Source organism: Triturus cristatus, chromosome 3_1 (assembly GCF_964204655.1).
Source record: "Triturus cristatus chromosome 3_1, aTriCri1.1, whole genome shotgun sequence".
Lineage (NCBI taxonomy): Eukaryota > Metazoa > Chordata > Amphibia > Caudata > Salamandridae > Triturus > Triturus cristatus.
Genome location: NC_140583.1, coordinates 198370154 through 198442242, shown reverse-complemented (window position 1 = coordinate 198442242; position 72089 = coordinate 198370154).

The following is a 72089-nucleotide window of genomic DNA, read 5'->3' as shown; positions in this document are numbered from 1 at the left end:
TGTCAGAAGGCTTTGACGCCCTGAAGACTGCCATGTGCACAGCACCCGTGCATCAGGCGCCCAACTTCTCAAAATAATTCATTGTTCAAACAGACACTTCAGAACATGGTGTGGGGGCTGTTCTATTACAGAATAATGAGGAGGGCCTAGACCAACCTGTAGCCTTCATCAGTAGGAGGTTACTTCCACGGGACCAGAGGTGGAGTGCAATTGAGCGTGAGGCATTTGCTGTGGTCTGGGCACTGAAGAAGTTGAGACCATACCTGTTTGGGACTCACTTCCGGGTTCAGACAGACCACAATCCCCTCACATGGTTGATGCGGATGAGGGGTGAGAACCCAAAGTTGTTGAGGTGGTCCATTTTCCCTACAGGGGATGGACTTTACAGTGGTCGGGCCCCCACAAGACTTACCTTCAGCTTGTGGAGTGATCCCACGGGGATGACGTGGACAACCACCTCCGGCTCCCTCCTTCTCCCAGAAAAAACTAAATACTAACCAGGCCGTAGAGGGGACTGGAAGAGGCAGCTAAGATAAAGGCGAAGGCGGTGTAGAAGGAGGCTGTGATACATCGCCCTCAGGTGTTCTTAGGGTCTCGTGGTATACACCGCCTACGGGATAGAGAGAAGGGGGTAACACTCACGCCAGTCACAGATAACAAGCACATTCAACACAGAACACAAGAATGACGTAGTCACCTGAGATACAGCGCCTAGAGAGCGAAGTAGACCAGTTGATTGTATGCTGAACCCACAAAGGAACGTTCTGCAAACACCAATATCCAGAAACAGCAACGCGGTGCCTCTGTACCGGTGCTGTTGGAAGGGGAAGAAGCAAGTGCCAAGTGCTGTCCTAAGGTAAAGGGAAAAAGCGACTTCGTGTCCCAGTGCGAGTTGCGGTAGATAAAAGAAGTACGTGGTGGTCAAAGTAACGCGCTCCTGTGCTGGTGAGGAAAATACAAGAACGCGAGTCCGTGCCCTTGCACGAGTCGCGGTGGACAAAGTAAATGCGCTCCTGCACTGGTGAGGAAAATACAAGAACGCGACTCGCAGTGGACAAATGGTGAACGCGCTCCTGCGCTGGCTGGGGTAACAAAGTAACGCAACTTCGTGCCTCTGAACGAGTCGCGGAGACAAGGACTCTGTGGGCGCCCTTGCGCAGTCCGGATGGTATATCCGGGTGCAGGTAGAGCATTCGCTAGCGCTCCTGCGCTCCTGCGAAGCTCAGTAATGGAATACGAAGCGCCGGTTGCGGGCGACTTCGCTTCTGATATGCGATCCTGCCCGGAAGTGCCGGTCAGCTGGTGTCATCAGCTGATTCCGTCTAGGAAGGACTAGACGGCCAACCTGCCTGACGTGGTGTCAGCGGTAAGAGTGCTAGCGCGCATGCAACACACCGCACGCCAGCCATACTAGGAGCAAGAGAACATGACACACAGCCCTGGTACAGAACATGACAATGCTGATGGTCTGTCCAGATTTTTCCGCCTTAGTGATGAGAACTCCCAAGGGGAAGGGTAGTTCTCCCCACATTTCAGCTGGAGGGGACACGTGTTAGACCTGGTACTATTGGCGTGAGTCTCCCTTCCATTTTTTCTGATTGCCTCCTCTGTTTTTGATATATTTTGCTGGTTTAGATGCATTGGGCACTGTGCCACTGCTATTCAGTGCACAGTGCACAGTGCAAGTGCTCCCTATGTTAAATTGACGTATTGATTAGTAACTCCATGATTGGGTTATTTGATTTATTTGTCAGACCCTAGTACAGTGCACCATGTGTGCCCAGGGCTTGTAAATAAAATGCTGCTGGTGGGCTTGCAGCACTGTTTGTTCCACCCACAGAAGCAGCTTGTAAAGTGTGTCTCAGGCCTGCCATCTCAGAGCCTATGTGCAGTCTGGGACTGCCATTCTGTCTGACCAAGTGCACCCACTTGCCAGTCCCTAAACCTTCCCTTATCTTCATTTCAGACACGCCTATGGTAGGCCCAAAGGCAGGGTGCATTGTAAGTATAAGGTAGGACATGCCCTGGTGTGTGTGGCATGTCCTAATAGTGAATTACAGGCGTTTTCATTTTTCATTATTGCAAGGCTACCTGTTACCCATAGGCTAGAATGGGCAGTTTGATTATTACATCTTATAATTCTAACTGACTGAGGGAACATGGTAGAAATTCGAGTTTAGTATGCCTGAACTCAGAATGATGAAATACATATTTTAGTAAAGTTGGTTTTAACATTCTGTGTTTGAAAATACCACTTTTAGAAAGTAGGTATTTTCTTGCTTAACTGTCCAAACCTGCCTCTGCTAGGTTGTGTATTGTGTGTCTGGTTCTGTGAGTGACAGGGGCTGGGCATTCCAGGAGAGAGAGTGAGTCAGCACAGGGCTGAATAGAGAGATCTGCATGTAGATGGGTGGGAGGAGTTTCACCTGGGACCTGAATAGGGCTGTGCCTTCCCTCCACAATGCTGGCTCCACCTCATGTGGTGTGTCTGATGTCTCTGCCCTGCACTCTGAAAGGAAAGAAGGAGTCAGGTAAGCAAAGTGCTCCAGGACTGACCAGAACTAGTTTGGACTTGCCAAAGGCCTCTCTGCCTTCAGAGAACAAAGATAAAAGTAGTATAAATATGGGGACCCAGACCCCAAGACTTTAGATCACTTCTGGAACAACAAGAAAAAAACTCTGCCAAGGAGAAGAACCAAAGGAAGCTGAAGGAGTTGGACTGCCCCCCTGCCAGTGTGCTGTGTCGTTGGGTTGGCCTGCAGTGGTGTCTTCATTGCCAAGGAGAGGAGAAGGAACTTTTACAGAACTTTCATCAGCTTGCAGAATATTTCTCCAAGGGCTTGAACTTGTGCTTGCCTACTACTGAAGTCTCAGGGACAACAGACTTCACCACCAGCTCCCCTCTCAATTTCCTTGCTGGGAATTCTATCTGCAGAAGCCTGCGTGTCGCTGGGAGCTGGAAGCGCGATGCAACGAGATGAAGCGTATCGCAGCTGTAGTCATCGCATTACCGGAGAAGCGTGCCGCCGCCGCATCTCCCAGAAGCGTGCCTTCGTCGCAGCTGTCTGCTGTCGCATCACCGGAGAAGCGCGTCGCAACCGTGAGGGTCTCCGTCGCATCATCGGAGAAGCGTGTCACAGGCCCTGTCGCGGCTCCAAAGTACAGAGTCGCCACAAGGCTGCCAGGGCGTGTGGCATCGTCCCAACGTCGTCGCATCAAGGGCACAATCTTATCGCATCGCACCGGATTGTCGCATCGCGGCACCATCTTGCCGCATCGCAACCGGGCTGCAGCACGAGAATCCCCTACCCTGCGCAAGCATTGAGGCGCGATGCATCGTCTCCCCCGAAGCAAGGAACCAACACATCTCCAACACTGCAGGCCTTTTGTTTATTTTGCGTTTCGCATCCAGGTACTTTTGTGAGAACTGTGTGGCATTTACCAACAACTTGAACTAAGCTAATTCTGCCATCTTTAAGTCAATTTTGAGTACAGTATTGTGGATTTTTGTCATTTGTGGTCTTGTATTAAGTCTATATAAAGAATACTTATTTTTATGAAACCTGTGTGGTGTCCATCTGTAGTGTTTTCACTGTATTACTGTATGTGTTCACAAATGCTTAACACACTGCCTCTGAGATAAGCCTGTCTGCTGGTGCCAAGCTACCAAGGGGGTGAGCAGGGGTTATCCAGTAGTGTAATCCCCTTTCCCTGACTTAGAAGCAAGTGTCCCTATTTGGTCAAAGGTACTTACCTCTGCCAACTTGAGACCCCCAGTTCTAACCTGCCCCATGAAGAGAAGAGATAGGAATCGGGCTTTGTCCAGAGACCTTGGCCAGCAGCATGAAGTCCAGAGGGAGAAAGAACATCCTACTATAAGGATCTTTGTGTTCCCTGACTCAACTTCAAACTGTAAAAATGTAAGATTGTGAAACCTTCATATTTCCATTGGAAATCATGTACAGGAAAGCAGATACTAAGAAAATGAAATCTACTGAAACTAGTAGAAGGTCAAGAATTGCATCTGGTGTAAAGAACAATGGGGCATATCAGCAAGGCGAGGCGATAAAATTATCGCCGGTTTTGCTGCCGTTTTCGGCCGAAAAGCAGCGATATTTTTATCGCCTTATTAGCAAGCTCATGCTAACGCGTGAAAACTTGCGTTAGCGTAGGGATTCCTAACGCCCAGCTTTGCATCTCTAATGAGATGCAAAGTAGGCGTTCCTGAACTGACATGATAGGAGAAATGTCGACATTTCTCCTATCATCAAGCCCTGTTATTGCTACTTTCTTTACGCCTGCTTCAGGACTGACTTAGCCATGATATCCTATAGAAGGTGGATATCATGGCTAAGTTTGTGAGTCCCTATCATCAAGCTAACGCCACATTGGGTGAGATTATCGCTGGGTTTCAAGCGATAATCTCACGTTAGGCTGTTAGCGTGAGGATTTTTATCGCTTTTGAGATAAGCGTTGCTGATAGCACGCTATCTCAGCGATAAAAATCCACGCTAGCCAGCGATAATTATCGTAGCGCTAAGTGTGCTTAGCGATAATTATCGCTGGTTGTTGCTGATATGCCCCAATGATTGCTCAGGGACCAATAAGGCACTGCTAAAGAGTTATGGCGCACTGTGAAATAACTCTCGGCTTAAAAGTGTGTGGGCAGAATATTACAGTTCTAAATGTTGGTAGAACAGTCGCTTTCAAGTTATGGCTCATTAGAACCAAGAGTCTATTGTAAAGAGCATTAGATTATGAAAAATGGGTTACTGCTACTAAGGGCTAGATCCTTAGATAAAGATGCACTACTATAGCCTTATAGCCCGCCGTAGCGGGCTATACCGGCTGTTAAAGGCCCGCTGCATCGTTAAAGGCCCGAGCCGAAGGCGAGGGACTTTAACAAAGCAGAGGGACTTTAAAAGCCGGTATAGCTCTGCTACGAAGGGCTATAAGGCTATTAGAACATTCTGCCACTAGAGGGCAGAATGTTCTAACAAAACAAAGCCTTCAGGGAGCGCGAGGGGATTCAAATCCCCTCAGGATCCCTGAAGTCTTTGTTCACACCCACAGCTGTGAACAAAGAAGCATTGGAATGTTGGAGCCCCGGGCTTATACCAGCCATTATTAGCCCGGAGCGCTCCATTGTTTTCAATGGCGCTTCCAACATTCCAATGTTCTAATGAGCAATGCTGTCTCGGGAGCAGGAAACTTTAGTAGCACATGGATTAGTGAGTAACTGGAAAGTGAGGGTCAGTCAAACAGGAAAACCTTGCCAGTGGTAAAATCTGCATTGAAGCAGGGAGAGAATTTAAAGGCTCTTACTAATGCTCACATAGCCTAGATGCACTTATTTCTTCACCCATCGTTTGCCTATTGAGTCCCTGAAGATCCATGCCTCCTAAAATAGTTCATTCACAATGTGTGTTCACACGCAGGCAAATATCCAACTTTAATGAGTAAATGGCCACTTCCTCAGATTTGCTAGGTTCTTGATTATGCCCCATATATAATGCACAAAGAAAATCTAGTTTCAGAGCTTACAAGAGCCCACGACACAGCTGCCTGCCAAATGAATGTGCAAACCCTTGTTGTTATTGCCTACAATTCCAAATGCTATTTACTTTAAAGGACTCACATTGTCCAGTATTAAGTCTTTGTCCAAATCTTGTGCTATTGAGAATCCAAAGACTTCAAGGTGAAGTTTAACCAAAATAGCTTTAAAACCATGGAAGAAATTGAAATCAGTCTATTGTTTTCAGACAAGCCATTCAGGGAGAATGGTGCAAATCATCTCTTCGAAAGGATGGCCATGTACACTACATAACATGTACATCAAGACAGCCTGGGGACGGCCATATAAATCCTGAAAAGGATCTACAAATCCAAGTACTCCATGTTCTGGGGGGTTAAAATTAAAAAAAATCATGGGAAACCTCTTGCATATATCAAAAACATTGGCAATATTGATCATCACAGAAACAGCATCAGACAGTCGATGAATCAGTGTATGAGATCAGAGAGAGATCACTAATTCGGCTTTCTAGAAGATAAAAGTGGAAATCATTCATTGAACCTTATGTCGTATAAGAGAGCGAGCTCAGATTAAGTGAAAAATGTGAAATATTTGAACTTTAAGGAATAGAGAGCCAGGATATTAAGGGAAGAAATAATGGGGCAGATTTATAATAACTGGCGCATCCCTGCATATCAGCAGGGATGCGCCTGTTATAGTGTGCCACAGCTCCGCCATCATGGATGCGCTGCATTTACAATGCGGCACACCGGCACACCATGGGGCAAAAACGGCACAGATGCGTGACAAATCTGTGCCGTAAAAGTGGCGCATTGCTGGAGTTGCGTCGCAAGCGCGACGCAGCTCCAGCAATGCTTTGGGGGGACCTATCTTCACAATGCTGCATCAATCCTTACGCCTGCTTCAAGCAGGTGCAGGGTTTTGACGCAGCATGGGCTCAAAAGTGACTGAGTGAAATCTTGTAGATTTCACTCAGCCACTTTTAGGAGGCGTTCCTGCGACGGAACGCCCCACCCTGCACAGGTACGCCTACTGCTGGCGCAGGGCTTAACAATGTGACGCATCTCCAAGATGCGTCACATTGTAAATACCCCGCAACATGGCGCAGGATTTGCGCCGCCGCTGCCTCACAAAAGTGATGCAACGGCGGCGTAAATGAGGCACAAGGGCCTCATAAATCTGCCCCAATATATTTTTGAAGAGTTCTTCGGCATAAGTGGAGAATCAGTCCCAACTTCTATTGGTTTGGGTTGATAAAAGGAGATAGTGGTTTGACACATTTCCATGCTTTTGAGGGTAGAAACTCACGAGAGGAAGACTTTTTCGTGTAAAAACACCCATAAACAGAGTAGATGTTGCGAAAAAATAGTGTGATTTAAACCTAAAATCTGGAGTGAATACCACAATGAAGATCCGTGCAATATAGTATGCACTGTGTTATTCTCTATGTAATGTGCAACTAATGGTGGCCCAGGTTTTTTGCATCATTTTTTCGACCTGTGTTTTGTGATCCCTTTCTCACTTCTTATGTCGTGAGATCTATATAGTGTAAGTTGCAAGAGCAAGTATTGGAATAGACTATTTTTTGTGCTGCAATTTGAGAAAGGTGTTGTGTCGAGCTCCACTGCCATGAATCGAGACTTCTTGCATATTGTTGGTCAATATGCAATCACTGCAATCACTGCATTTGAAATGACCTTGCACTGGTGGTAGGGCTAACATGGTCCGGAAGCCTGTTTTGTTTTTGTCGGGGCACCTTACTGCTTGTACCACAGATTTTTGGATATTGTTGTTGTTTTTGAAGGGAAAAAAGTGCTTCTGGTCATTTAAAAATATTTTGTAATTTCCAATTGTTCGTAACAATTTTTTTGACACATTCTCTGCTGTTTAACAGGTTGGAGTATGAATAATACATTTTACCTCTCCAAGGTCCAACAGTTTCCTTAGTGGTGCTCCGTTTTGAGTGGGTATAGAAAATAGGACCTCACCAAAGACTAAACATTCCTCACCGTTGCTCATTCTGGAGTGGGAATAGTAAATCTGACCCCGCTAATGTCCAACTCTTTCCCTGGTGTTACTTACGCTGGAGTGGTCATAGTAAATCTGAATTCTCCAAAATACAGCACTTTAATCACCTATACTCAGTTTGGAGAAGGGATAGTAAATCTGACCCGCTCCAAAGTTCAAAGCATTCCGTACTGTGGCTTAAATTGGAGCGGGAATACTAAATCTAGCACATCTAAAGTCCAACATGTTCAGGAATGTTTCTCAGAATGCAGTGGGAATGATACAAATGACCCCTCCGAATTCCAACACTTTTCCTTCACTTGCTCAGTTTGAAGAGGAAAGAGAGAATGTGACCTCTCCTGAGTCCAACACTTTTGGTACTGTTGTTTCGGTTAGTTAAGATAAGCCCTCTGTAGTACAGCATTTTATCAATGTTGCTCATTTTGGAGTGGTTATAGTAAATCTGATGCCTCCAAAGTCCAACACTTTCCCTGTGTTTGCTCAGTTTGGAGCAGGAAGTGTAAATGTAACACCTCCAAAGTTCAACAGTCTCCATACTGTTGCTTACATAGTAGTGGTAATAGTAAATCTGAACCCTCCACCCCAAGTTCAACCCTTTCTCTTCCATTGCCTATGCTGTAAAATTAATAGTAAATCCGAACCCTCCAAAGTCTAAAACTTCAAACCCATTTCTATGTGAAGTTGAAATAATAAGCCTGAACTTCCAATGTCCAACCTTTTAGTCAAGGCTACTGAGTTTGGAGAGGTGAGTGGAAATGAGATGGGACACCTTCCTGCACATAAACAATCCTTCCCCTCAACGCAGGCAACTTTGCACTATGGGGCAAGGCTGCCTGCGTTGGTGCCAGGCTGCTAAATGTAGCTCCAGCACAGGGAGAAACGCAGGGCTGCACCGTATTCTTGTAAATATGGTGCAGCCCTGTGTTTCAGAAGTGGCGGAGCACGGCATTAAGCCAACAAGGCTAACGCCACACTCTGTCACTTCTTTTGTAAATATGCCCCTTACACGTTCCAATTCTATATACTAGGCACCCTATCTTGTGAGCTACCAGGCCTTCATATGGGTGACTTACTAAATATATGTATCAGTAGGGTTCCTTCCTGTCAAGAAGGGTTATTTTGACAGGTTCACCTGTGGGCTTAAAAGCTACAGTAGTCTGGCTACACCTGTAGGACTGAAACCATATTTGTCCTTGCACATTGTCCATCAGCAGACTCAACAGCTGCTGCCAGGTGACTTAGCAGTCTTCAAGCAGGTATAGCATTATCCAGGCACCTCATGCGTTGAAGCTGTGCTGCGCTAGCTTCAGTACTCCTCCACATCTCAAAACTCTGCTTCCTGCACGACTTCAGCTATGGGCAGATCTCCCATGGCTTTACTGCTTGGCCTGTCTCACCGTGGGCAGCCTGTAAAAGTGTGTCTAAGGTCTGCCATTGCAGAGCCTGCGTGCAGTCTGGTACTGTCATGCTGACTGGGCAAGTGCACCCACTTGCCAGTCCCTAAACCTTCGCTTTTCTTCATATCAGACACCCCTGTGGTAGGCCCAAGGGCAGGGTGCATTGTAAGTATAAGGAAGGACATGCCCTGGTGTGTGTGGCATGTTCTAATAGTGAATTACAGCCATTTTCGTTTTTCACTATTGCAAGGCTACCTGTTCCGCATAGGCTAGAATGGGCAGTTTGATTATTACATCTTATAATCCTAACTGACTCAGGGAACATGGTAGAAATTTGAGTTTAGTATGCCTGAACTCAGAATGATAAAATACATCTTTTAGCAAAGTTGGTTTTAACATTCTGTGTTTGAAAATACCACTTTTAGAAAGTAGGTATTTTCTTGCTTAACTGTCAAAGCCTGCCTCTGCTAGGTTGTGTATTGTGTGTCTGGTTCTGTGAGTGACAGGGGCTGGGGATTCCAGGAGAGAGAGTGAGTCGGCACAGGGCTGAATACAGAGATCTGCATGTAGATGGGTGGGAGGAGTTGCACCTGGGACTTGAATAGGGCTGTGCCTTCCCTCCACAATGCTGGCTCCACCTCCTGTGGTGTGTCTGATGCCATGCACTCTGAAAGGAAAGAAGGAGTCAGGTAAACAAAGTGCTCCAGGACTGACCAGCACTGGTTTGGACTAGGCAAAGGCCTCTCTGCCTTCAGAGAATAATGAGAAAAGTAGTATAAATATGGGGACCCAGACCCCAAGACTTTAGATCACTTCTGGTACAAGAAGAAGAAACCTTTGCCTAGGAGAAGAACCAAAGGAAGTTGTAGGAGTTGGACTGCCCCCCTGCCAGTGTGCTGTGTTGTTGGGTTGGCCTGCAGAGCCTATGTGCAGTCTGGTACTGCAATGCTGACTGACCAAGTGCACCCACTTGCCAGTCCCTAAACCTTCCCCTATCTTCATATCAGACACCCCTATGGTAGGGCCAAAGGCAGTGTGCATTGTAAGGATAAGGTAGGACATGCCCTGGTGTGTGTGGCATGTTCTAATAGTGAATTACAGTCATTTTCGTTTTTCACTATTGCAAGGCAACTGTTCTCCATAGGCCAGAATGGGCAGTTTGATTGTTACATCTTATAATCCTAACTGACTCAGGGAACATGGTAGAAATTCGATTTTAGTATGCCTGAACTCAGAATGATAAAATACATATTTTAGTGAAGTTGGTTTTACCATTCTGTGTTTGAAAATACCACTTTTAGAAAGTAGGTATTTTCTTGTCTAACCATTCAAACTTGCCTCTGCTAGGCTGTGTATTCCTTGTCTGTAGTTTGAGTGACAGGGCTGGGGAATTTCAGGAGGCAGGGTGAGGTGGCCCAGTGGTGAATAGAGAGATCCGCATCTAGATGGGTGGGAGGAGTTGCACCTGGGACCTGAATAGGGCTGTGCCTTCCCTCCACAATGCTGGCTCCACCTCCTGTGGTGCGTCTGATGTCTCTGCCCTGCACTCTGAAAGGAAAGAAGGAGTCAGGTAAACAAAGTGCTCCAGGACTGACCAGAACCGGTTTCAACAAGGCAAAGGCCCCTCTGCCTTCAGAGGACAAAGGATTTTGGGCTATAAGTATTGGGACCCTGATCCCAAGAATTTAGATCACTTTGGGAAACAAGAAGAAAACTCTGCTGAGGAGAGGAACCAAGAAGAAGCTGAGGAGAAACTATCCCTGAAACTGGGGAATTGGCCTGCAGTGGTTGCCTTACTGCCAAAGGGAGGAAAAATGAACTCTGTGTGTATTTTTGCTCAACTTGTGAAGGATCTCCAAGGGCTTGGAAAAGAGCTTGCATCCTGCTGAAGTCTCAGGAACAACAGACTTCAACCACCAGCTCCCCAGAGTTCATGGGAAGTGCCTGCTGCTGTTTTGGGGCCCTCTGAGGGACTGCGTGTCGCAAGGAGTTGGAAGCGCGACTCAAGAAGGAGAAGCATGCCGCCGTCGGAGCTGTTGTTGTCGCATCGCGTAAAGGGTGTCGGCGCTGCAGTTGTCACATCGAGCGGAAGCGGCTCGCATCTTCGAAGATGTGTCTCGCAACGCCGAAGAAGCATGTCGCCATCGCAGCTATCGTAGCTGGCGCATTGCACCGCATAAAGAGAAGAGTCTCGCATTGAGGAAGAAGCGTGTCGCCATCGCAGCCATCATAGCTGACGCATTGCATCGCATCAATGAAAGCACCTCACATCCACGGAGAAGCGTGCCGCCGTCGGAGCTGTTGTCGTCGTATCACGTAAAGGGTGTTGCCACTGCAGTTGTCGCATCGAGCGGAAGCGTCTCGCAACGTCGGAGAAGAGTGTCGCCGCCCAAGTCGCTGTCGTCGCATCACGTAAAGGGGTGTCGCCGCTGCAGCTGACGCATCAAATCGAGACTTCTTGCAACCTTAGAGAAGTGGGCCGCACCTGGAAGATCTTTACATCTTTTTTTCTTTCCACCAAACTTTCATCGCATCAACATTGTTGCTACACTTTTGTTGCCCTGCATGTTGCAGCTAAAGGTACATTGACTTAAAGTGCTGCATTTAAGAACTAAAGAGAACTAAGCTAAATTCTACCATCTTGAAGTAACAGTATTGTGGATTTTTGTCGTTTATGGTCTTGTGGTGAATCTATATAAAGAATACTTATTTTTTATATAAAACCTGTGTGGTGTCCATCTGTAGTGTTGTCACTTGATTACTGTATGTGTTCACAAATGCTTTACACACTGCCTCTGAGATAAGCCTGTCTGCTCGTGCCAAGTTTCCAAGTAGGTGAGCAGGGTTTATTTTAGGAGTGTACCCCTTTACCCTGACTCGAGGCGAGGGTCCCTATTTGTCACAAGTGCATACCTGTGCCAACTAGAAACCCCCAAGTCTAACATTAATGGAAAACCCAAAGTGCATCTCTGCTCTGATCTGGATGCAGTGACAAGATCCTCCTCACTCTCTGTAGGTTTTTATCCAGTCCACTCTCTGGTGACCCCAGCTTTGGCATATTCACTTGATTTCCAAGAACATTGCCAAGTGCCCCACTGGAGCTATACTCAGTTCCTGGATTCTAATTATCAAAAATGCTCATCTCTAGCCAGTGGCTATGCCCATATCTTGGCTAAACCCTAAATATTCTCTCTCCCATCCGTGAAGTACTGTTCCCACATCCTTGGGATGCTCTATCTAGAGGACCTTCTCTAAAGATTTGTTATAAATGGGAGTCTCTAGTTAGTAGTGGTATACACCCTGTCCAAGTGGGGACACTTCCTTCTAGTCAGGATAGAGGGATTACACACCCAAGATAACCACTGCTCACTTGGTAGCTTGGTATGAGCAGTCAGGCATATCTCAGAGGCAAAGTGTAAAGCATTTGTACATACCACACACAGTAACTTAGTGAAAACACTACAAATGGACATCACACCACTTTGGCAAAACAAAGTATCTTTATCTAAACCAAACAATACCAAATCAACAAAAACCCAACATACACAGCTTGACTTTTTAAATGTTTTCAGAAATTCTGTCCACAGAAAGCTATGGATGGAATGTGGTGATTTTACACAATGTGCCTTCACATGCGTCAACATGCATAAGGCAAAAGAGCCGCAGCGGAGGGGTGAATCAGAAACACAACAATGCATTGCTTCCTGAGTCCACAGGGAGGTGACGAGTCAGATCTGCTGCATGCAGGAGAAGTGTTTCATTGAATCCAGACTGTAGGGGGTAGCAATGTGTCAAAATCCAAGACGGTTCTGGTCTGCAAGTGATGTGTCAGAAAACTGCTGCCCAGGTACGATACGTGGAAATCTGAATGCACTAGAGATCGATGCAGCGGTGTCAAACAGGCACCTCGTAGGTTTCTTCAGCTGCAGTCCCTCGATGCGTCTATTCTTTCAGATGCACAGTAGGACCTATGTCAGAGTCAGTGCGGGGGTCTTGGACTTCGGGGACACGGTGCACTGAGGAGGTTTCTTTCAGCTGCTGACAGGTGCTGCATTGATTTCTTTGGCCGCACGGCAGCAGTGCATGGAAATTTCTCCCACACGGTGGTGCTGCATCAGAAAAATAGGCACTGGAAGGGCGGTGTGTCAATTTTGATGGCTTCATGCAGCAGAATGACCTCCAAGGGACCAAAACTGGAATTGGCACCACAAGGCAGGATGCTGCAGATTAATTCTTTGTGTCCCTGAGACTTCTTAAAAGGAGGCAAGCTCTACATCAAGCCCTTGGACAATCTTGTCAAGTAAGATGCAGCAAAGTTAACGTCCAGTCCTTTCCACTGCCCACAGACAGAAGCAGCAATGGCAGGCCAACCCAGCAAAGCAACATACAGCAAAGGGGCAGTGCTCCTCCTGACAGCTCTTCTTATTGGCAGGGTCCTCCTGATTCAGAAGTGTTCTAAAAGTCTGGGGTTTTAAGTCTAATACTTTTACCCCTTTTGGTTTTTGAAGTTCCTGCCTTGCCTGGCCTTGGCTCTCGACACACACTGGGGGGGGGGGGGTGGAGACAGCATTGGAAGAGGACAGGCATATCCCTTTTCGGATGCAGGTGACAGCTACTCCCACCACTCTAGGTCAGGAAGGTTCATCAGCCTGGTGATCGACCATCAGCATATGCAGGGCACATCTACTGAACTCCCTTTGTGTGCCTGTCTAGAGCGAATGCACAAACTGCCCCCTGGCAGTCAAAACCAGACGTTTATTCCACAGGCAGGCAGAGGCACAAGGATGGTTAAACAAGAAAGCATTTACTTTCTAAAAGTGGCATTTTCAAACACACAATTTAGAATTCACCTTCACTAAAAGCTGTATCTTTAAATTCTGAGCTCAGAGACCCCAAACGCCAAATCTCTTGCAGCTCCCAATTGAAAGTTAGACTTCAAAATGTTACAAGGCAGCTCCAATGAAAACTATGGGAGAGCTCGTCCTTGCAATAATGAAAAACGAACTTGGCAGTATTTCAGTATCACAACATGTAAAACACACCAGTACATGTCCTACCTTTCACATACACTGCACCCTGACAATAAAGGTACCTTTGGCTTACCTTAGTGATGCCTTACATGTAGTAAAAGGGAAGTCTAGGACCTGGCAAGTGGTGGCACTTGCCAGGTTGACATGGAAGTTTAAAACTGCACTCACAGACACTGCAATGGCAGGCCTGAGACATGTTTACAGGGCTACTCATGTGGATGGCACATTTAGTGCTGCAGGCCCACTAGTAGTGGCCACACACAGTGTACTTTACTAGGAACTTACCAGGAAATCAAATATGCCAATCATGGGTAACCAATCAGAATCACAATTTAAACAGAGAGCATATGCACATTAGCACTGAATAGATGTAAAGTGCCCAGAGTACTAAATCCAACAAAAACAGGTGAGAAAAAATAAAAGGCAAAAGGGCCAGGTCCAACAAGTTCCTTTCTGGATTCACATTTCTACTCAACTTCTGAACTATTGTAAAACTATACAAATTCATTGCAAGAATGTTGGTATCTCAAATCCAGTAGTTGCCTTGACTTTGGGCCATCTGGGCTTGGTCCTCGGACACGTTTTCCACAACTGCTTGTGTCTCTGTCTTCTTTCTTGCCTGGTACAGCAATGAACTCCCTTGGGAAAGCATCAGATCACGTGACTGAGCACATCATGTCATTTTCATGATCATTCGTGACATACCTTTAGACACCAAACCACTCGTTGCTCTTGTTGTGCTTGCTGTTACTGGTGAGGTTAATCCAAGAACTGGCCCCATTTCTCAACCCTGTGATGATGATAACAATGGCCATCAGCAGTCAGGGATTGTGAGAAGTTGGCCTGGCATATGCTGGTCACTAGTTATAGGGGCCACCTTGCACCAGTCCAATTCGACTCTTATAGTAGATAGGTTTAAGACAACCTTTTAAAGAAAGCTATCCTAGTGGTAGCTGTGGAGAGCAGCCTTCAGGCTAAGTCTCAGAGGAATGTAAAGCAGCTTGTTTTACCTTATAATCTCTTGAATTACCAAATGAAAGGACACCACACAGGTATATATATCAAATATATATGTATTTATTACTAGACACACTCTACTAATCTCTTTATGAGATTAGAAGCCAGATACACATTCAAATGTCAACGTTTCACAATAAGTTAAGCACAAATATGGCTGGGGCTCTAGGGGCGTACCAGACCATATACTAAAAAAGAGGTTTAGGAAAGTCGATTTGCAAGGGGAGAAGGCCTAGCGCCTGTAGAATCACTGAGGCTTCACTAATCCACCCAAGGCAGGTAAGTAAACGACCCACGAGAGACGCGTGCAGTGTGAGAGCACAGCCACGAGTTCCCTATTGGTTTCAATGCAGCAAGTCGCGGTTGGATTTTTAAAGTTTTAGGGTACTTCGAGGAAGTCTACAAGCAAGCCACTTACAAGGTAAGTAATTTGAGGGCCAACACACACTAGGGCACCAGAGTGCACGAGTTACCTCACCCAGGGAAGCCAGGTGCATAGGTGTCTTTTGGTGTCAGGTCGCGTCGCTGTTTTCAATGGAAGCCAAAGAAGATTGCGAAGACTGGAGAAGTGTCTGGGGGAATCCAAGGCTGGATTCAAGATGAAGAAAACCTGAAAGCACAAGGGACAGTGTTCACAGTCACTTACCAGTGACCCAGGGCCAGGAAGAGGGATGCCCACGGAGGTCGGGTGATTTCAGGTGATCAAGGGTGTTTTGACTCTTCGGCCACGAGGTCCAGGAGGCATCGACGATGACAAGCAGCTGGATTCGGAGTGTCCCATGACGTCTGCAGCTTACTGAGGTGTCGGCAACCAGATTGGAGCCAACAAGCCTTGGCAACAGCAAGCCTCGTGGAAATCAAAGAAAGTCAGCGGTGCAGACCAGCAAGGTCTGAGGGACTCACCCAGCAAGGGTAAGTCAGGGCAGGCCAGGAGCAATCAGGGGAGCCCTTTGGTTTGATAAAGAAGTCTTCAGAGGACCCACAAACCAGCCAGCAAGGGATCGCGAAGACGCCTCGTGAGAATTCGCTTCACAGGAGCCCACGGTCACTCGGGACGAGGTAGGCCTCTGATTTTCGAGGGAAATCCTGCTGGAGGCTTGCGCAAGTTCGTAGAACGTTGTGAAGGGGTTGCACTCGACAATAGTGCATGGTACCCGGGTATTGCGGTTCCTCGTCACTCGTGGGGTCCCCTCGCTTCAGCTCTGCTGGGGACTCACAATGGCCGTGGAGAAGTAAGAAAATCTACTTCCGGGGCTGCAGGGACTTTGGACTCCGGCAGGAGTGGGAAAGTTTGCGACCGTTGATTCAAGTTTCTGGTGCCTGCCAAGCAGGGGAGTCACTCCTTGACTCCAAAGGAGATTCTTCCAACTTCCAAAGGTAGTGGAACATCGAAGGGCCAGGATTCTTCTCGTAGAGCATCGTCCAGGGATATCTGATTTGCAATGGCAAGGTTTACCTATCTTGTAGTAAAAGAAAGGGAGGGACTAGCTCTATCACCACTCCTCTAGGAGGGTCAGGGGAGTGGGTCGTTACACCTACTTCCCTTTGTCCAGTTTCGTGCCAGAGCAGGGGCAGGTAGCCCCTGAACCGGTTTGAGCTGGTATATGCACAGAGGAGCCTACTGCTCCCCCAGCGCAGGACTTCAAAGCACCCTAGGAGTGCACCCACCCTGCTCCAATACACTAAATTCTGCCTGAAAGGTGGTGACACCTCCCTGTGACAGGATGCCTATTGTTGGGTCTTCTCCACTGCGAATTTCAGTCAGCAGCAGGAGGGCAGCCCAGTGTCTGTGCTGGTGGCATCCATTTTGTGATGCCAGGGCTCTTTCAGATTTCTACTGTGTTTCCACAGTGGGTGCATGTCGTCCCCTCTAGAAGGGTGGGATCATACTCCCACACCAGTTACTGGTGTGGGGGTATGATTCCAAGTTGATTGACACCAAACACAACATGTTTTGATGCAGTAATTCCAAAGTTAGCATTTACCGCTAGGTTATAATGCACTTAAGAGTATATGGTTTAACCGCATCCACAAACAGCCACAGAGAATAGACTCTGCCAGCTGCAGAGGGGCCCTGCTCAGGTAGAGGCAGCCCCTCACATTGTAAACCAAGCAGCCTGCCCTCAGGATTGATAGGGCCTGCCTTAGGGGTGACTGATAGGTTTATATGTGTGTGTATGGTGAGATATAGGAACCTATACCTCAGTGAGGAGTGCTAACACTACCTCACCCAGGCTGCAGTAGCAGGCCTGTGGTATCAGATTTAGTCTGCTTCCCAGGGGTGGCATAACACATGCTTCAGCCCCTGGTAGGCCTGTAAAGTACCTATGCCCTTGGTACCTAGAGTACCATATACTAGGGGCTCATAAGGTACCACAGTATCCAATCACTAGTGCATCTAAGATGCACTCCAAGTCATTTAAGGGAGAAAGCAGATAGGTTGGGGTCCTGGATAGCAGGATACCAGCCAGACTAGCCAAAAACCATCATAACACCAGGAAAAAATTGGGGGCAACCATGCAGTCTGATTCCACCTTCCTACAGGGATCCCGGATGATTCCTCCCTGAAGTATCGGTCTGGGTATTTTTGGGAGTCTGATGCAGAGGCAAAAGTGAATTGTAATAGGTTTCAACGGCAAAGTCGTGCTTTTTTTGTCACAGTCCTTGTATTAATCATTTCGCATGAGCCTACCACCCAGGAGCAGCTGCCATAAAATGAAAGTGTGGTCAGGGGACGGAAGGTAGGGGAGGGGGGTGGGCGACTGGTCGGTAAATGATCACTTATTTATAAAGTACCTTTCCTTTTGATACCGCTGCTACTGCCTACGAGGCCCCCTCCCCCCTCGGTGCTCTCCCAGCACTCTCTGGGAAAGCAGGCTCACTACCCAATCCAGACGCTACTCTCATGCTATGTGAGCAGCACCAGGATTGGACTGAGTAGCCTGCTCTGCCGTTCAAACAGGTCCTGCGATCACGCATCTTTTATCCAACCAGGATATGAACACAGCTGTGTTGGTGAAATAGAAATGTGCACGCCTGTTTGGCCGGCCTAGGATGGCTGCCCAAACGTACATGCACACTTCTAAGTGCCCACCACACCTCCCGGCCCCACCACGCTACACGAATGCATAAGGCAGTCACAAAAATACAATGATGTTTATTATTATTTTCTTTTTCTGTGACTGACGAGTGTGGCAACGCTCCTCAGCCATAACAGAGGAGCCACCCCTGCCCGGATTCCACCAACCTCCACTCACTTCTTGGACTTCAGTAGTGATCCGAGTTTTTCTTCTTCGGGTGCTGTTTGCAGTAGTGTGCTGTCAGGCTGCAGTTTCTACCGCCGGGAGTCAGTCTGCTGCCTATTCAATAAACCTCCGCAGGAAGAGAAATGCATATGTTTGATTCCTTAGTCTTCCGGCACAAAACTAGGCTGGGAGCATCCTCTCACTGTTTTCTTCAATGCCAGCAGTATTGCAAATTCCAATACACATTTGACCACAAATTACATGACAAGGTTTCCGTTTCTACCATTAGGCAAGACTAGGCACCGCCTAGGGCGGCAAAAGGGCAAGGGCAGCAAAAGGGGGAAACCTTTTTTAATTTGAAGGCAGCAGCACCTGATTGTGATTGCAAGCGCACCTGCTTGTACATGCTGCTCAGTGCTGTGCGCACCCTAACATAGTGGTATATGGAGCAGGCTGGCAGTACCAGTGCGAGGGTCCCCAGGACTGTCAATCTTGTAGCGCGGGAAATTGCTACCAATGACGGCCCTGGATCATTTAGCCAGTGACGGTGACTCGCACGTAACACTACCCTCTCTCTCGGCACGCGGGGGACGGACTGTGTGTGTAGGCTCAGGTGAGGTGATTGCACAGTTTCTTTCTCTTGCTGATTTTTGCTGATAGGGAGTGGTTGAGCGTGGCCCTCTGGGAAAGGGCTGGCAGGCCACACGCCTGACACAGAGTTTTCACAAATGCCACCATAGCCTCCCCTTCCCACGCTCCGTCACATGTTGGTACTACAAACGTGTGCTGCAAAACCCAATCCCCACCATGTGGAACTGAGTCAGAGCACTGCTGGGTGAAGCCCCTCTCAGGAAAGTGGCTGAGGGGCGACAGAAGTGATTCAGCGAGATCTATTGATGCAAGTGCAGCAAGCCTGCCCTTGAGGGAAGCTCGCTGTGGGAGACAGGCAGTGTAGGCTGCCGCTGTTGAGTGTCTGAGTTGGCCGCATGCCTGCCTGCAGTAAGCTCCGAAGATGGCACTCTGGGAAGGAGGTAAACAAGGATCAGAGTCCTCCAAAAACCAGCAAAACAGGCACTCAGGTAGTTGCGTCTGAGCTTCCGACTCCGCCAACGCTGGGACACGACGAACTGCCCTGCCATGGGAGCCTGGCATCTGACCCGGTTGGTCCTCGGAGACGTAGGGTGATGGTCCAAGGCCAGTGTGCAGAGACTGTTTCCTGCAGCGCTGCGGTGAAGCAGGTCTGCCAGTGTTTGTCTGCGTGTGTGCGTTTACTTAAGATGGCGGTTCCGGGCGCGCACACAGTAGCATGGTTTGAGAGGGTTTCTTGCATCGAGCGTAGAAGGGCATTTGAGTACATTTCACACACTCTTCTTTTTATTAGCTCTTTGAAGTTATTGCTTGTGACATTCTGAGTACCCCAAACTGTAAGGTGTCCATGGTAGAATTAGAGTGTTCTAGGTCACGCCTTGTGGCCTACACCTCAGTGAGTATTGTTTATACCTACAACTAACAAGTAAATTACACAGAACATTTGTAAGCTGATTTTAATATGTACCAAATGCATTTCAGATATTAGTATGTCAATAGCCATTGTATTCCAAGTTATCACGTTAGTCATGTTTTAGGGGTCTGCTGACCTAAGTTTCATGGAAAGAGTGCAACCCTTACAACCCAAATGAGTGTCAGAGGGATATCACCGCAGACTCTAAGTGAAACACAGTTGTCTTCTGTCCGCCAACAGACTCGGAAACATGATTGGAAACGTAGAGGGAAATGCAGAAGAAGGTTGTACAGTCACTAAAAAGGGCTGACATCTGGAATGGGTAAAAAGGAACATTTTAGGGTCCGTCAATGTGATCTGATCTAGATAGAAATAAAAAATGTTTGTGAAGGGACAGTTCTTTAGCAGTAATAATTCTGAGCGTGGAGCTTGGAGTCTTGTTTGAAAAAAAACCATTCCTTGTCACTTTCAGACAATGTTATTTTCTTCATGTATTTTTTTTGCTTGGTAGTAAAAGGGAGGGGGCGGCATTTTTCAATTCTCGTCTAGGGCGACAAAACACCTAGAAACGGCCCTGTCTCCACCGTTAATCCTTCAATACCTCCCCCCCCCCCCCCCCATCCCCACCCATTTGCTGCTAAAAGGCTAAGGGAAGAAGGGAAGGGCAAGGTAAGGATGTTTATTACTTCTGCTTACTTTGTGCAGCTGACGCTAGGCGACTTTGAGACCAGAGTTAGCAAGTGCAGTGACAGGAAAGACAGAGGGCAAGTTAGTTTGAGATGCAGCCACTGGCTTCCTCCAACTAACGCCCATAGCCTGGCGAGGCTGCACTCCCAGCAGCAGCTTAGGGCGATGCTTGTGTCAGAGCATGACAGCCAGCTCTGTTTCAGCAGCAAAGCCCGTCCATTCTTTGCTATCTACCTGACCCCAGTTGGGAAATACCTACGACCCATTACAATGCTTTCAAACGGCTAATTACTCGGATAATTCTACTTTTTGTGCCTCTCATTTCAGTTCCCATTAAGAAAGCGTGATGCTTCAATAGGAGTGATAATAAAAAAAGTCTACAGCTGCTTTCTGGCATGACTGTCTGAGTGATGCGCAGGGGGTTTTCATCAGGTATTGAAATCGCCATACATTTCAAAAGCATCAGTGCATTTATGGAGAGTGTTTGTGTTATGCTGCTCAGTTACACATCGTGTAAGTCAATATTTTGACAGCCGTTTGCAGGACTCTTTATAATACTGTCTATCAGTTTACGCAGCTGTTGCTTTACATTATGCTGTTTTGTGTACGCATGGATTGTGTTAGTTCAATGGAACTTTTTTAACTGTTGATTCATCTATGCTCTTCATAGCCGCATGATGGCAGTATAATGTAACTAAAAAGCAAGCTTCGCTGTGTGAGCAACAAAACTCAGGGTTCTGCGTAGACGCGAGGGTGGCTAGGAGAAGTTTTAAAAGCACAGTAGCTATGGACAGTGGATGAATAGACAGAAGAACATCAACCTTATTAAACAGAGCTACAGAACATGCCAGCGAATAAAAGGCTGCTTCAGACAATCACCACATGTAGCCCAGTGTCTTACCGGAAAAGAAAAGGTCCATTTTGTAAATGGGACCGGTCAGTCAAGCACTGTCTGTAAAACATGTACTAATCACTTTGAGGGAATAAAGTCAATGAACTAATTGCCTCAGTGGAAGCAAATGCATGCAGTGCCGGGCTCAAGCACAAAAGCTGCGTGTGGAACACGACGCCAATAATTCAATCTGCGGTGAGGACGTGGACAGGCTGGAACAGGCTCTGCATTGAGGCGCTGGCTTGAAAAGCGCTTTATACAGAGCTTTTTGTAAGGGCGCTATTGACTCAAAGGGGCTTTCTGACTCACAGAAGACCGTCAGTGCAGAAAACTTCAAACTGAGAACAGAGACTGAAGATTGATCATCGAAAGTAACAAGATGTCAATAGCATCCTACAGACAACCAGGTGTGACTCAGCTGATCCCAGTGTTTGGTAGGTTTACCACATTTCAGTTTCATGATTCGAAATACTACTACTATTGCTACTGCTACTACTACGAATCGGTGCTTATGCGCACAAATCATGCACAGTTCAAACATAGGTGCATAATAAGAAAAATACCATTATTAAAACAAAATGTGTTTTACAACAAGACATTTTGTTAGTGTTACTCGGAAAGATGGATAATGCATCGGTTTCCAGTAAGAAAATGAGCCACGCATAATACTACTTTGTAAGTTATTTCAATGAGTTAAGTGCTGAAAATCTAAAGAATAAAGTAAGAACAAGGCAATGGACAGTGATATACAGACTTATCTATGAGCCCAATGTAGTCGCAATTTTTGTGGAACATTTGTGATGCGAAACAGGAAATTTTTTGCACTGTGACGCGTAAACTATCGTAGAGCTAAAGTGATATTCGGTAATTTGCAAAATCTTAGCCTATCAATATTAATGAGGCCGATACTGTTTGCAAATACTACTGAGTGCTTGCAAAATCAGCGACAGAGCCCTGCGAGAGACAGCAGGACTCCCCTACTGTGTCTGCATTCACCGACCGAATCTCAACTTTAAGGGGCAGGTGCTAAGGTTAAAAGGACTGTTAGACTTGGCATCTTTTGGTGTGTTTCCCCTGAGTTTTTGCTTTCTGACTTCCCGGTTTTGACTGTTTTTGCTGGCGTAGTGTTTCTGCGCACTTTTCTCACTTCTGATCAGTGGTAAAGTGCAAGTGCTCCCGTGGTAAATTGTGTTATGGATTGGTGTTTCCATGATTGGCTATTTGATTTACTTGTTATTCCCTAGTAAAGTGCACTGAGTGTGCCAGGGCCTGTAAATCAAATGCTACTAGTGGGCCTGCAGCACTGATTGTGCCGCCCACGTGAGTAGACCGGAAAAGGTACCTCAAACCCGCCATTGCGGAATCTGCGCAGAGTTTGTAACTGCCATGTCTAATTGGCCAGTGCACACACTTGCCAATCCCTCATCTTCCCTTTTCATACATGTCAGCCAGCCCTAAAGTATGCCCAAGGTACCCCTGTGGGCAGGGTGAAGTGTATGCGAAAGGTAGGACATGCCCTGGTGGTGTGGCATGTTCTGATAGTAAATTGCGGCCAATTTCGCTTGTTGCTATTGCAAGTCTTCCTGTTCCCCATAGGACGGAATGGGGAGTTTGTTTATAACATCATATAAACATAACTGGCCCGGGGAATTAGGAAGGAAAAAAAAGTTTAGTATGCCTGAACTCAGGATCTAAAGATGCGTCTTTTAGTGAAGGTGATTTTTACATTCTGTGTTTGAAAATACCACTTATAGAAAGTAGGTATTTTCTTACTCAGTCATCCCGTATGCATCTACTGGAATGTGGATTGCCTGTCTGGGTTTTAGATGACAGAAGGCTGGCGAGCAGGCGTGGCTCCAGATAGTCTAGTTGGGTTAGGAAAGGGCTGAATAGACCAGGGCTGTAATGGGGGAAGGGGGAGGAGATTTCCTTGCACCTCAAAGGTCCTGGTCTGCCTCTGACCATACCTTCTCCACCTCCTGCGAGGAAGTCACACCAGAGAAGGTAGAACTGGTTCTGGCTGGGCACAGACACTCTCTGCCTAAGAGATCAAAGGATTTTGGAATATAAATATTGGGGCCCAGACCCCTGAACTTTAGAACTCTTTTGGACCATGAAGACTGCCAGGAAGAAGAGTTGGAGAAGCTGTGAGGAGGAACTACCACTTTGCTGTGTGCTTTGCTGTGTTGGCCTGCAGAGGCTGCTTCTGTCTTGAGCAGAGAAAGGACTGGACTGAACTTTCTGCAATCTACTTTGGGAGTTTCTCCAAGGGCTTGAGGTAGAGCTTGCCCCATGTTCAAGAAGTCTCGGGAACAGAAAAGACTTCAAGCTCTTCTGCCCTCAGCACTGGGGACTGTGTTTTGTGCTGCAACAGAAGAAAAGCAACCCGACGTAGTCTACGATGCCACTGCCGACTCTGTGTCTTGAAGGCACCGCAGAGGGCACCGCTGCAACTCCGCACCGTGACCCTGGTCTCACCGACGATGCCTGCTGACGCCGCCACTGAGCCGCTGCTCGCATCGCTACCTGTGGGCATCGCACTCCGCACCACCTCACTTCACGACGATGCCTTGGTATCCCCGACGCTCCATGCCGAAATCTCCACAGCTGCTTGCATCGTGGTTCAAGGGCACTGTTCGTAAAGTTACATGATGAACCGCCCTCATCCCGCACCGCAGCCTTGGCCTACCGACGCCGGCGCCATTGACTCCAGTTAATCAGCCGACGACAAAGCTTCAGCCACAACTACGCCGCTGCTTGCACCGTGAACTGCCAGCACCGCAACGAGCACTGCCTTCACCTCGCACTGTGACCCTGGTCTCACCAACAACGCTATCTGACGCCGCCACCGAGCCGCTGCTCGCACCGTGACCTGAGGGCACTGTACTGCTGCACTTCTCACCGCAGCAACCGACACCTGCCGACGCCAGCGCTGCTGACTCCAACAGAGAGGAGATTGAGCTGCAACGCGTGTGACTTTGATGGCCCCGACGACTCCTGACCTCCGGAACCTACGCCTGTGGACACCGTGCTTTTGGAAGCTCAACGAGAGGTTGCCGACGCACTGCATTTCTAAAAGGTACTGTTTGCGGGTCTTTCCGAGACTGTAGCTGGCCCGCAACACCACCATCAGCCAGAACTGTTTGGATTTGTTTGCTCACGATGCCGTAATAGCCCCGGACGGAGCTATCGACATCAAGGAACTGTTTTTCAAGCATATTTTGATAGCCGAAGATTTTCAAGTTATGTATTGTGGATTTTTAGCATTTTTGGTCTTGTCTTAAGTATATACAAGTATTGGGTATTTTTCTCAACTGGTGTGGTGTCCTTTTGTAGTGCTTGCACTGTATTACTGTTGGTTATGTGCAAATGCTTTACATACTGCCTCTAAGATAAGCCTGACTGCTCGTGCCAAGCTACCAAGGGGGTGAGAAGGGGTTATTTTAGGAGTGTAACTCCCTTATCCTGACTAGAGTGGTGTTTTCTGCCTGGCTTTGGCACATGCCCTAGCCTAACAAAAATCCCATTTCTAACAAGGACAAAAAAAGTGAAACGTGTGATTATACAAATAGACGTGGTGGAAGTAAGCTCCCCTCCTTCCATGTTGCCATGTGACATTCAGAAAGTGAAAGGTGTTCATCTAAAACAGCTTCCACATTGTGCATAGCTACCACCCCCTTTCAGTTGTTGGCATCCAATAAATCTTTTAGGACCACAATGGTGTTTGCGAAGCATTATTAAATATCCTAGCAATTCGCACAGAAGGAGCAGGTGCTGCTTTAATGACCACTCTTGATGTTAAATGTGTACACTGTGAGTCCCATATACATGAGTGGCTTGTGATATACCTTTCTTTTATTGAGAGAACGTTTAGAGGTCCCCTCATAGCAAGCTCTGCGAATGCAAAAACCAATAGTAATCCAGGCCTAAATGCATTAACTGCACTACAGATATTGTATCAAGCAGACCTGAGAACCTGAACACCAATACTTCTCATATAGTTTTTTTATAATGTTATTTTATTTCTATTGTTTTTTTAATAAGTTAGACCATACCTCATTGGTAGAGCTGAACAGAAGCTTTGTTTACAATACACCCATAAACAAATAACATTCCAAGTAGGAAACATGTTCAAATAAAGAAAGATAATAAAATGCAAATAGGGAAATAAGTCCTTGCACAAACAGATGCTAATCTATCTATCTATCTATCTATCTATCTATCTATCTATCTATCTATCTATCTATCTATCTATCTATCTATCTATCTATCTATCTATCTATCTATCTATCTATCTATCTATCTATCTATCTATCTATCTATCTATCTATCTATCTATCTATCTATCTATCTATCTATCTATCTATCTATCTATCTAACTGTCTGTCTGTCTGTCTGTCTGTCTGTCTGTCTGTCTGTCTGTCTGTCTGTCTGTCTGTCTCTCTCTCTCTCTCTCTCTCTATCTATCTATCTATCTATCTATCTATCTATCTATCTATCTATCTATCTATCTATCTATCTATCTATCTATCTATCTATCTATCTATCTATCTATCTATCTATCTATCTATCTATCTATCTATCTATCTATCTATCTATCTATCTATCTATCTATCTATCTATCTATCTATCTATCTATCTATCTATCTATCTATCTATCTATCTATCTATCTATCTATCTATCTATCTATCTATCTATCTATCTATATATATATTTATATGAATTACCTCCGGCGGTTGTTATGGTTAGGCCTGTGTTTTCATAATTTTTTTTGGGGGTCTGACTATATCTTTTGTGCCGGTTGACGAATCTTCACGAAAGTTTCCAAACAACGTGCACCGGTGGTTCTTGTTGTATATGGAAAGGCTTGGGACCATGTGTCAAGATGGCGATGAGAAAATGGAGTTGTCAAAAAAAGTGTGTTTCCCTTGTTAATTCCCATAGAAGCTATGAACACGACTACAGCCCGAACCGCTAGACGGAATTACACTAAATGTGGCAGGAATGTAGATGTGAGTTCACAGATCACGCTTACAGTTTTGCAGTGTAAATGCGTTCAGTAGTTGTTGAGAATTTTAAGGAAATCTAAATAAGAAAATGCAGCAGAAAAGCAGAGTAAACAAACGGTGACACCCTGCAAGCACAACCCCACAGCTGTGACGCAGAACAAATGACCATTGTCCAATCTGATAGGCATTTCCCCACAAACAGCCACAATGCACAGACATGCATTCAGTATGTAACCTGCGCCAATGCGGAAACAAACATGATACACACTGTGAAACCGCATCTCCCCCTCACATTGCAGAGGGACAAACAACACCCCCTGCACACCGACGTGCCATATACATGACCAAACAAGAATGAAAGCACAGACTAATGCAGGGGCCCCCTTACGCACATGTTGCCCATGTCATGGGCCTTGTGTCACAGGGTGCATCCCTGCATCATGGCGGCACATATCAGAGCACAAAATAATCCCTGTTGTCACCTGTAGGCCACAAATGACATCCAAAATGGAATGATATGGGACACACGTGAAACGCCGAAGAGTTGGATACCCTAACAACTGTGACACACAGAACTGGCAGTTAGAATACGTGACACCATAAACAGCCTCACTGCACAGAGGTGACACACCCACCATCCATCAACAAATCCCTCAATTGACAGCACAACATGTTGCATCCACACTTGTCTGAGTGAAGTGCCTGTACAGATGAGTGACATGCACGCAGGGAATGGGAATTGGAATGCTTTTATTAGCAGATGCAGTGCCTGTGCAGTCAACGTACTGTGCCATTACTGCGAAGGACCCACACAATATGACATCAACCAGAGAAGAAACTGTCAATGATGTAGTCCCTACGGGCTATTCCTGCTGCACCTGCAGTGGGGTGTGGTCCACCTGACTCATCTTCATCATCATCGTCCGGTGCATCTGACACTCGTATCCATGGGGCTTTGCTGCGTACACATATGGTGTGCAACACAATACATGAAAAGATCATCATGCACATGAGGTCTGGGCTGTCCCGAGCTTACTACCTGTGACGTCCAGGCACATGAAACGTGACTTCAACACGCCAAATGTGCGTTCCACAATGCCCCTAGTGCGTTGGTACTGCCTCTGGGCCTGTGTGTTCGGGGCTCGGAGCAGTGTCATCATCCAAGCTCAGAGTGCATATCCTTGGTCACCTGTGACAGTGCAGAGAGACATGAGTCACAACTACATACTGTATGATGTGTTGGCAGGCTCACTGGTTCATTGGTGTGTGATATGTGTGTCTTAGTGATTCCTGTATGACGTACTGCGTGTTACAAATGAGCTGCATCACTGTGTACTACGTAGCCTCACTGCCGCACCTCCCCCGAGCATATTCACTAGTGTGCACAGCGTGATTATATCACATGCACCCCTACGACACACCATTGACATGCCTGTCTGCACATGTCTACAAGCCAGAGTACGACACAGTGATGATGCTGCACAGAATGTGGCTGGCCATGTGTGTGTAGGCCCATTGCAAGGACAGTGCTGACACAGATGTAGAGCACCTGCCTGGCTGAACTTGACATGCCATTGAGGGTACATCTTTGGCTCATGCTGCGCTAATAGCGACACATACAACAGTTGGCATGTGTGATCCCGGACCCCGAGCAGGCATGCCCTCCCCCATGTACCCCTTCGGCCGACAATGCAGACCGGGTACATGCCACATAGCAACATTGTCAATTGCGTGACGGGTGGCGCAGACACTACAACAGAGACACATGCATCAGCCACATCCTTGGCAAGGCCCACACTGAACCACACCCAGATCCACGTGTGTAGGAGCCACACCCCTACTCAGTACTGTTGTACACCGTGCAAGCCCACTCCGCTCACGCTTACAGGGGGGATGTAACAAGCTACATTTCCGGGATCTTCCCCACTGGCAGGGGTGACATGGTTGCATCCACTGTCCACTACACTCCATACACCAGCGGAGTGTGTCGACATGGATATCTATGTGGTCTGCATACTGCAGTCCGGCCAGTACATCCACGCCACACTTGGCATTGTGTACATGCTTATTAATGGGTCACTTACCTCCTTCGCACATGCCTTCTTCCCACCTCTCCCCACAATTTGCTATTGTGTGGCTGAGGTGCCATGCCATTGATGGCTTGTGTACATGGCTAGCCCAGGTTACCACAGTAATTTGTGCTGTTGTGTCTGGTAGGTGGGCATGTTGTTTGGCATGTTGTATGTGAGTTTGTAATGTGTGCATTCCCAGAGTTGTGAGTTGCACGATTGTGGAGTTGAGGTGTGTGGTGTGTTCATTTGGTACTTACCAACGAGTAGGGCATTTCCATAGGTGCCATCCTGGAAGCACCGGTTGATGATGGACTGTCGGAAGATGTAGGAATCATGCACACTGCCTGGGTAGCTGCCGACGACATTGATGAAGAGTCCCCATGGTCCACTATTGCCTGCACATTGATGGAATGTGTGTGCTTTCTGTTGCGGTAGTTGTGTGCAGTGTCGGCAGGGGGCACAAGTAGGACATGTGTGCAGTCAATTGCCCCCAACACATGTGGGAATGCAGCTCTGGTATAGTAGCCTTGCTTGGTCTCCAGCTGTTCCTGCCCAGTGTGGGGGAAGTATAGGTACTGGGGTACCAAGCTGATGATGGCATCCAGGACTGGTTTGAGGAACTTTGATAGGGCTGGCTGTGAGACCCCTCCGACTCTGGCGGTTGTTGGTGGGAAGGTACCAGAGGCCAACAGGTGCAGCACAGCCAGAAGCTTTGTCTGAGGTGGGATGTTGGTTATCCGCTGTGTTGGTACCGTCAGCCTGTGGGCAATGATGTTCAGGATGCGGAGGATGGTTGTCCTTTTGAACCTGTAGTGGTCAATAACATACTCTGCTGTCATGTCTGTGAGGCTGGTGCATTTTCGGACTGTCCGCGGTCTTTGTCTGCACTGCTTCAGTGGTGGTCTGGGGGGGTGGTGCTGGTGGGGTCCGGGGGGTGGTGGTGGGCCTGGGGGTGGTGGCGATGGGTGTTGTGGGCCGGTTGGGGCTCCAAGCTGCATGATAAGTAGCTCCATGGCATCTGTTGTTCTTCAGGTGTGACTGTGGGCTGGGCTCCATTTTCTGGTGCCGACTGCCGTTCGACTTTACCCCAGGTCAGAGCAGGTGTTAATTTCCTGCTGCTAACATGACTTATTGCATGTTTTGTGGTCATATCGCTGATGTGGCTGGTCATTGAGAATGTTGAGGAGTGGTGTAGTCGCTGCTTTTTGCACGAGTACGCCTACTCTGTATCTCATTAGCGATAGTTGCCGGGGTCATTTGTGGCGATGTTTTTTGTGGCTGCTATCGCAGGTAAACTGGTGGTACGGGCTGTTAGCACCAGCTTGTGAATGGGGTGATAAATTTATCGCAAGTTTGGCTGTGTTAAAGTGCCGTTAACTCGTCGATAGCTCCTTGAGAATATGGCCCATAGTATTTCAATTGTAACAGCTGCAGTTTTAATTAAAGCCTCTGCTGTTGAGTTTTACCTATAATTGGGGCATATTTATGTCACTTTTTGTGACGCTCTGGCGGGGACCAGCCTGAAATCATATCTATGAGGCCTGAGGTCACACAAAGAAATCTTGTGTGGCTTTGAATGACCACATTGATATGTAAGGCAAGGCTGCACAAATCACTGCAATGCCTTACTCTATGCTAAGGAGGTGTAGGATGCTGGCTCTCTATATAGTACACTAAAATGAAGTACACTGTGCAGAGTCCATTGGGTCACTTATTCGTATAGAGAGGCAAAAGTAGATAATACTAATGCTCTATTTGTGGTAGTATGGGTGGGCAGTTAGGCTTATCAGAGGGTAATGCTAAGCATTTGTTGTACTCACAGAGGCAATAAATGAGGCACACACTCAAAAATAAATCCAAGAGCAATTTGCAAAAAAAGATCAATTTTTGTAAATCTTTCAGACCAAGAACTTCGTTCTACAGAAAGTACTTTTAAAGATATGAATTTTTAGAATTTACAAAATTAATCACATTTGTGCTCAATTACGTACCATTGAAGTCAATGAGGAAAAATACATAATTGCATATAAAATCGTACAGTCAACTTTCAATGTTCACTGAATTTGGGTAGTTAGCTAAGCCAGGCCCAATGTTCCACCAGTGGATTCTCAGGAGCATCCTGGATTCAGCCGGGTGCAGGGTGCTGAGGTCATTGGTAGCTGGTGCGCTACGGCAGAGGGGGCCACTTGAAAATGCAGTGCATAAGGGAACTCACAGGTAAGTCTGAGGGGGTCCACATGAGGAAGCAGGTTTCAGGAGCCTCAGGAACACGGGAGCACAGCTGGATCATCCTTAATGGGGCCAATTCGGGCCAGGTGCAAAGCAGATAGGTCAGCCGGGTCAGGAGCAGGCAGCTGTAAGAGACAATTTTAGGATAGCTGAGCCACTTACAAAGTGGTTCTCAGAGGTCTCGATGTCTCTTGACAAGTGCTTGCTTCCTGGGAAGTCAGAGTTTGGGGAGGACTCTTCATCTTGATGCAGGTTGCAGGCGGTCCAGTACGCTGGGTGTAGGTGGGGCACGGCTCTGGTAGGTCCTGGTGACCCCACACTTGGTGGGGGACAGATATGACCCTTTGGAGCTGATGTACCACGTTTGGCCAGGGTGTAGCATTGGAGTCACAGAAGGTAGATATGAGTCTGCAAATCGTTGCCTGCTGGTGCAGGGGAGTAGAGCCTCTACTCCTTGTGAGGTTCTCTGGCAATTTGCCAAAAGATGGAGGGGCTCTGGGGTTCTTGGATTCCTACAGCAGCAGGCAGGATTTGGTGCCAATTTCTCTGCAGCAGGACTTCAGTTCTTGGGCAAAAAGAACAATTGATGGACAGAATGCAGAACAATGTCAAACATTCACCCCACTACAGAGATCTGGGCCTAAATCCATTGTTTTTTGCTTCCCATTGCATTCAAGTTTGAACCCAGCCATATGCAAATCAGTCTCGACCCTGTTCCCTGTGGGAACAGTCTAGCCTTACGTGCCAGGCCTGGTCCTCCCTGGACTGGAAATAAGCAGCCTAGGACTGGTTTCAGGGTTTTACCCCTCATCAGCCAGGCTAGCTTGACTCCAGTGTAATGGAGATCACCCAACCCACGTCTAGGCATACTCATCCCACTCGGGGTGACAATTGCAAAAAGAACAATTGATGGACAGAATGCAGAACAATGTCATACATTCACCCCAGAACAGATATCTAGGCCTAAATCCATTGTTTATGTGCTCTCCATGCCATTCCAGTTTGAACCCATCCTTATGCAAATCAGTCTTGACCCTGCTCCCTATAGGAACAGACCAGCCTAAACTGCCATGCCAGGTCCTCCCTGGAGTGGAAACAAGCATCTTAGGGCCGGGTTAGGGGTTTCACCCCTCATCAGCCAGGCTAGCTTGATAGCAATGGCATGGAGAGCACAGGGTCCACGTCTGGACATACCTGTCTAACTCGGGGTGACAAATGCAAAACGAACAGTTGATGGACAGAATGCAGAACAATGTCATACATTCATCCCAGTACAGAAATCGGGGCCTAAATTCATCGTTTGCTTGTTTTCGGCCCAGGAAAGACCTGGCTTGGCAGTTCGGGCTGGACTGTTTCCATGAGGCACAGGGTCAAGACTGATTTGCAAATGGCTGGGTCTGAACAGGAGTGGTGAAGTGGGCTAAAGAGCAATGATGGATTCAACCCAGATCTGAGACTAGGGGGGAGTGTCCCAAAAGTTTCAGCGCTCGTCCATCATCCCCTTGTGTTTGCTTTGTTCGCCCTCACTTGGCAGGGTATGCCCAGATGTAGGTCCCTTGCTGACTTTGCCAGTGGTTTCAAGCTAGCTAGCCTGGCTGATGAGGGGCGTCACCCCAAACCGGTCCCAGGGTGCTTGTTTTCGGTCCAGGGAAAGACCTGGCTTGGCAGTTTGGGCTGGACTGTTTCCATGAGGCACAGGGTCAAGACTGATTTGCATATGGCTGGGTCTGAACTGGGGAGGCGAAGTGAGCTAAAGAACGATGATGGGATCAACCCAGATCTGTGACTGGGAGTGAGTGTCTAAAAAATGTCAGTGCTCTGTCCATCATCTCCTTATGTTTGCTTTAGTTCTCAGGTGGTAGCTCTTCTTTTTCTGCATCTTCTTCTTGTCCCACTAATCTGAGGTTCATGGTCCAGGAATGCCAGCTAAATACTGAATTTTGGGGTGTTAAAGGGGATGACAGGTAGTAGTCAATTGATTACCTATCCTTAAGGTGCCTACACCCTCTGAGTGACCGCTTCCTGTGGGAAGCGGCACTACCATAGCTCTGAAAGGTTGTTTTTCCACCATCTGTTGCTGGTTGACTGTGGGCACACCTCCTCATCTAACTAATTTTCCCACCTTTCCTCTCACCAAAAAGGGAGCTGGAAAAGGGTTGACATCCTCCGCTATCTGGAGATGGCTGGGTTGCATTTCAAATGTGGCTTCACCTTTGAAGTTTTCTGTCTCGGAAGACCATCCTGCCCTGGGGGAGGTGTGAAGCATCTCTACCCAGAGGAGGCTTTGTTCCTGCCTCAGACAGTGCTGGCCTTCACCTCATGAAGTCAGAAACATGTTTGGTGGTGGCAGGCTGGCTGTAGCTCGAAAGAGACCACACCAGTGCTTGGTAGGTTTTCAGGGGACCCTCTAAAGTTTCTCATGTGTGCATTTATTAATAAATCCAACACTGGCATCAGTGAGGATCTATTAAGATAATTTGTTTGTTACCAAACATCTTAGGGTATAGGGGGAGCATCATGGAGCTAGAAAACTCGTAATGACAAGTATAGAGCCTATGTACTTTCTTTTGCTTCCCTGTTCACTTACAATATCTAAGAATGGCCCAAATATTGCAGGTTTGCATGCAGATATGTCCACACATGTTATATAGTGCACCCTGCCTTAAGGCTAAAATGCCTACAGTAGGGGTGACTTACCTATACCTCATGTAATGCTTGGGGTCATGGCACACAGGGCTGTGTGCCATGTCAATTGTTAAGTTTTCTCTGCACCAAGACACACAGCCTGCAATGGCTTTCTCCATAATCTTGGTGAGGGGTCCTTGGGAAGGAACAATCTGTGCTGCAGCCCTAGTGGACCCTCTGCAGTACCCATGCTCTAGGTACCAGGGATAGCATTTACTAGGGACTTGCAAGGATGGCTGAAGTTGTGCCAGTCGTGGTACAGTTTTGTGAAGGAGATCTTGCACTGGGAACCTGGTTAACAGGCACCCAGTGCACTTACAGTTCAAAATCACATCAGGCATCAAGCAAAAAGTGGGGCCTAACCATTTCAAAAGAGGCAACAGGATGCATTCCATTGGCGTTGTGGTAGGTCTTCCCATGCAACACCCATGGATGTTGACACTGCCCCAGATTTACAAGACCATGTAAACCCGTGGATGCACCAAAATCTTACACCTCTGGAGGTGAGACGCGATGAGAAGAAATAACTTTATTTCTCCTTGTTTATTCCTCTTTTTATGTGTGCCTCATTCTGCAGATGGGTATGGGAGTATAGGACCAGGTCATCTGCAAAGTCCAGGTCATCGTTGTGAGTCCAAGGTATCCACTGGATCCCATTTCTTCCCCTTACTGTGGATGTCCTCATGATCCAGTCTAAGGCTAGCTGAAAGAGAAAAGGCTAGAGCAACAATGGCAGACTTCAGTCCTCACTTGAAAAGTTTCCGTAACGTGTCCTCAATAGACTAATTTGCAGGTCATTCCCTCGTAAGAGTTGTGTGATGAAGTGTGTCATTGTCCATGCTGTTGAATGCCTTCTCATAGTCTATAGAATTGACATAGAGGATGGAGTTCCATTTCATAGGCTGTGCAATGATGATGAGCAGCGTTGCAAGCTGGTCGGTTCGGATCTATCTTTGCGGTAACCAGCTTACTGGTCTTGCAACTGATTATCAACTTGTTCCTTCATTCTGTTCTGCATGAATCCTATTGAGTACTTTGCCTGGGGTTGATAGAAGAGTTATTCCTTCTTAGTTTGAACAGTTACTCAGGTCACCTTTCATGGCAAGATATCTCTCCTTATAGTGTAATGCCACTTTTTCCTTTTCCTAGATCCTTCAAAACATGGGGTAGAACATGTCTACTGATGTTTCAGTGTCTGTCGTCAGTATCTCAGCAGGAATGTTGTCAGGTTCTGCTGCCTTCACATTCCTCAGATGTTTGATGGCTTGCCGTATTTCTTCCTTAGTTGGTCTGCTGCAGTCGATTGGCAAGTACTAGTCAACTGGATATATGACTGGTGTAGACTGCGGCACAGGCTGATTCAGCAGTTCTTCAAATTGCTCCTCCCATCTTCATTGTTATCCTTCATCACCCATGATAGCCTTCGCAGCTTTGTCTTTAACAGGTCTTTCTGGCTTCCTGTGTCTTTCAGAGAGTTTTCTTGTTATGTCGTAGAGATCTTCAAGTTTCCATTACTTGCTGCTTCCTGGGCTTCTGTGGCAAAACCATTTATGAATCTTAAGCTTCTCCTTGCTTCTTTGTTGGTTTTGGTGTTTTTACCTTGAGCTTTTGCTTTTTCTGCTCTCGTTCGACTGGTGTTGACTGCAGATTCCTTTTCCTTTCTCTCTTGGATTTTACAGTGAGTCTAGATGGAGATCCATTTTTTCTGCTGGTGTTTCTGGGGACCCAGTACTTCCTGGCAGGCTGATATCTCTGTTGTCATTGATCTTCTCCCACTGACTTTCTACTGGGTCACTGTCATCATCTAGTTACTGAGGGTGACTGAGTATTCACTCAATTTCTGTTCATCGATGAGGAGGGTGGTGTTATATCGTTGGTGTTGGTTTGTCTATTTCACCCATGCTTCTTCAGCTTTAGCCTGGCCATGACAAGTTGATAGTCTGACACCACGCCCACTCCTCTCATCACTCACACATCCTTCAGGGACCTATGAAATGTCTTGGCAATGCAAGCATATTCTATCTGATTCTCTGTTGAATGATCTGGTGACACTCATGTTGCCTTGTGTATTCTCTTGTGTTGGAATACACTACCGCCTATCACCAGACTGTTCAGGCCACAGAGATCTTCGAGTTTTTCACCACTCGTATTAGCCAAGGCCATGGTTGGCCACCACTTCTTTGTACCCAGTGTTGTTGCTTCAAATCTTGGCATTGAGGTTCTCCATCAGTATGCTGATGTCTCTTTCAAGGCCAAGACGGACTAGAGTGTCTTGTAAAACTGTTCTTTTTCCTCTTCTTTGCTGTCATTTGTAACTGCATAGCACTGGATAATATTCATGTTGATCCTTTTTTCTTTGTGCAGAAGGTCGCTGCGATGATTCTGAGACAATGGGTTTTCTATCCAATTAGAGCTTTGTTGCCTGCTGGCGTTAACATCAGTGCTACTCTCTGATTATGTGGGCATTCTCTTCCTTGTGTCCAAAATACAGAAGCATTCCTCCTGAAGATAGACTGGTCTGGCTGATGCCAAAAAGGGGAAGGTTGTATTTTTTCATCTCCATTGCCACATGGGCTGTCTTGCCTGTCTCATACATGGTCCTCATATTCCATGTCCCGATGTGGATGGTCTTGGTGGAAACCAGGTGGATTGACCTTGTGGCTTCCAGGAATTTCTGGCTTTCACCACAAGCTTTCATAATGAAGGAGATACCTCTCTTCCCAAGGCTGCGATGTCTCTTGGTCTTTTGGTTGATATTTCTGTAGTGAGTATTTTTCTACATGGTGCTGTAACTAGCCCCACGCATATTCCTCCTCCTTTCATAGGTGGTCTTGGGACCAGCTATGGCAGATTTAGGGCTCCATGTCGGTCAGCCTCATATCGCACCTCAGTCCTGGTCTACTGCAATCCTTGACTACCGTTAAAAATTTGCCCTTTTTGGCAATATTTTTACTTAAAATCTTGAAAAATCATATATCTTGTCCACTTTTTTTGATTTTCGTAATTCTGGTGTAATTTTATTTATTGAATTTGACACAATTTTTCTGATTTGGTTTGGGAGTTTTAATGTTTTTAATTCATTACAGTTTTGGTAGTGCTCAACCACTTTGCACATTGCCCTAAGATAAGCCTGTCTGCTCTGTGCCATAGCTACCAGCTACCAGAAGGTTGAGCTCAGGTTAGTTTAGTGACTTTAAGGGTTCACCCAGACAAGAGTGTTGATTATTCCTTAAGGTGGGCAGTCACCTACCCCAAATAATAATCTAATTCCTAACAATGGAACAAAGGAATCCCATGCCTCATAAGACACTTCCAGTTAATTCATTGTGGGTGGGTTTTGTTTTTATTCTGCATATGCCAGCCATGAAAGGTCTATAGAAGACAGAGTTGAAGGAGTAGACAGCTCAGTCACCTTTATGAAACATTGTATGCTTGCAATAAACACCGCACATTTACAAAATTCATAAACAATGTAATAACTAATCTTCAATAAAAAAGAATGGTCATTTAATTATTACTTAATTAACTTGCCACCCTATACCCCTACAAAACTAGCAACCCACATACTAAAGTATTAATAAGTATAACATAATTTAAATAACTGATAATCAATTACATTGCTAATTAACAATTGCTAACTAATTGTTCATTAATAATTACTTAATTAACTTCCCACTCTACAAATCTACAAACCCAGCAGCCCACACCTAAAATATAACTCAAATATATAATTATTACACAATTTCCATATTTATTCGTCAATTAAATGTTTAATTATTCATCAATAATACTTTGTAATTATCATTTAATTAACTTACCACCCTATACCCCTACAAACTTAGACACCCACAACTACAATTTAAAACATTCAGTATTACATAATGTACATAGTTATTAATCACACCAAAAATGTATATTACACTAATAATTAACTGTTAATTAATTATTACTTAATTAACTTCCCACCCTATACCTCTACCAACCCAGCAGCCTACACCTAAAATGTAACTACAATATACGAGTATTACACAATTTACATAATTAAAAATGAATTGTTAATTTATTATTACCTAATTAACTTCCCACCTTATACCCCTACAAACATAGCAACCCGCACCTTAAATATAAGTGAATTAAATCAGGACCTAATTTACATAATTAATGTCTATCATACACTTACCAAGATTTGCTTAGCTTTCAGTTGCTTAAACAGATACACTTTTTAAAAACCTTTTTTATTGGTATTTAATAAAAAATAACATCAACAAGGTAAGAGCCACAGAGAAAAGATGTGGGGGGCATGTTACAGTCAATACATATGAAATCAGGTTTTCCCATGGTAAAGATAAGGGCAAGAAACCCCCATATCAGAGGGAATGTACAGAACACTAAGACATGCAAATCTCATATGTCTCACAAGTTATTGATATAGCTGGTGAATGTATGGAGGACAGTCAATCATGTATACAGGTCTCCTCATCAGAAGGGGGGCGGTCTTCGAATCCGGTATGGCCCTTGCTGTGTCAAAAGTGTCTGTTAGCTCTCTTTGTCCCAAGTAGGTCACCAGTGGTCACCAGATGTCCTTTGGCGGGACCACAGTGGCATGAGCTCTCAGTAATTGGAGAGCTGCTTGTGACTGTACACAGTATCATGCAGCCAGTCCTCCACCTTAGACATGGGCAGTCTGCCCTAGTGGATGGCTACCCACCTATTGGCCAGAAGTAATAGCATAACAGTGAGGCATTGATCTTCAGGGTGCACATCCTTGATGTATCCCAGAATTCCCACCAAAGGGGTTTGCAGCGGTAAGTAACCAGTGATCTAGGCCAGGTTTCTATACAAATCACACCAATGGCTGGCTACAGGCGGGCAGTCCCATGCTAGATGGAGGTTTATGGCATTTGAGGCAGCACACCTCAGGCAGCGGGCCTCCTCAACTAGACCATGTGGTGTAGTTGTACCGGTGTCCAGTATAGTCTATCTAGGAATTTAAAATGGATGAGCCGGACTCTGTAACTGGGTGACAGGGCCGTGGTCTGACCGCAGCATTATATCCATTGTGCTTCAGAGATGGGCAGACTTGGGTCAAGTTCCTATGATGCACAAGCCATAGGGGTAGCCCTGGTGCCTTTTCTTGTGCCATGGTGTACAGATGAGTGACAAATTACGGGGGAGGAATTCATTTACAAGTGCTCTAGTGCATGCAGTATGGGAGGTGGTGCGGTGAACGTTTCATGTATTGTGCGGCATATATTGCTGAGCTGGTGATAGAGGAGGGCACAGAGGGGCCAGGGAGTTCATCAACTCCAAGTGGGGTCAGGAACTGAGCATCTGGGTAGAGATCTCCAAATGTCATGAGACCTCCCCTGTGGGCACGCGGCCCAGTGCCCTCTTCCTGTAGTGGTGGAAGCAGGGGGTTGCGCTCGAGCGGTATAGTATGAGCAGGACATGATAGCTTGGCACATCATCACAGGCCATTCTATGCCCACTGGACTTAAGCTACCTTGCCAATCTCCATGCATTGGGGGCTTGTAAGGCTGGTATTGTGTAGTATTGAAGGGACAAGGAGCCACCTGGTCTGCCTCCACAGCCACCTGCAGCTAGAACTGTGCATGGATTAGCCAGAAGTGTATGTATTGGGCTTGTGCGCAGTACATGTATAGATGTATGTCGGGCATGTTCAGACCTCTCTATTGGAAAGGTAGAGTGAGCGTCTCACACACAATCCTCAGCTGTGTGCCTGCCCAGACCAGATGCATCAAATTCGACCTGAGTCCTTTCAGAAATTATGTTGTGAGTGGGAACAGGAGGTTGATGAAGAGGTGAAGGAACTTATGCAGGATGATCATTTTGGCAAATGCTATTCACCCTGGCATGGAAAGAGGCAGTCGAGTCCAGGCCGGAATTCACTCCTCCAGCCAGGTCACAGCCCTGCCATAGTTCACCCTCCAAAGTTTGTCTGTATCTCTGCTGAGCCATATGCCCAGGTAGTGGACCGGGTCAGTGGCCCACTGTAGGGGACATTCTGACTCGAATGGATGCATTGCTGAGGTGAGGGGAAATAGGGTAGATTTAGCTCAGTTGATGTTGATACCCGAGTACCCGCCAAATCGTACCTCTCGTATAATGAGGACAGGTTTGATTGTGCTTCATAAAGAGTGATTTTAGCTGTGTACATGACACCAGTATCTTCCTGTTGGTTAAATTAAGTCACATGTGGGAATGATGTTATCAGAACCAAGTGTCTAGTGGCTTCATTACCATAACAAATAAGAGAGGTGATAGGGGGCACTCTTGCCTGGTCCCAGAGTGACTGAGAATGAGGCAGACGTTGGGCCAGTGGGGAAGAGATGTGCTGTTATGCAAGCGTATTAGAGGCCGAACAGGTGCAGGATTCGATTACTGAGCGCAAACTGCAAGAGAAGAGTAAATAGAAATAGCCACTCCATGGAATCAAATGCCTTTGTGATATCCAACAGGGCAGTGACCGCCTCCTGTTGGGGATCTATGGCATGCATTAGGGCAAACATTGATAGGAGGTTATGGGGAGGCCTGGTACGAATACCGCCTGATCCTGTTGGATCAATTTCCAGTAATAAGGGAAGGTGCCAATTGGTGATGAATGATCAAATATCATGTTATTTGCTGTTTATCATTGAAAGTGATTAGTGCGAGTCACAGCGATTGGCTGGTTAGCCAGGTTTCAGTATTACAACAATTACCATTTCCCGAAGGGACGGCAGCAGCAAACCGGCAGGGAGTCTTCGTACACAGCCAAGAGGTGAGGGGCTAGAATCATGGCTAATTCATTATAGAGGGATGTGGTGAGTCCTGCCAACCCCGGTGTCTTGTCTACATGGAAGCTCTAGATAACTTGAATTACCCCTTCCACCATGCAGGGGGCATCATTGTACAGAAGGTGGGCATGATAAAGCCACAGCAGCTGGATCATGTCAAGGTAGGCAGCCAGTGCCTCCACATCAGGTAGGACCATGGTACTGTACAGCGCAGAATGAAATGATGTCATGGAGCAGGTAATTGGGTTTCGAATGGCTTACCTGCTGATCATTAACAAGCTCCACCACATAGGCAGCATCCCATGGCTTATGAAGCAGATTAGCCAGCTTCTTCTCAGAGGCCTATCCTTCGCAGTAGCGCCTCATAGTCTCCGTCCGGTGTAGGGAGTGGGTTTCCCTTTGAGTCTCCTCGTCATATGCCGATCGCTTCTCTCTTAGAGAAGAAGGAGGATGTATATTGTGTGTCATGAAGAACTCCAGTTAAAAGCCAAAGAATTCCCCCTCTAGGGCGTCTAGTTGCATGCGGATCCCCTTGAGTAGTCCTGATTGTTTCGCTTTGCAGATGCCACAAATCACTGCCTTGAAGGTTTCCCGCTGCATTGCTGGGGAGTACACCAAGCCTTTCTTGTGGGCGTAGTAGTCAATGATCTCCGTTTGGATTTCATCCCTGTAGACGGAATGATGGAGGTCATTGGGGGCTAGGAACCAGACTAAAGGTTGAAGGGTGGCCAACGGGGGGAGTATCTCCTGCAGGACTGGGGCTGGATCGGATAGAGTGTTAGGCAGCTGAGCCATGCTTGTGGCCCTGTTAAGGGCATCATGGGTAAACAGCCAATAGTCCAATCTAGGTCATGTGCCACTGGTAGATGTAATGCAGGTACTGTCCACATGTTTCAGTCATCAGATATTCGATAGGTAATTATTGCACATGAGCATGTGGAGCTGCGCTGCACCCTTTGGATGTGGCTGTCTGGATGCACTGGAGTGAACCACAGCGTGATCAAGGATGATGTTAAAATCGCCTTCCAAATTAACAGCCCCAGGGCCCATGGAGGCGATTAAGCGCTAGACTTCTGCAAATAATTCTGGGCTGTCCATGTTGGGTCCATACACAAGACTAAAATGACTGTGTGTGTGTGCAGGGTACCAGTGATGATTACATATTGCGCATCTCTGTCATATAGTTCCTGTCCTGTGTGCCAAGGTATTCCTTCATGGATGAGTATAACAGTTCCCCGAGGGTACCAGAAGTACAGGGATGGATGGGTCTCGGCGATCCACCCAGCCTGGAGGTGGGGAGCAGTTGCCGGGGTTAAATGGAGTTCCCAAAGGAAGCATATGTCTAAATGCTATCTATTGATGCAGGCATAGACCATCTTGGCTTTCCGCTGGTCATTTAGCTAGTTACATTTCAGGTTAAGCAGCAAGTGGCAGTCATCCCATGTCCAAGAGAGGGGTATGCAACATAGCTGGGTTGATTAGGGCGCCATGGGTGTAGTGAGGCAACATGGTGTCTCACCAGGTATATGCCAGGTAAGGAGCAAACAAGGAAAAATACACAGTCCAACATAGGCACCCCCTCCCACTTAAACCCTCCAAATCTGTTGAGAAACCCTAGCCCACCCGCTACCCAAAACAACCTCAAACAATAGTAGAATGCAATGGAAATCATCCAGTGAGGAGTCAGAGAGCCAGGGGTACTGCCTAGTCGTAGACAAACTGGGTGGCCGACAGGGAGTGGAAGGACCTCGGGTAGGGGTTTGTGCGGGCGCATAAAAGAAAAGTTCATGGGGCTTGGTCTAATCGAGGTTTATCATGAGTACTAGATAACAGCTACGTCCAGAGTTGCGAGATTGGAAGGTGTGCGGTCATGGTCAGGGTTTCAATTGGACGGTCATGTCGTTGCTGGCGACCCCGGTTGGCCCTACAATAATTATCAATGAGACAGTCATCGTCATTTGATGCATATTCCACACGGTGGGTGCCCTTGAAGGTCAACAGCTGGCAGGAAAACTTCATGGAGGCTTTGAAATTGGTTAAGTAGTGGGGTCTTCCATCGTGCTGAATCCGTAACTTGGCCGGGTATAGTAAGGAGTAGATGATCTCTGCTTTTTGGAGCAGACAATTGACAGAGATGAATTCACAGCAGACAGCCTGCACTGCAAGAGTAAAGTCTGGATAGAAGAAAATGGCATTGCCTTGCTACTGAATGGTGCAGCGCTCTCAAGCGAGTCATAGTACTGTGTTGTTGCCTCTATAATTGAGAAGTCGAGCAAATATGGGTTGTGCTGGTGTGCCCAGGCAGGGGGGGCTAGGCCAAGTTTATGATGATCTCACTCCATAAAGAAAACCACCGACAGGGCATTCTCAAATACCCACCGTATCATGCACTTAACTTAGTCCTCCATTTTGTTGATGGCAGTGGATTTTGGTACCCCAATGATGAGGAGAATATTTCATCTGGATCATGCCTGTTAGTCTTTATTTTTCAGGTTAATGACTTCTAGGGTTTTGACCATACGAAGAAGATGTTGTCCCACAGCAGCTTTCATGTCCTCTACATCAGAAGTGTGGTTCTCTTGATGGTCTAGGCCATCGTCATGCTTCTTTACTCTTTCATTTATGCGGTTGATGCGGGTAGCTAGGAGATCAATCTTGGGGTCGATAGTGCGGAGACTGTTCTTGACATCCACCATTATTTCCTTAATGTCCAGGTCCTTCACATTAGCACTTTGGGTTGACTCGGGGGGACAGGGGGCTCCGTATCCCTGTCATGTCACTTCCCATCAAATGCCATTTTGGACCGGTGGCCTCCGGCTTCCCCATTTCATTTAAGCAGAGGAAGGTAGTGCGTGCTAGGCCTCGCAACATCCTGCTTCCACACTCCTGGGCTCCAGGGGACACAATCAGATTCATCTGCAGCCGCAAGGGCCTGCTCTGTGGTTAAGCCTCAGCTGAGGGGGTGAGGAGACCCCTAGGGCGCAAGGGAACGTTCCTGTAGGCCGCATCCACACCCCAGTCAAATGTGCAGTACGCAGCTGGGAAACTTTCAAACCCAGCAGGAATGCTTTGGGGGGCACGAGCAGGCCTGGCACAAGGTGGTAGGGCTAACTTGTCCCTATTGGCGCACAGTGGGCCAGGGTCACACTCAGCACCAGGGCCCTGTGGGGGCACAGTATAGGATCTTCAGTGCATGAAGGGGGCCCAAAAGGAGGGCCCCAGTGCGCCTCCCGCAAAATGCAACACCCAGGCACTGCCAGTCTCCACCACCGCTGCTTAATTATGTCACCTGCAGTATGATCTCAGGGCCCCGCTGAGGACCAAGGCAGGTATGTCTCCCCCAGAGCCCCTTCTCATGCGCTCCCAAACTCCAACAGGGCCACAAGGGCAGCATGACCACAAAGGGCAATGGCAGTAGTAGCAGGGGACCACAGATCCCACCTCCAGCACAGGCCCTTAGCCGCTCAGGTGCAGCAGTCATTGGAGTCATAGTATGTGGGCGGGGCAGGCCTCCATCTACGGAGCTGGCAGTCCTGTCACCGCTGCCCATGTTGTCGCAGCAAAGGGCCAATAGGGTTTTCCTTTCTTTCCTCATGGCAGGTGCTTTAAGCCTACAGGACACTCCCTTCAGGCGTGCAGCAGACCAGGACCACAGGTCCTCCTCTCCCCGCAGATCTCGCCACAGAAGGAGGCAAGCCAGAGTGGTGTGCACGACTGCAGTTTGGGCCTCAGGAGGTCAATCTGCTCTTTAGCTTCTCTGAACCCAGTGCCGTCAAAATAAAGGCATCAGTCACTGCACTACTGATTAAGGCATTATAGCAAACCTATTTAACAATGACTGGCGCCCTATCACCACAGATTTATGGCAGATGGATGGATCAGCCGGCAGATCCTTGCCATGCGGCGGCCATCTTGCTGCCGGGCTCTCTAGCACCTAAACAGACAAACTTTACCTATGCACTGCAGCTCTGCGGCCTGTCCACCAGTTACCTGTTAAACTTCTACCAGTTAGTCTTGGCTTAGATATAATTCATTGTCTCAATTTAAAAACAAATTAGAACAGCAAAGTTAGCTAAAGCTAATAAAATCCGATCCTACTGAGAATATTCACTGGAACACAGGGTCCAAAAAGCAACCTTATTGGTGAGATGAAATGAGCTCCTGTTATTTGTAAAACCAGGCTCATGGTCATTTACCCTCTGCCTGATCAAATCTGTCTTCTCTGTAAATTCTGCATTCAGGATCATAGCAATGTAGTATTTGCTTGTAAGATTTTGACAATGCAACGCATAATGTTTCTTAGCCCTCTATATTTATATAACAAAATGTAACCTCTTTAAGCAAGGCTCCGTCTTTTATACTGTCCCTGGCAAATGAACACATTCGCTACACTCTTTTTACACTTTTAAGAGTTTTTTTTATTGTATTGATATCGTAATTTTCTTCGGCAAGATGTTGATGTAATTTATACCTATCGATATGAAGTGTTACTGTATTTATCTCTCAAGAGGTCAAAATTACTCAAACATTCAAATTATTAAGAAGGTGTGGACTTTCCAGACACCTCTTTAAGAACCAATGGATCATTGGTAGCTGATGTTTTTCAATTCCAGAGTTATATTCTCAATCTACTTAAACCATGGGGCATATCAACAAGGGTTTTATCTCAGCTTTTTTGGCTTTAAAAGCCAAAAAAGCAGAGATAAAACTAGCGCCCTATCAACAACAGGGTGCTAACATGCAAATTTGCATGTTAGCACCCTTTTACTCTACGCTTCCCCTTGCATCTCTAATGAGATGCAAAGGGGGCGTTCCAGAGTAAAATAATAGGAGAAATGTCGCTAAGCGACATTTCTCCTATTATCAAGAATATCGCTAACCCTGTTAGAGACAAAAAATGCAGCGCTAACCGCGGTTAACGCTGCTTTTTTACGTCTGGTATTTTTCTGACTTAGCCATGATATCCTATGGAAGGAGGATATCATGGCTAAGTTTGTCTGTCCCTATCAACAAGCTAACGTGAGATTATCGCTGGGTTTCCAGCGATAATCTCACGTTAGACAGTTAGCGTGAGGATTTTTATCGCTTTTGAGATAAGCGTTGCTAATTGCACGCTATCTCAGCGATAAAAATCCACGCTAGCCGGCGATAATTATCCTAGCGCTAAGTTCGCTTAGCGATAATTATCGCCAGTTGTTGTTGATATGCCCCATAGTTGTTTAATTGACCTCAGTTTTACTCCTGGGCTGTAAACAACGGTCGATTCACAAAATTTGCGGAGTTTTCCGCGCTCCGCAGAGCACGCAGATTTCTGAAAAACTCCACTCCGCAAATTTTTTCCTCGCTCGCCAACGTTAAGTTGGTGAGTGCTAGCAAGGAAATCTAACGCCAGACCACCTCCCAGTGAGATTTCTCAATGCGGGCCATCACGTTTGGTCGTGACCACTTGCTTTGAGAATTTATTTTATTTATTTTTTATTAATGTGTTTTGTAGAGCGCAAACTTGACCCGTTAGGGTATCAGAGCGCTTTACAGGAGAGCAAAGCAATATACAGACAGGCTTAGAATCAACCAGTAACAGATCGAGTAGTAGGGGGGCAGGGTGCCGGATACTTAAGGGAAAGAAGGGCACGTATTTACAGTTTACATAACCAATTACTCAAGACGAGATAGCATATTTACAGATTACGTTTACAATTATTCAAGTCAAGGCCCCAAGTTTCTGATGGGGTGACTAGGTAGTCCGAAGGAAGGCAATGGACGGCCATAGATCAGGGCCATAGTGGTGGTTGAGGCAAATTTAAACGAGAAATGTACCCATAAGGAAGGTTTTGTACATTCATTCGTGTTGAGGCAGCTGCCGCTCGAGTAGAAAATCTAAATAAGCAGCGTCCTCTTGCACTGCACATAGTGCCGTTTGTGCTGATTTTCCAGACAAACAATCAACACTAAAAATGAGTGCGAACGACTCAACCCCACGCACTCTGCCACTTGTAGAACTCCGCGTGGAGTGGCAGAGTTTTTGGATCACTTCATGGAGTTCTAACCAGGCCTGCTGTAATTGAAGCATGGCTGTATACATTTATAATAGAACCATATTTTGGAAACATATTTATATATTACAACAGTGTAGTACAGCGGACAGAAGGCTGAGTCCAAGGTACCCCGGCTTTCCTTGTTGTGTACACTTATAGAAAGATAATTGTGAAAAAAGTGAATATACGTTCATTTTTACTAACAAATAGGACAACATGCAAGATTTAGGAATTGGTACATATAAATGTATGGTATTCTCACATATAGGGTGCTAACCTGTTTTCCAATACCCTTTTTGAGAAGAACTGAATCACTGAGGATATTCTGCATATGTTGGGTTAGGGATTGCATGCTTTTTTTTACTCCTTGTTAGAAATGGGATTTCTGATTGGCTAGGGCTTGCGCCTAAGCCAGGAAGAAACCACCATTTTAGGCAAGGGAGTTACACGCTGAAGATAACCCCTGTTCACCCACTTGGCACGAGTAGTCAGGCTTATCCCAGAGGCAATGTGTAAAGCGTTTGCGCAACACACACACACAGAACCAACACACTAGGCACACTACAAGGTTACATCAATAATAGCCTTTGTATTATCATAAACACATTAGAAACATAATCACACATTTACACTGTGCCAACTGGCACTAGGTAATATTCACAGGGGATTATATACAGGACAGGGCCAATCGGGCCACTGTCAGAACCATCAGAACAGGTAGGTAAATGTAAAACACAACCAGTAACTACTGGTACCATAATGACCTAAGCATTATCACATTAGCCTTAGACACCATCCTAAAATATCATAGAATGACATTAGGCCCAGACCTCATTAGCATAAACATATTACGCATTGGGCCTCACCAGCATAAACAGATTATGCAATAACCTCACAAGCATAAACACCTTACGCATTAGGTATCACTTGAATAAACACATTATGCAATCACCTCATAAGCATAAACACATTAGCGTCAATACCATGGGCATAAGTCATATTTGGCATAGGCGTCCTAAACAAACAGGGCGCCACAGTAACACGGGGTAAGTGCACATTATGTAATATAACATTGGGCATCAACACGTTATGCACCCCACCTTTAGGCATAAATACATTAGCGTAAACACTGAATTAGCCCCTGTGCACCACAGTAACACTGTTAGGGTGCACACAGCTCGTTAGCCCCTTCTGGGCGTCACTGTCACTGTTCATGGACACAAAATTCCACCAGGTCCCCTGGAACCCACTGGCCCTCACTAGGCTTTCACCCTGGCCTCCCTGGCTGCCGATGCAGCCACAACAAATGTGCCACCCAAGAAATGCCCCCATCCGTGGAGAGACTTCCCTCTGTCTCCTCAAAAAATGGCAATGCCCCTTGGGGCAGGTGCCTGCTCTCCTGCGGTGCAGCTGAGTGCAAAACTTGGCCCTGGGAACCTTGTGTCCCCAACTTAAAGGCAACTTTTCCGTGTCCCCTGCGCCTGGCCCAGTATGTTCACTTTAACCAAGGCAGCTGCCCTCTACCACTCGGGGCAGCTGCTACCGTGGGTGAAGGGAACCCTACTACCCCCACCCCTTGCAACAGCCGGGCTCACCCTTGCTCCGGCGAGTCTGGTTTCAGCAGGTGGTTGTATGGGCTCTCGATGGCCATGACCAAGGTACTGCGGCCTCGCATCCCCCTTTCCAGCCGACCCGCCTTCTCTTCCAATGCGGCACGCGGGTCTCCAGCAGGGAGGGCCCGTCTGGGCTCCGAGTCGTCCAGCAGTTTTCAGTTCTGTTCTACGGCCATATGCGGGGCTCTCGCTAGCACGGGAGCCCCACCTACCTCCGGGCAGCCGGTTTGCCTGACTTTCTCTTGGGTCGTCTTCCTCTGTGCCACGCCTGCAACTAGACAACAGCCGCCTGGCTTCCTCCCACTATGGAGCAACACCTCCGCATCAGAAAAGCAGGCAAGCTCCTTCCAAATGCGGGGTGGGCTCCCGCCTTTCCATGCTTACAAGTGCGGGGTGGGCTCACGCCTTGCTTCTGGGATCACCGCAATGCGGGGTGGGCTCCCGCTTCCTCCTGAAAACCAGGGGGGATCCCGATGCTGGGGTTTTCTCTAAACTGCAACTCCGCACTGCAGGGCACCCAACAGCGGGTTAGGCTCCCGCTCTCCTTTGGCGTGGGCTCCCGCTTTTTTGGCATGAACGCGGGGTAGACTCCCACCAACACAGGACACCAATGCGGGGAGGGCTCCCGCTCCTCCACCATCAGGACGTGGGGAATCCCTACTTCGGGGATTCCCTCTCAACGATGGGCAGCTCGGCGCTGCGAAGTCTGTACATTCTTCCCGTCCTGAGAGAGATAGATTGCGCTCTTGAGGTGCTCAAGTAAACTTTCAGGGGCTCAAAGCTGGGCAAAGAAAGCAACAGGTAGGCCAGCACGCTGGGGCTCCATGGTGAACAGACCCTTCAGCTGCCTAGCAGGGAAGACAGTCCATCCCCAGCGGCAGTTCCTCCAGGCAGGCCAGCAGCCTGCCGGCTGCAATAGGCACCAAACAGCAATCACAAAAAGCACACCTTCATGGGGTCACAGCCCCTATATTTATACTAGGGGTGGGCGGAATTTGCGTAGCCGTGCTACGCAAAGCTCCGTGAAACGGTAAAAACACGCGGAATTACTTGTTCGCGATGCTTTCTTCCTGTTCACGAATGCTGTTTGCGTGCTCGGGGGGAAATGTCTGGTGAACACGTATTTTGAGAACGCGAACAAGCAAGAAATTCCACGGAGCCGCGGAACGCAGAATTTTGGGCAATTCCGTGTTCTCCGTGGACGCGAAATTAACCAAATTCCGCAAATTCCGCGAGCGGAACGGAATTTACCGCCCATGCCTAATTTATACTACTATTCTCCTTTGTCTGCAGTCCAGGGCTTTGTGGCAACCAGATGCAACTGGTTGAGGGTTGGTATTTTAGCACTTTGTTTAGAAGGCTCCTCTTCCCCTTTGTCAGGTGGGGGCTCGTCATCAGACACACCACAGGGGGACGGAGCCAGTATTGTACAGGCTAGGCACCGGCCTATTCAGGGACCAGGGACTACTCCTTCCACTACTCCAAATTCAGATGTCCCATTTAGCCTAGTGCTGACTCACCCTGCCCCTCCTGGAGCCACACACACCTCACCAGCCACTGTCACTCTAAAGCCAGACATGCAATTCACATCAGTCCGGCAGACAGACAGCACACAGAAATGCCAACTACTAAAAGTGGCATTTCTAAAATAGTTATAATAAATCTGCGCACACCATTACGCAGCATTTATTTTAACTTTTCCAAATATACCAAATTGACCACGCTGCGCCTCTCATATCAGGAATTACCACTGAATCACTTATCAGGGAATCCCCAATGCATTCCTATGGGAGGGCAGCCCCACAGTAGTGAGAAACCAAAAGGGCTGTTTGTCACTACCAGGACATGCCACACAGTTAAAGCACATGTCCTACCTTTTACCTACATTGCACCCTGCCCATAGGGCTAGCTAGGGCCTACCTTACGGGTGACTGTCATGTGGTAAAAGGGGGGGGTCACTGACATGGCACACACTTTAGGTGCCACGTCATGGCGGCAGTGACACTGCGCGCACAGGCCCTGCAATGGCAGAGGCCTGAGATAGGTTTGCAGGGCTACTTTGGTGGGTGGCGCAATCAGCGCTGCAAGTCCACCAGTAGCATATAATTTACCAGCCCTGGGTATATGAGATACCGCTTTACAAGGGACTGACAGGTAAATTAAATTTGCCAAACAGGTGTAGACCAATCTTACCATTTTTACCACAGAGAGCAGATGCACTTTACACTGAACAGCAGTGCTAAAGTGCCCAGAGTCTTAAAACCACCAACACCAGATCAGTAAAAAGGCTACGAAAAAGGAAACAATTTTAGGGATGAACCTGCAAAAAGGGCCAAGTCCAACACTCCTGAAATACATTTTCGCATGAGCAGTATTCACTTCTTCTGCACCTCTTCCTCATTCTCAGAAATGAGGTCTCTATGCACATTGCTACTATTTCTGCACCACTTTCACCCGGATCATTTGTGTGTAATATTTGAAGCAGAGGTAAGTGTGCGTGTGTGTTTGAATACTCACAAAGGTATGTCTCTGTGACTGTGTATCTCATTGCCATTGGATTTCCTGCACCACCCTACCACTCCCTGAGGAATACCCATTACCCTGCACGCACTACAGAAACGTTATTCTCCCCACTGCGTAAAAATGTGCACTACTGCTACATTTGTGCATCGGCTTATGCTTTTGCAAGCAGAAGATGAAGCTATTGTAGCTCCTTGACCTAAGAACAGGGCCTTGAGAATCAGCCTAACCCATCTTGGCCCATAGCGAAGCAACCTTAAGGAAAGGGCCTGCATCCTTTACTGTGACATCACCACTCACCATAAATCAACAACGCCCACTCCACTCCACTCCACTCCACTCCACTCCACTCCACTCCACTCCACCTCCCGTTACGGAGCAAGATTAGCAAACTGGTGGATTAAGGATGCATGTCGGAAAACAACGATTTCCTGTGCAGCCCCGGCTTTTGTTCTTTTTAGGTTAGATGTGAGCATTTAATGCAGTAAAATCCATCAAATGTTTTACAGATTTTCTCTGTTTTAAACACAAAGATCCACAAGAAGAAAATTAATAAGTAAAACCCTCAAGCACAAAATGATCAAAAGTCGTGACTGAATACGTTTGATATATTTCTGTATCTCATAAGAATCGCATCAGCAAGTCTTTCTCAAAACTCTTCCTCCTCTGAGTCATACAATCCCTCGATGCGTCAGTGAGAAATGCCATGATCTTTGGAAGTGCAGGTTGGGGAGAAATTTTATAAATAATGCAAATGTGTTTTGTGAATTATAGTACCTAGGAATATGATTTTACCGTTTCTGTGTATTAGCAACAGATATGGATCATTTTTAGGGCATCACAAAATTTACAAGTGTTATATTTTATTTGAATTTTTGTTAAATGTGTTTACATATTGAAGCACGGTAAAAATGTTGCATGGTTTCAGGAAAAACACTGTTGCTAGCTGTTTATTTCTTTACAAGATAATGGTCTGAACAATAGATAAGTTCGCTGTAGAACTTTCCATTTTATTAAGAAGGTGGGCGTAGGCCGTGGTTTGCATTGATTTGCGTCGTCAGTTTTGTTTCTGGTGGGTGGAAAATCAATCGCTGACACCCACTGTTGAAAGTCATCTTGTTCAATTGAAACACGATAGACGGGAAGGTAAACAACTAAGCTGGAAAGGAACCAGAAACATCAATTCAGAGCTTGAAACGAGGTACTTTCTGAGGTCGTGATGGAAAATGGTAACAAGTAGTGCTAGTCCAGTAGTTAGAAAGTTTTAACTTAGTTAAGCCATGGTCTTAAAATCCCTCATTGCATGCTGTAGTTTAACTTTGCAGTATTTGTTTGCAGTCACCTATACCCAGGGGCGTAATTTGGTTGGTAAGATTGGAGGGGTATAAGCTTCAGATTTCCCAACAATCACGCTGGCACACCTTGTTAAAATACATTATGAGCAGTGGCGCACTAGGATCGCAAACCGTCCATGGCAATTGAGTCGAGCCGGTGGGGGGAGTGCGGGTAAAACACGCAGCTGCTTTTGTTACAGGGGGCCGATATTGCTGCTATGCTGGAAAAACAGCCCAGGGTAACAAAAACGCCCCCCAAGGGCCCGAAACCAGCCCCCACCCTGGCAGCCCACCGGGGAAATGCCTGGTGCCTCTACAGCCAGTCTGGCTCTGATTATGAGAAGCAGCACACAAGTGGGGTTAGGAGGCAGTGGGAAGGGAGAGGAATGCAGATTGTTAAGGGTACTTAAATCACAATAGTTTACAAATTAACCAGGTTTTAAGGCAGAGAGTGAGTGCTCTTGTCAGTGTGGGCATGTAAAAATCCAGGGTGAAATCCAACTGATGCCTCACCATACCTGACGGAGAGCACCTGTTTCCAACTATGTACTACAGAATACATGTTTTAGTGGGATGTGATTCCCCTCCCCCCGAAGCTATGCCCCTGCATATACCAAGAAAGCAGTATCCATACAAAACATTCTTCATTCTCTTTCCCATTTTATGACGCGATCAGGTGAAGGTGGTCTAGAACCGTTCAATTGGCCATTTTTTATTGTACTACAGATGGTTTGGCCCTGTCCTTAGCATCTGGTTTCATGTGCTCTATAGCTAGGGACCCTGAACTTCCGGTTGAATGTCCTCCATGTTCCATCCATTTGGAGTATAGAATAGTGCAAGGTTTTTGAGGCATTGTGGCCTTCCTGGCTTAACTCCTCACTCCACCACTTCAGAAATGCACGGCTGCACCATATTTACAAGAATATTGTGCAGCCCTGCATTTCCCCCTGCGCTTGCGTCACAGTTAGCAGCCTAGTGCCAACGCAGGCATCCTTGGACCATAGTGCAAGGGTTTCTGCGTGCAGGGGAAGATTGTTTATGTGCAGGAAGGTCCCCCCCAGGTAGGTGCGGATGGCTTGCAGTGGCATTGCCGGGTGTCTATTGCTCGGTAACGCTTGGCAGTCCTGTGGCACTTGCCCAGCTGGGGAGTGGCTTCACTTTGCTATCTTTAAGGTAAGAGACCTCACGGCGTGCTTTTCACATGGGTTCCTCTGTCAGGAAAACAGAGAGAGAGAGACTTTCCACAGCAGACAATGACTGAAGTACTGGGAATTTTAAGCCCAGCGGTGCAGGGGAACACACCCTATGACTTCGGGTTCTTCCTGTTTCAGACCTACAGAAACACAGAGTCTTCTGGGTGAAGTCAAAGATCAATTTATTTGTAGTAGTAGCTGGGCTAGAGTTATAAGTTTTTGAGTTATTCAGGATAAAATATCCAAATTAGTGAAAATAGATCCGGTGGTGTTGGTCATATATTTATGCTTTATTCGTCAGGTAGGAAAAAGAGAGAAAATGGCTCAGCCAACACGTGTTTCGCCCTCTAGATGGCCATCTGGCCTAGGGCTTCCTCAGGGCGGGTGGTCACGTATAGGGGTTTCTATGTAAAGAAAGGGTTTGTATACCCTGGATTCTTAGGTCATGGCCAATGCCAGGAGAGTTCGGTTTCAGCGGCTTCGGTCGTGTGGGTCAATTTATTGGCTGCAGACCAATTGCAGGTATCCTAGAAGTACAACAGCGTGTATGTTCTCAGGAGACTGCTAAAAATCACAGAAACGGGCTTCTCCTTAAATACAAAATATCCTGCTTCAGGCATACATTCCTAGTTTTATGGCATGGTTATTTGGATGTATACATTTCAAACGAAAAGGCAGAGTCATGATGACCATCCCACATTCCAGTTAAGCCAGCCCGCAATTATTTACCCAGCAAGGCTCAGATCCCATATCAGATATCGATAGGCCCCAATAAACATGAGCATCTCCTGTTTGGAAAACAAGCCATAAAGCAGGAACAGTCAGGTGAGAAAGAGATTAGCTGGAGGCTCGTGTTTAATGTAAAGGCTTTATGGTGTGTCAAGCCCTGATGCTAATGACAGGTGGCCAGAGGACGGGGAACTCGTGAGACCGGACTGACCTGGGGCAGCGGAGCCAAGCTGCCCAGGTCACAGAAAAGTCAAAGAAAGGCACATGTGCTCTAAAAGGCCCGTATTTGCTTCATGCTATGTAGCCTATGTGAGGGCAACCATAAGATGGCCACCGCTCTAAAATGGAAACCACGTAGTGATGTCTAATAGCGTATACACAGTGCATTCATAGCTAAAACGTTACACAAAGCACTTGTACATACCATATTAACCATTCGCGGTTCGCTAATACCGGGATAGACAGGGGTAGGGCCCTGCCTCCTACGCGGTCCCAAATTCTAAAGTACGACATGACCACAAAGGCACCAGGGCTGGTTAGAGTCACTGTGAAAGCACCAGAAGGAAGATTCTCCAAAAATAAGCGCCAGGATGGTGCAAAGGAAAGTCAAAGCACACTGACATGGTAACACAAATTGTAAAACAAAGAGCAGGTACCAGAATGTTTCACTAAGCAAAGGGAAAGCGTGCAGAATGAAGACTTTGATGTCCCTGAGTCATCTAAAAACAGGAGGCCAGCACACACAAGCCCTTGGAAATACTTCACAAGCAGGTTACCACAGCAGGGCAAAAAGAGTCAGTCCTTTTTCTCCACCACAGAAAGAACCAGTAACTGCAGGCCACCCCACCCCTCACACAGAAAAGGCAGCGCTCCTCATACAGTCCATCCGGTCTTCTTGGCAGGGTCCTCTTGTTCCTTGAAGTAATCTAAAATCCTGGGGTTTTAGGTGCAATACGTATACCCTATTTATCATTGTTCTCTTTGTGGCAAGGGTCTCTGAACCCAATCCAATACCAGCAGTGGACACAGACATGCGAGGGGTGGGTGCCTATCACTCCCAGCAGTGGACACAGACATGGGGGTGGGTGCAGAGGAATACCAGCAGTGGACACAGACATGTGAGGGGTGGGTGCCTATCACTCCCAGCAGTGGACACAGACATGGGGGTGGGTGCAGAGGAATACCAGCAGTGGACAGGGACATGGGGGTGGGTGCAGAGGAATACCAGCAGTGGACAGGGACATGGGGGTGGGTGCCTATCACTCCCAGCAGTGGACACAGACATGTGAGGGGTGGGTGCCCATCACTCCCAGCAGTGGACACAGACATGGGGGTGTGTACATCATTATCAGATGATCCCAACTCCATGGGTGTATGTACGCATCCCGAAATTTGGAATATGTTGATAGTGCCATAACAACACATCACTGACAGCAGTGTCCCACTCCCATGAGGATGGATGTCTTTCCCTCACTGCATGACACACCACATATGGGTGTGAGGACAAATCACACATGCATACCCACCCCTGGCGGATGCAGCACAATACACACACAGAGATCATGCCACAAGACTGTATGGTCATGTCAATGCCCACTAAACTAAGAGAGCCAAAGGGAACACACACTGTCACGCACATCCCAGGACTGATAGGAATGTACAGGTGCTGGGACAGCCACCAAGATGTTGTCTCTCATGGAAGGAATAGGGTGGAGTTCCCACAGATACAATGCCCACAATTGTGAGTATGGTGCCCAAATACCCTGCAGAACAAGTACCATATGTGTGCTAGGCTGGGATTACACACATGCATTGTGCGGAAAAGGGACAATTTCTCCATGAAGGCATGGCAACATACTCTATACACAAGTACAGTGAGTACCAAGGATGGCACAGACGATGCAGCCGGAGACATTGCTGAGCAGGCATGGCCAGAGTTGAAGGGATCCATCACCAACAAAGGAAATGTAGACACAGGTCAACACAACAATTGTGCAACCCCCTGCAGGGGAGATGTCAGGTGCCACAGAGGAAGGAACACTCCTAGGGACAATGTCTCCAAACACAAAGAGAAGACACGACCAAAGATTCTTTGCAGAGACCTTGTGAGGGCACGCAGATCCCAGGTTCCACCCCATGAGATGCAGACTACAACATTTCCATGAAACATAACATATTCCCACAACCCCAACTCCTGGAGCCTCAGCATCAACATCAATACATGAAATGTAAGACTTTTCAAAACGGAAAAGAAAATGCTTTATTCAGCATGAAAAAATAAGATGTAGTAAAGAACACTATGTACAAAGGCCAATGACCAGTCCAGATATGAAGTCCTTGGGGGGGACACATGGCCACGTGTCTCCCCTAGCTTGCCTGCACATACTAAACCTCTTTTTCAGCGACTGGGGGGGGACATCATGTGGGGAAGGACCAGGCACCGCAGGGACAGGAGGGGGAAGGGTAGGTGTGGTGGGTGCAGGGACGGGACGACTCCACCACAGGGGGTGGGGCAGCGCCAAAGGTGGTGCACACTTCTGCCAGATCTTTAAGCATCTCCCCTGCACCCGGAGATACAACAGGCCCCAAGGAGGGGGGGGTCGGAGGGATGGCCTGCAGCGCTACTGGGGGAGGTGGTGGGCAGGCTGGGGGACTTAACTACCCTACCCGTGGAGTGCCTTGACTGTTTGCAGCCAGGTGAACTAGTGGGGCTGAGGCCCAGCCCAGCGAAGTAGGCCTCCTTCTCCGATTCTGGGGTAGGGGAGCCAAGGGGAGTGACATCTGAGGGACTGGGGAGTGAGTCATGTGGACAAGGACTGTGGCTGCGTGCCTGCCTGTGTGCCCCAGACCCAGTGGGTGTGCCTTCTTCCCCCTAAGTGTGCGTGTCAGGAGGTGTGCGCTTGCCCTTACGTGGTGGTGTGCTGCTTGTGTGTGGTGGGGTGCGTGTGTGTGGATGTCTTTGTGTGCTTGGGACAGGCATGGGTGTGGGACTTGTGGATGGTGCAGGGGTAGGGGGGACGCAGCGCTGCAGGTGACTCACTACTGCCGTCAGTGACGAGTCCAGGGACCTCAGCAACATGCGTTGGTCAGACATCGCTGATGACATGCCCTCCATGTACGACACCATCTGGGTCAGCAGTCTGGTGTGGCCATGGAGGACAGTCAGGATCGATGTCTGCCCAACCTGCAACTGCCGCTGAATGTCCACAGACTCGGCAGTGAGGGCAGCAGGGGGGACAGGGGCAGGGGGTGCGGTGCCTGGCACGAAGGAGACATGTGGTCGCCTAGCACGGACAGAAGGGACCCGAGCAAGTGGGAAGGCGGTGATGGGAATGGAGGGGGCGGTGACGGATGGAGTGCTGCTGCCAGCTGTTGGAGCAGCCTCCGCCCCCTCAGGAAGTTCAGCCTCGGACCCGTCAGCCTCGTAGTCAGTGTTGGTACTGGGCAGGTCCTCCGCCTCACTCCCCTTGCCCTCCGTGCCACTAGATTCTGCCGACTCCTCAGCAGTAGTGGCACCAGTGCTCGATCCCTCCTCCACCTCCATGCCGGTGTCTCCCTCGGTGTCCTCCGATGATGCTGTGGGCAAGGTGAAGAGACAGGAAAAAGTACGGCCCCTATCACTATGGCCTACGGTAACACAACTATAGTGATAGGGGCCGTACTCACGCGTGTACGGGCCGTACATGCGTGAGTACAGCCCCTATCACTATAGTTGTGTTACCATAGGCCATAGTGATAGGGGCCGTACTCACGCGTGTATGACCCGTACTCACGCGTGTACGGGCCGTACACGCGTGAGTACGGCCCCTATCACAATGGCCTACGGTAACACAACTATAGTGATAGGGGCCGTACTCACGCATGTACGGCCCGCACACATGGCCTCAGAGCATGTGTACTGCGTTTCACAGCTTACACTGGTGATAGGAGGCGCACACGAAAGGAATGGAGGTTTCAGACTCGCACAAGGCTGTACATCAAGTCATTGTCAGTGCAGTCCTTCATGTGCAGGGCCTAGGTGTGTCAGGCAGTGATGTGGCACATGTCTCCTCATGTTGTGGCACAATAGATGTGTGATGAGCTGTTTACACATGTCATGTGTGATGGGGCACTACGTGGCACACTTCCCCTTCACACTTTGCACATGTGTGCATGTAGTACAAACGTGTCAAGCACTGCATCACTGGTATGCCACAGTCACCAACACCCGCAACTGTCCCCTGATGGCAGGTACACGGATAATTTCACCTGACATGTGACTACCAGCGTGCCACGATGTGACTATGTCATGTGTGTGTCATGTGTTCTCATGAGCTTGCAGTTGGTGTTCCGTCAACTCCATCTGCTGTTGCAGCATCCAACATGTGTCTGTGTACATATGTGCATGGCACACAATTACGCAGACCATGCCACATGTGCAATACCACGTGACATGTGTCTGCATGCATTGAACATGGTATTGCAACCTTAGGACATATCTGCGTTGTCTCAATGTCTGGGTTATCAGCATTTGACATGTACCCCTTCATGGAAAGGTGTGTGATCTGCCCTTTTTAAATGACATCTGACCTGTGCGTCTAGCTTCCCGCCTGCTGTCTGTATGAGATTACATCCTTCAAATGCAGATATGTGGATGTCTGTCACTCCTGTAATGTGTCTGGCTGTTCACTTACACTGGCACACAGCTCGTTTCATGGCATGTCACGTTGACCTTGCAAATAAACTATTGTAGCTGGCTCTTCGTAGGAGTATCACCTTGCTGGCATACGTGTGCTGGATGTATTGCACAGACCAGACTCTGTATTTAGCAGATGTGTATTAGCTGTTGAACATGTGCTCATTTCATTGACATTGTTGTTGTGATGTACTCGCTCATCGTTATTCCTTCCAAATCTCTGCAGGGCACCGCCTCTCCCCCGACCAATGCCAGACCTGGGTGCCATGCGTGTACATGACTGCATCCGAAGATACCACTTCTCGCAAGAGTTGATTGAGCGCTTGACCACCCGGCTGGAACCACACCTCCAACCGCTACACAGGTATCCTACTGCTCTGACCCCCAAGATGAAGGTGATGTCAGCCCTACATTTTTTTGCCACCGGTACCTTTCAATTCACCATAGCTGATGTCAGTGGCATGTCCCAGACAATGTTCAGCCGTGTCCTGCATGATGTTTTAGAAGCCATGTTGGAGCACCTGGATGAATTCATCCATTTTCCCACTCGTGAGCAGTTGACAGGTGTCAAGGGTGAGTTCTATGCCCTGGGAGGGATACCTCATGCGATTGGGGCCATTGATGGGACACGTGTGGCTTTGGTACCACCACAGGCACAGGAGGTAGCCTTTTGGAACCGCAAACATTATCACTCTATTAAGGCCCTTGTGGTGTGTCTACTTAACATGTGGATTTCCCATGTCTGTGCCCGTTTTCCAGGGTCAGCACACGATGCCTACATCATGAGGCGTAGCAGGGTGCCAGAAATGATGCTGCGGCTGCACGACGAACGAGCATGACTTGTTGGTGGGTATACTCTGTTTGTCCTCTGTTTAGAGGTATCTTTGTATCTTACGCCATCTCCTGACCCACTTCTTCACATGATGTTTCCATGTAGGGGACTCTGGCTTTCCCAACATGCCATGGCTGATGACGCCTCTCCGCAATCCCAGAACAGCCGCAGAACACCGTTACAACGACACCCATGGGCAGACCAGGCGCGTGATTGAGAGGACGTTTGGACTCGTGAAGAGCCGATTCCGGTGCCTCCACAAGACGGGCGGGTCCCTCCCAAATGCCCCGGTGAAAGACTGCAAAATCTTCCTTGTGTGCTGCATGCTGCACAACATGGCAGTGGAGAAGGCAGTGCCACTCATCCTGGATCCCGATGAGCGGGAACATCCACCCGTAGAGGATGAAGGGCTTGGGCACGAGCAAAGTGAGGAGGAGGAGGAGGACATCCGGAGTCAGCTCATCCGCAACTTCTTCTCATAATGGTGAGTCCCTGTGTCTGAATATGCACGCTTTGAGCCTTGTGTGGCATGTGTTTCAATGTGTGTGTCCAGCTGACTGTGTGCTAAGTGACTTGGAGGTGTGTTCTGATGTGTCATTCAAGTGATGATGTCATTCCACACATTTTAGCATGGACACTAATTTGTTAAATTAGCATGGTGACAACATCATTCCTGTCGAGTACATGTCCATGTCTGCCGATAACTAGCTCTTTGCTGACTTGTGGTGTGTCTGTCATCCACAGTTTCTTGCGCATGTCGTCTGCTCGTTTCTTCCTTGGCCTCCAGCTACTCCTCATGAGTATTGCAACGTGTGCTGAATCAGCGTTCCATGCACGGACATGGTGAAAAGTCATTTTGGGTAAGGAGTGCAGCAAGGCATTTTGTGTGTGGTACGTGTTTGGTTTATGTTGGGACTGCTCCTGTGCATGTTGTGTTACCATGCATACCTGTCGACTCACCATGGGGCACATGACATGTGGCATGGCTCCCATGGCTTGTATTCACCCTTCCTGACAGTCATCTGTAATGTTTTGTGGAATGTGATGAACGCATCAATGTGTGTAAAACGTCCCTCAGGAACATACGGGATGCTGATGGTGGACATAGTGTGGGACATCCCCATAAGAGGCTCAATGGCGAATTGCAGACTATCCGTGTGGAGCAAGGGGTGTTTGGCTCACCCACTTCACTTGTGTGCCAGCTCAGTAGGATTTTACACATCTGTGTGTTGCAGGGGGTGTCCAGTGTAGGTCCCACATGGTCAGAGGAATGACCTGTGAGTCTGTTCAAAAGGATGCATTTCATTTAGTGTGAGCCTGAGTAATAAAGGTGTTCCTCACACTCCAAGGTGCCTCATCTCTGTCAATGCTGGTCTCTTGCCACTTTGCATGCGGCATCTCTGGCATAGTTGTGAAAGATTGTGCAGAGGAGTCCATGTGTAGTTTAGCAACATGCATGCAGTTCCTCCTGGATTATGATCCCTATTGTGCATGAAGTCCATGGTTGTGCATGTATTTTGGCATGTTGGTCCACACAATGGGCCATCAACACCTGCTGAGGGTGTGTCTCCTGTGCGCAGCTTGGCCTTCAGTTCCCTGATCCGGTGTCATTCATCTTTGGTGTTTGTGCATGCATTGTCTCTGGGTGTGCCATGTAAAACCGGACACTCCTTCCTTTACACACGCCTGTTGCAGTTGTCCTTCAGACATCCTAGTCTTTTTGTGCAAATTGTGGAATATTTTCAAGGACATGCCGCCTGCTCCTGCGGACCCTGCACCAAGGGCCCACAGAGTATCCTGATTTGGCAACACACACGCCTCAAAGATGCTCCTCCCTTCCTCCCTCCACCCATTCATTTGGCTGTCCTCAGCTTGTCTTTGCCACACTTGGCGCCACGCGATGCCAAAGGCTGGACCATCAGCACATGCAACGTGCACATTGCACGACCCTCATGTCCTTGCATGACCCACATCACACTACAGTCTGATGTAGCAGCCACACTCCAAGCAATGTCCATCCGCAAATCTATCACATGCTGTCAGACATACCCTAAGCGCACGCACGACATTTTTGCATGCTGAGTGTGCTACTCCAACTGCCTACACAGCGCTGCCATGCCTTCCAGGCCCTGTCACACCAACCAGGTCATGTCCCTCCTACTCCCCACTGGCTCTGTACCCCAGCAAGGCCATGGGAGTGGTACTCAAGGCTTCTGCATGTAGTATGGTGTCCTCGTCTGGCACATGGCACAGGTATCATCTCTCAGCGTGTCAATATACAATGTGTCCAGGACCCCCCTCTCCACCATCACATGCACACAGCACCTCATCAGCTGGTATGCCATTGACAGCCAGGTGCTCCTCACCCTCACCAAAGACGCAGACATTGCCAGTTCCATTAGTCCTGAATGCATGAGATCCATTGATGAATGGCTGTACATGAGCCACCTGAGGCTGGACTTGTACAGGACTGAGGTGATCATCTGAGGATTGTCCCCTTACAGCTGGGTCAAGTGCTTGTGTCCCACCCGCAAGAGCCCTGCCCCGGCACCCAGTGGCCACACACACAAGATGGTGTGCATCATGTATTGCTCGCACACATTTGCCATGTCAGTCCACAGCATCTGTACCTCATGCTGCAATGCCCTCTGCATTATGCACATGATCCACAGATGGATCCACTCCAAGGAAAGACAGACCATCCCCCATGTCCATGACAACATCCGTGTCAAATACTGGCTTGCCCTCTACGGAGCACGTACATCCAAACTCCCGGGAAACGTGTCCACATCCAGGGTGCATCTGCACACCTCCGCTTCAACATCTTGCGCCCCAGCCACATCACCGTCCACCATAGATAGCTGCAATGGATCACTGTCTGCTGCAGGATGACCTCAACAATCCCCCCCCACACTCAGGAGGCAGTCCACAACCCCAAAACCAACCTTGTACGTCTTGTCATACGAGACCCCGTTGGGCCATCTCCGTGCATCTGACCTTGCCCTGGCCACCATTCTTCACATCCACCGTACTCCTGCATGCAGGACATAGTTCTCCCACCTGCCAACACATACCTGGGACTCCCTCCCCGGGAACCTCCACATGAGCCATGACCTCTACGCCTTAATGATAATCTTCCAAATAGGTCTGTCCGCTCAGTATTGCAAGCCCCCCCTCAGCAGCTTGTGGCCATCACAGGTGAGTGTTCTGCTCCATGCCTGCTTTGAATGATACCTTGTGACCCATGTGTGTCCTGTACCAGACTCAGATCCCAGGGTATGGATGGCTGGAGTTAGTTTAACACTCAGGCATAGTTTGACATTTACACACACATATGTTGTGGAATTAAGCAACATGACAGCAACGTCTCATGAACCAAATAATATTTTTATTTGCGGTGGGGTACGTGTTTTGGTAGGTGAAATTAGGTGCTCTACCGGGGGAATAGAATCCAAAGTTCACAGGGGGAGATGGTATCCTTGGCATTGGAAGTCATCAGAGTCCAGAGCACAGTGTTGGTGATCATTGGTCAGACTGTGACCAGCAAGTCCATGTGGCAGAGAATGTCATTGGATGAGGTGCTGCTGTTGCGCCAGAGGGCCAGGTGCCAGGCCAGGTGACCTGGGAGATGTTGATGGTCCGCTGACTCTCACGGTCTTTTCCGTGGACGACCCACCTTCCTCCGGGGACCCTCAGATGCAGGCCTTGACGATGTTTGGGACGCTCCGTCGGATTAATCCTCCTCCTCCTCCCTCCCTGTGGCTGGTGCTGGTCTGCGCCTGCTGTCAATGGGAGGGTTGCCCATGTTTTCGGCAATCCGACGGAGTGAATGGCTCATGTCCCTTTGCACCGCCAGGAGCTCAGCCTGTCTTGCCTCCATCCGTCCTTGGTGTTGTTGTTGACTGGCATGTTGCTCGGACTGCATGTTCTTGATCTCGTTGAGGGTCCCCTGCATCTCTGTGAGTCTTGACACTGCCTGGCTGATGCCCCTAGTGTCATGCCGGTATGTGTCCAGGATGTGGTGTATGTGGGACATACCGGTTTCCTCAGCTGGCTGGTCAGGTTCGCGACTCCGCCTGCCTCCACTCCCACCACCCCTGCCCACTTGAACCTGGCCTGGCGTTGTGGGCACATCGGGTCTACGGGACCCCTGAGGGATGGCATTTGCAGGGTTGCCTGCCTCCTCCTGGGTGCCCGGAGAACCTTGTCCCTCCTGGTCAGACTGGCTCTGTTGTTCAGTGCGAGCAGGGTTCCTGGGTGTCTCCTGGGATGTGGCAGCAATGGGGGTGGTGGTTGGCACAGATGTACCTGACGCAGGTGCTGCAGGGGCTTGGGCACCAGAGGGGCCAGGTTGGTCGGGGTCATCCACGGAGTGGTGAGAGTCGTCGCTGCCGGTGGGGTCATCTTCACGCCGAGCCGGGGACTGTGATTGTTTCCCCCCAGTGTTGGGGGGAGATCCACGACGTTGCCCTGTGTGTGAGAGAGAGACAATGTTAATGCTGTTTCATGCGACATCCATGTTTCATACATATTCAAGTTGTCACAGTTCCTCCAGGTAGTTGGATGTGCCTAGCATTCCTCTCAATGTCCACTTTGGGACGGGTATGTTGCGGGGGACAGATTGATATGTTCTCCTGAGTGTTTGACCTGTAGAATTTTGGCTAGGATGCTTATTTGGCTATGGATTGGTCTTGTGTCACATGTCCATTGTGAGAGTGTGTAAATCCGTTGCCTGCCCCGGGGGTGTGTGCTTGTGTAAGGGGGGTGTGTGTGACCGGGCCTGCTGTTGGGTGTAGTGTGAGTTGGCATTGGGTCTCCCAGGTGATGTGTCTGTCCCCTCATGGTGAATGCTGGCATGACAGTGAGTGTGAGTTTGTGTTCTAGTTATCTGTGCTTGTAGAGTTGGTGTTTGAGTGTACAGTGGTCCCAGGAAGGCCTTGTGCTGCATACAGCAGGGCCAAGTGTCAGCTACCTTGTCAGTACTTTGCCAGTCCCTGTGCATTGTGCATGGGTATGTACCTATGCCATATGGGCTGAGGGCATTGGTGTCTGCTTCTCATTTTCACAATGTGTTGTGTGAGGCCCACCCTCCCAGCCTCCCGGACATCCAGTCTTGGGTTTGTGGTTGGTGTAGCCTGGGACATGGCATTGGCTTGATTTGTGAATGGTGCATGGAGACGTTGGTGGCATGAGCGTGGTTTTTGAGTGTGGTTGTGTGCGGTGAGTGCTTGGGGGAAGTGGCGTGCATTTGGTGTATTTGTGGTGTGGACCCCATTGCCCACATGTTACGTAAGTTGTTTGTGTACTCACCAGGCTCTGCGACTCCTTCAACTCCGTGTACTCCCACTGGCTGAAGCGGGGCCATCACCTTCTCCTCCCAGGGATGGTAGTGCACGGGTCTGCGGGGCAGCCCGCCTCCAGTGATGTTACTCTGGGCGTATTCCTCATTCATCTTCCTCTTGACTGCCCTGCGCAGATCGTACCACCTGGCTTGGCATTCATGCCTGGTCCTTCGGATAGGCGCAACAGCATTCACCTTATCGACGATCCTCTGCCACAGGCTGGTTTTTTGGGCTATGCTGGTCTGTCTGACCAATGTTCCAAACAGCTGTGGCTCGACTCTGATGACTTCGTTGACGAGGAGCTCCAGCTCCGCCCTTGTGAACTTTGGATTCTTGTCTGTGGGCATGGTGTGGGGTGTGGGTGTGGATGGTTGTGGGTGTATGGGTGTGAATGTGATGGTGTGTGTGTGAATGTGAGTGGGGGTGTTTGTGAAGGAGGTTGTGTGAAGGTGTGTGAGTTAAGGTGTAGTTAAGAGGGTCAGTAAGGTGCAGTTGTTTGTGTGTGGGGTCTGGCAGCAGTGGGTCTGTTGAAAAGGCTCATGGGATGTGTGTGTGGGCCCTTTTTATTGGTCCATTTTTGGGTGTGGCTGTGTTTGAATTTTGGTGGGTGTGTTATAAGAGGTGGTTGTGAGTTTGGGCCTCTGTTTGCCTGTTTGGATGTGCCAGGTCAGTCCTTGAGATGTATTTTGTCATGTAGACGTGTTTTGTGGTGTTGTGCGAGTCGAATTGACCCTCCTTGTACTGTTTTACAGTGTCCTTGTTCTGTATGAGTATTTTTCACGTGGGTACGGTCCGTACATACGCGATGCCTGGGTGAGGGTGCTGGGGTATGGGGTTGGGGTGCTGCGTACATGCGGTGGGGGTACGGCGCATACAGGTGTGGGCCTGGGGCGGTGGGGGTATGGCGCGTACAGGTGCGGGCCTGGGGTGGTGGAGGTACGGCACGTACAGGTGCGGGCCTGGGGTACCCGCGTACATGGGGGGGTACGGCGGGTACATGTGGGGGTACGGCATGTACAGGTGCGGGACTGGGGCGGTGGGGGTATGGCGTGTACAGGTGCGGGCCTGGGGTACCCGCGTACATGGGGGGGTACGGCGCGTACATGCGGGGGTACAGCGCATACAGGTGCGGGCCAGGGCTACCCACGTACATGGGGGGGTACGGCGCGTACATGCAGGGGTACGGCGCATACAGGTGCGGGCCAGGGGTACCCGCGTACATGGGGGGGTACGGCGCATACATGCGGGGGTACGGCGCTTTCAGGCGGGGGTATGGCGCGTACAGGTGCGGGCCAGGGGTACCCGCTTACATGGGGGTACGGCGCATACATGCGGGGGTACGGCACGTACATGCGGGGGTACGGCGCGTACCGGTGCGGGCCAGGGGTACCCACGTACATGGGGGGTACGGCGCGTACATGCAGGGGTACGGCGCGTACAGGTGCGGGCCTGGGGTGCAGTGCGGACAGGGGGGTGTACGGTGCTGACATATTGGGGGTGGGGGGCTGTACGGCTCGTACACGGGCACAAGTTTACCCGTGTACATGTGTGCTACTGCGTTGGCTCCATACGGGGCCTTTTACATGCGGTTGTGTATTCGGACGGGCGGTACGAATCGTACTTGCGCGTTCGGACTTTTGTTTTACGATTTGCACGTAAAAATGTCCGGCTCCCTCTCGTACACTTTTCACGAGGCCATTCGGACGTAAAAAATTCCGACTCCCTCTCGTAGACATTTCCCGACACTATTCGTAGGTATTTTTTACGTCCGAATCGTACTTGGCCGTTTGTACGGTACTTGTACGATTCGTACGTAAAAAAATACGGATACGAGTCGTACGCAAATAATTTTTCCCGGATCGGAATTGGCACCTATATATAATATAAATTAAAAATATGTATTTTTTTCAACCTACATTTTACACTACATTTACTGCAACAGTAGGGAAAGTTTTGGACAGCGGAGGGGAATAATTTCCTATTCCCACTCCAAAGACTGCAACAGTCGGGAAAGTGTTGGATTACGGAGGGAAAAATATTACTATACCCACTCCAGCAAGTGCAATAGTAGGTAAAGTGTTGGATAGGGGAGAGGAATAATTTACTATTCCCACTCCAGCGAGTGCAACAGTAGGGAAAGTGTTGGATAGCGGAGGGGAAAAAATTACAATTACCACTCCAGCAAGTGCAAGAGTAGGGAAAGTGTTGGATAGCGGTGGGATAAAAATTACTATTCCCACTCCAGCAAATGCATCAGTAGGGAAAGTGTTGGATAGCGTAGGGGTAAAAATTACTATTCCCACTCCAGTGAGTGCAACAGTAGGGAAAGTGTTGGATAGCGATGGGAAATAATTTACTATTCCCACTCCAGCGAGTGCAACAGTATAGAAAGTGTTGGATAGCGAAGGGATACAAATTACTATTCCTATTCCAGCGAGTGCAACACTAGGGAAAGTGTTGGCTAGCGTAGGGGTAAAAATTACTATTCCCACTTCAGCGAGTGCAACAAGAGGGAAAGTGTTGGATAGTGGAGGGGAATAATTTACTATGCCCACTCCAGCGAGTGAAAAAGTAGGGAAAGTGTTGGATAGTAGAGGTGATAAATTTTCTATTCCCACTCCAGGCAGCGCAACAGTAGGTAAAGTGTTGGATAGCGGAGGGGAATAATGTAATATTCCCACACCAGCGAGTGCAACAGTAGGGAAAGTGTTGGATAGCAGAGGGGATAAAATTACTATTCCCACTCCAGGCCACTCCAGGGAGTGCAACAATAGGGAAAGTGTTGGCTAGCGGAGGGGTAACAATTACTATTCCCACAGAATAAAATTCAAATTTAAAAACAAACAAAATATCAACTAAATACAAAACATAATAAATAACCTCAAAACAAAACATATTTAAAAATATAAAAATTAACAAAACATAAAAAAATATTATAATGTAGCAAAAATCTAAAATTGACATAAAAAAGTATTTTCTAAAATCTAACAAAAAATGCGCAAACAAATAAATATGTTGTAATAGAAATTAGTTTTAATATTTCCTACACTATAACGCCCCACAATTTCAGAACACATCTACATTTTTTTAAAGTGCACCTCCATAATTAACAAAATTAATTAGCAATCAAACAAATATTAATAATTAGACAACACATTTAAAAATGTAAAAATTAATGAACTAACCAAACGTTACAGCTATTGAACCTAAAGCCCTGAACAAATCAAAAACTAAACAATTACCAAAATTATTTATCATTTAATAAATAAATATGAATGATCAAGTAATAATTAATCAATTTAAACTAAATTACTTTGCACCCTCTACACCAATAAACACCAAAACACACACCTAAAAATATTTACACAATTTTCCATAACTAATTTTACATCAATAAATGAACATTAATTAAACATATTTTACTTCCCACCATTTACCACTATAAACCCCACAACTCACACATCAAACATATTACATAATTGGCATATTTAAATTTTAATTATTAATTAGCACTAATTAACAAATAATTAATTAATTATAAATAAATTACCTCCCACCATATTCCCCTATAAATTTGGGGTGGGAGGAATTTGCGAAATTCACTTTCGCAAATTATCGCGAAAATGTTAAAAATGTCCGCAAACACGCGGAAATATCGTGAAGATGCGGAAGTTTTTTTCCCGCCCGTTCGCGGTATTTTCTGCGTGGTCGCGGTTCGCCAACTTATCCATGCGGTTGCTCGCGGGCGCGGCTATCTTGTTTTCACTTGTCTCGCGGTGCATGATCGCGAGAAGAAAGACGTGATCGCGCGACGAATGACAGTGCAAATGGCTACCAACAATCCAACATCTCGTGGAGAACGCGACCAAATCGGGAAAACTTGTCGGCAAACGCGGGGATTCAGGTAAGGCGATCGCGCGCACGCGAGAATGTATTATTTTACAGCGCGAGCAAGCAAAAAATTTCCGGTAAAATGCGGATTGCGGAAATGTTGACATTTTTGTGCTCTCCACGGAACGCGAAAATGTCAAATTATCGCAATTTCCGCGAGCGGAACGGAATTTTAGCCCAGGCCTACTATAAATGCCACCACCAATTTGTTAGCACAATTAACATAATAACTTAACAATTAATTAATTAATGAATAACAATTAAGAAGCAAATTATAAATCATTATTAATAAATGTATTCACACAATTAACACTATAAAATAAAATTAAATAAATATCATAATAAAAATATGAATAAATGTATTAACATTAAATTACTTCCCTCCCTACTTCCCTATTTACCCACAACCCACTCCTAGAAAAATAAAAAAATTAACATAATTACCAATTAATTAATAATAATTAACAACCAATCAATACATAACTAATAATACATTATTTCCCACAATTAACAATATATAATATTGAATAAATACATATTAATTAATAAAAAATATTAATAAATTAATTAATTATAATTATATTACTTCCAACCCTATTCCCCTATAAACCCACAAACTGCTCCTAAAAAGTGATACAATTAACATATTTACCAATGAATTAATCAATACAATTTAACAGCCAATTATTAATTAATTAATAATAAATTAATTCCCACAGTTAACAGTTAACACTATAAAATCAAAAATAAAGTAATACTAATAAATAAAAAATAATATTCAATGTATTATAATTAAATTACTTCCCACCCTATTCCCCTATAAACCCACAACCCGCTACGGAACTAAAACGCAAAATCAAAATAAAATAGAATTAATAACTTCAAAAAATATAACACATATATTAAAAAACAAATGCAATACTAAGACAAAAAAATGGAGCACGTACATTTAAAATACAAACTAAAATACATAACAGTAACCAAAGAAACAAATTTTTTAATTACTATAGTTTTGCAAACGATATTAAGACTTAGATATTTAAAAAAAAGATATTTCTCACCTTAAACTCGATATTCTTGACCACAATATTCTTGCAGTCGATATTTATGTAAATTGATATTTTGCACTCGATATTAGTGCAAGTCGACATTTCCAACTCGATATTCTGACTCCTTACCATCTATCTAACCATCATTAATAAAAAATAATGAAAATAGTTATTTGTCAGAGATTACAATGGTTAATCACCAAGGATGTGGCCGTGTGGGTACACAGTCAGTCAGTGACATGCCTAATAACCATGTACCCATGTGCATATGAGACTCAAAGGGGTCCATTAGGATGGCGGGCTGTAGCATGTCTGTAATTTGTCATGGGATATGAGTGACGCACAAAATGTGACATCTGTTCAGACCAATCAATGACTCTCTAGTAGGTAACAGGCTAGATCATTTATATTATATTTACCTATTTTCCTATGACATGGCGGCAATGGATAGCCAAAATAAAGGTTATTGACAATGTGTATGTTTTGTCATATAATGCTTCATTTATGTGGTTTGGGCACAGGTCTGTGCAGCCAGAATCTAGCTGTGCCACATTATTGTAAAACATAGGAGCAGAAATGTAAAGTATCTATAACATATGGCACATTCCTGTCCTATTCCCCTGCGCTAGCACACAATGTGCTGCTATGTGCCAATACAAGCACCCTTGCACCGTAGTGCAAGCGTGCCTGTGTTACAGGGCTGATAGATTAAGTGCAAGAAGGGATGCTTTCCTGCACGAAATCATAACATTCTGACAATTTCCTCTTTCTATGTGTGCTGCAGAATGCCACACACATAGAATACTGAAAAATCAAGGAAATGTTAAGGTTTAAGTTTTTTGTAAATCTGGGAATGCTACAGATTCCAAGGGTTTTGAGTGGGAGAAATCCCAGCAAGACTCAAGAATTTACCCTTTCACGCAGTGTTCTGAGTGAAAGGGGCACTTTTTACAAGAAAAGGAAAACAGTATAAAGTGACTTTACGTGGCCTTCTAAATATGCCTCGGAAAATTGCCCTACCGGAATGTCCAAAGAAGTAACGTTCTGGTGGCACAAAAATGCAGCAGTGGCCCTCATAAGTGAGACCAAAAGTTGTTTGGGGTAGGTGATGGTAGATCTGGCATAAGTATCTATACCATAGCTGACACTGTGTTAGCATTGCATCTCAAGGGTTATATATCATGTGTGCATGCTTGAATTCCTAATCATTAGTTATAGCAGTATTTAGTCAGCTATGGGCACATTGGACTAGGGCCTCCTTTGGTCATCCATGTACTTGTGAGGTGCTACTGTACTACCTAAAATGCTTGTGGCATATCTCTAAGCAAAGCATGTATGCAGAAACACTCAGAAAAGTTGCCAGCTACAGTGAGGTGACACTCACCGGTGGCATTAGGATCTCTGAAGGTCTCCACCTCTCCCTGTGCGTACGGTTGTGGTCCACCAGACAAAATAATGGTACATAGCTCTGTGAATGGTGAACATTTACACTGCAAACATATTAAGTACAACAGTAAGGCGCATGTTTACAAGGGAACGGCAGAGCATGGCATTAACCAAAAATTGCTAACACCATGCTCCGACATTCCTAATTTGCAGGGATGCTCAGTATTTCAAATAATATGCACATCCCTGCATTTTCCCTAGCACTGGTTTCTCAATTAAGCTGTCTGGCACCAACGCAGGCACCCTTGCACCACAGTGCAAGGGTACGTGCATTGTGAGATTGATCGTTTAGGGCACAAAAGGGCCCGTTCTTGCACATATACAATCAATCATGAAGTGTTGCTGTTTCAATGTGTGTTGCATAATGCCGCACACATAGAAACAGCAAAAGAGAGGTCAAATTAAGCATTTCTTTTTGCTTTGCCTTGTTAAGACCAGGTTTTCCCTGGTCTTAATTTTGGCACTGCCTCCTATTTATGCCACATTTGTAAATATGGGGCAGGGTCAAAATTAATGGGTGTTGTGGCAGAACGGCCACCACAACACCCATTGCCCACCCCTTTCACCTATAGGAGCTTATTTACAAGCACCTTGTGCCGCTGGTGCATCTCTTTTTAGCATATTAAAAGTGAATCACGGGCAGCACAAGGGGATTGTAAATAAGCTCCTAAGTGTTACGTGACAGGGGGCCTTAGTTACAAGGCAGAACTAAGCAACACTGCCCACAACGCCACTTTGTAAATTAGGCAAAGCCACTATCCCCACAGGAACATCATTAAACGAGACGTTCCAAATATGACCCATAGTATACACAAATGCAATGATACTTTGTGTACTTAGGATTCGTAGCACAAACAACACTTGTAATGCAAAAATGAAAGACATATGTATTTCATCTTGCATTAAAATGGTTTAGATTCTAGAACATCGTATATGAGATGCACTGAGTGCTGAAAAAGGACTAGTACAGCCAGTGTTGTAACATGTTAGTAGTCAGCATGATTTGGGTGGCAATGTGCAATCAACAATATAGGATCTCTTGTACAATATTTGCCAACCCATCAGCACAGCAGGCCTTCATGCTGTGCTGAGGTACATCTCCATAAAAGGGCTGTCAATTCACATATCCACAAGAGTTGTCTCATTCCTATCCTTTGTCTCTAAAACAGTGCACAAACAGCAGCAGTGCCCCAACACAGACACCATTGTGCCATGGATGTCTGTGTTGTACAGCAAATGTTTTGGTGCATGAAAGGGACACCTTCCTACAAAAGAACAGTCATGGCTGGCATTTTCATCTTCCA